The sequence below is a fragment of the Malania oleifera genome, chromosome 7 (assembly GCF_029873635.1).
Source record: "Malania oleifera isolate guangnan ecotype guangnan chromosome 7, ASM2987363v1, whole genome shotgun sequence".
NCBI lineage: Eukaryota > Viridiplantae > Streptophyta > Magnoliopsida > Santalales > Ximeniaceae > Malania > Malania oleifera.
This window is the reverse complement of record NC_080423.1, coordinates 64,709,590-64,781,678: the sequence shown is the minus strand read 5'-3', so window position 1 is coordinate 64,781,678 and position 72,089 is coordinate 64,709,590. Positions and strand designations below refer to the sequence as shown.

The 72,089-nt window shown below is 35.8% G+C and overlaps 1 protein-coding gene, 1 non-coding gene and 1 pseudogene across 2 annotated transcripts; all 3 read right to left on the bottom strand.

Moving 5' to 3' along the window:
• Window positions 1–35,678: 35,678 nt before the first annotated feature.
• Window positions 35,679–37,112, bottom strand: LOC131160866 (anthocyanidin 3-O-glucosyltransferase 2-like). Its single transcript, XM_058116744.1, has one exon. The coding sequence runs from the start codon at window positions 37,110–37,112 to the stop codon at window positions 35,679–35,681; it is 1,434 nt and encodes a 477-aa protein (XP_057972727.1).
• A 6,686-nt stretch (window positions 37,113–43,798) lies between these two features.
• Window positions 43,799–43,904, bottom strand: LOC131161148 (small nucleolar RNA R71). Its single transcript, XR_009138306.1, has one exon. It is a non-coding gene; the product is annotated as a small nucleolar RNA R71 (small nucleolar RNA).
• A 13,216-nt stretch (window positions 43,905–57,120) lies between these two features.
• On the bottom strand, window positions 57,121–58,173 carry LOC131160865 (putative UDP-glucose flavonoid 3-O-glucosyltransferase 3; annotated as a pseudogene).
• Window positions 58,174–72,089: the final 13,916 nt, after the last annotated feature.

Genomic DNA, 72,089 nt, shown 5'->3' with positions numbered 1-72,089 from the left:
CATGAAATACGAACAGGTCTCGATTTTGGTTTCTGAGATTTTTCCTGCAACAAAAAATTATCAAAACTTCATAAATAATGCAATAAAGTTCAAGAATGATGATTTTGGCACTTTATTAAAATATTTGATAATTTTATACATTTAATTAAAATATAAACCATAAAGCCCGGGTTAAGATGCCCAATTACGCAGTTTTGACGCGTAATCAGCCATCAAGAACAGATTAGTGACCTCCGTGTCACTATGATCTGAATCTGAGTCATTGCTACTGAATTGGTCTCATGAAGTCCCAGCCTTCATGGCTTTCTTCTTTTTCTTAGCCTTATTTTTCAGAAGTGGGCAATCAGGTTTGATGTGCCCCACCTTGTCGCAGTTGTAGCATGTAGGAGCATTTGATTTTTCCTTTCTTTTGCTGGACTCTCCCTTCTCATTAGTGGAGTCGCTATATTTTTTAAATGGCTTCCTGTTCTTCCTGAAAAATCTGCTAAACCTTTTGGTTAGCATGGCCATTTCATCATCAGTGTCAAACTCACTATACTCACTAGATGTGTTATTTGATGCTTTTAGTGCAGTCACTTTCTTAGCACTGTTATACTCATTAAGTCTTTCATTAATGGACAATTCATAAGTGACCAAGGAGCCCATCAGCTTATCTAAGCTCATGGCCTTAAGGTCTCTACCCTCAGCAATGGCCATAGCCTTGGCTTCCCAAACATGAGGTAAGCCTCTAAGGATCTTCCTGATCATCTCATATATAGGATAGGTTTTTCCTAATGCATGCAGTGAGTTTATAATGTGTGTGAATCTAGTATACATGCTTTGAATGGACTCACCTACATTCATCCTAAAGGTCTCATACTCACTGGTCAACATATCTATCCTACGGTCTTTCACATCTCTAGTACCCTCATATGTGACCTCTAACTTATCCCATGTTTCCTTTGCAGTAGAACTTGCCATAATCCTGTTAAATTCATTTACATCAAAAGTACAGTATAAAATATTCATGGTAGTGGCATTAATACTAACAGCTTTCATATCATCATCATCATATTCATCCTCAGTCTTAGGAACCCAAGCTGCACCCACAGTTTTCATAGGGACATTGTTTCCCTTAGAAACAATCCTCCACACCTTCCAATCAGTATTCTAAAGCTAAATGTGCATCCTCTATTTCCAGAAGGTGTAATTAACACCACTCAAAACAGGAGGTCATGTGGAATATGGTCCCTCAGGGAAAGGGGTCACGGAGCTATGAGCCATATGTGATAGTTTTGCAAAATAACATCTAGTCTATGCTACGTGGCTCTAATACTAATTGTTAGCTTTACCATGATCCCAAGAGAGAGGGTGAATTGGTACTTTTAAAACTTATCCCCTTGGTATTCCTCTTAATAACAGTATGTTCACAATCCTATGGTCAATCTAGTGCAAGTAATATAGATATAACAGAAATTAAGTAAAGCAGTTTAATCGATCATACAAGCACCAGAAAGCAGTAAAGAGAGGATGACACGCAGATATGTTATCGAGGTTCAGCCAACTGCCTACGTCCCCACCTTGGCTAACTAGCACAAGGATTATCACAATAACTTGCTCACTTAAACGGGTGGAGCGGCACCTCTACAAACCAAGTCAATTAGCACAGGGCTGACCTCAACCTTTACACCAATCCTTACCAGGCTGGATTACCGCCCCCTCAGACCGCGCCTGGAATCTCTCAGATATACAATCAAAAGGAACAATATAAGGATGCTTTCATGTAAAACATATTTGTACCCCAAATGCGCACAATCACAAACACCACAGATGATTTAAAATGTAAGCTCAATGTGGTCTAAATAGCTCAATTCTCAAATATACTTTCTATTAGTGTAATACGTACGCGAGAGTGTCAACAACAATCTGTGTATTTCAAAATATTCAATCAAACATGCTCACACAGAATATCAAGCAAGCTTCAAAAGTATCAATCAACAGAATATCTCAATCACATAAATATGTATATGCTTGGACTGCAAAATATATATAATCTTTGTTTTCAGCAAATAATATGTGAGTGAATAAATATTGCAACAACGATGTTTCTCCTCAAAAACAAATATCTCCTCAAATGGTTTTCAAGATAAAGAACAATAGATATTTGTAAATGATTTTGAAAATATTTTGCAACCAAAAGCAAATACGAGCTTCTCAAGATGTTGCAACGAATATGCAATCTCAGAAGATCTAATAAAGTCTTCTTAGGATGAACTTATTAGCAAAGTCCCCTAAGAATCCTCTTAGTTTGGCTCTCAATAAAAAATGAATCAGTCTCACAACAATGAGAGTGCAAACCTTCCTATCTAAACACTCAAGAACACTTACAGATGATTTAATAACTTTTGAATGTAAGCTAGAGTGTTTGGAGAAAGAGTATGAGCAGTAGAGGGTATTTTGTTTGAGAGAAAACTTTGAATTTCTTTTCTTAATCAACTGCATAATTTTTCCAAATGAAAGGGTATATATAGATATCCTATGATTTTTGACCATTGGGGACCTATCAGGAATTATTAGAAAAGTTTAATGATATTTTAAACATTTTAACCCTGTTTAAAAAATATTTAACCGCGGTAAAAATCAGGGCAACCCGAGAGATTCGGTCGACCAGAATAGTTTCAGTTGACCAGATCTCATATGGTTTGGTCGACTAGGAGGATTTTGAACTAAGGGTTTCGGTCGACTAGGAGGATTTTGAACTAAGGGCTCGGTCGACCGAAAGTGGGTGATTTCCCATTTCTCTGAGGTTCAGTCAACTAGGCCATTTTGAGCTGGCTGGTTCGGTCAACCAGATCACTGGGAATTTTCCCGAGGACCCTCGGTCGACCAAGTTGTTGGAGTACAAAATTGGCTCAGTTAACTAGATGGTCAAATTGTCGATTAGGGGGTTTTGAACTGCATTGGTTCGGTTGACCAAGGCCTTGGTCAACAGTTGACCCAGGCCTTTTTTGGTCAACTAGGGCAAAATGAACTACCTTGGCCGATCGACCAAAAGTGCACAATATGTGCATTTTGGTCCTGTTATGCATCGCACAAACCCTAATCTAGTGCCTATCAAACATAGGTGCAAATGTGTGTATCATAGGGTCATTTATGTCCAATAATGAAGACACCGAAAAAGTCCGGTGTCGGTCCACCAAAGGGTAAATCCTAAGGTCTTTTTCTACGGTCACCTTTAGTTCGTATTTGGTTTGAGTTTACATAATAAACCATGCAAGTGTTGTGTGTGCTTATTACAAACCAAATATCTTAATTACTATTACAGAAAAATTTCACTACTGAATATTACAATTGAGAACATAAATGTGTCTTCAAGCTTTAAACTTTCACGTGCCATCAATGTATCTGCTAATATAGACCTGCACATGAACTAGATATTTATTAAATGCAGGAGTATTTTTCATTATCAAAACCAGACGTGACCTATAAGGTCAACAGATACCTACTAGGGCATTTGCCTTTCTCAGTAAGCCCTCAGGCAAAAAGTTTTACCTCGCCCATATAAATACATATCATACTAGCGTGAATACTGAATACTACAATAATACATTACTCTGTCTGTCATTTGTCCTGCATTTCTTATTTGTTCATGTTCTCATCTTTGACATTTCGTAGCATTTCACTTTACGTGACTTTTTCCCATTTTACATTGTTCACATTTCACATTTCATTTCCCTTTCATTTCATTCTTTTCATTTCATTTCATGCATTCGTACTACAACTCCTTTTAGCTGTACATCAATTAGTCCATATTGATATGTGCTAAATCTGCTACTATAGCTCCTTTTAGCTGTTCATCAATTAGTCTATAGCTCCTTTTAGCCGTTCATCATTTACAATCACATGCAACATAGTTCATATAACATTTTCATTCTCATTGCATTACTTGTACAACCTATGTCTCATACATATAACATAATTCAACACAAAATTTTCCATTTTACTCTTGCCACACAATTTAGCAAAATATTTCAAACATTTCCTGTAAAATAAGCCAACCCTCATTTATTATTCATATTCTAAAAGTATACCTTTAATTTCCTACACAATTATCCTGAAAAATCTTTCAATTTCATAAGTCTATTTTCACATATACATATCTAATAAAATAGTCCTAGGCTCAGAAATTATAATTTAAACGGCTGGCATTTTAAACTCATACAAAAACATATACATATATATGTAACATAATCCATTTATCCTTTTAATTCATAAAATCTGGTTTAATATATATTCCCCCTTACCCGTGTTCTTAAACTACGCCAATAAGGACCCCGAAAAGATACTTGCAACATTCACCCGAATTTTGAATCAAAAATCATAGTTCCATTAAATTAACCCTAAATAAAATACTGTTTTAACATTTTCTAGGCCTATAAATTCCAAATAAAGATTAAACTCTCAAATATAACCAATTTACTTAATTCCCTAAATCCCACTTTCATTTTGGAGCGGTGCCTAGGAAACCCAAATTGAAAATTTACTCCGACCAAAATGATGACGATCGATACTAGGACCCTGTGATGGACCCGATCATCGATTTATCTGAAGATCTAAGAAGAAATTGAGTAAAAAAAAGTGAGGGTTTACCTTACCCCAGAAGTGGTGCCTACGTTGCTCCTATGACAAATCCACTCCAGTAGAAATGTCAATAATGAAGATAGGAATCCAATGGTACCTTCCGTTTCCCGATCAGCCAAAAATTCACCAAGAAATTTTATAGAGAGAGAGAGAGAGAGAGAGAGAGAGGTGGCCTTGGAGGAGAGTTGGAGAGAGAGAGGGCATGAGGCCTCCGGCAAAAGTGAAGATTCAATTTTGAAATTGAAGATTACATGCAATAGTAATACTAACCACTAACCATTATAATAATATTATATCTACTTTAACCTATATATATAATATCATAAAATTACACACACAAACACACACACATATATATATATTATAATAACCTTAATTTCAAATGTTTTGGAATGCATTTAATGCATTCCACTTATATTTAATTATATTATATTATTACTTTATTATCTTACTTTAACCATTATAACATTATATTAATATTTTATATATATATATATATATATATATATGTATATGTGTGTGTGTGTATACTTATATGTTCATCCTATTATTTATTTCATTAATTCAATTTAATAGTAATAACCAATTAGTTAATAATATTATTATATTTATTTTTGGATTTTTACATTCTCCCCTCCTTTGGAAAATTTCGTCCTCAAAATTTTTATTAACCATTCATTTCCTTATTTTAGGAATTCATAATTCAATACATCTCACATATCCTAATATCTATCAAATAATTTCCTACATTTTCTATAATTAAATAATATCATCATAAACATTAAGATCATCATATAAGCTGCTCAATCATCCCTAATTAAATTAAATCATCATTAACTTAAATATATAATACATCCAAGTTCTCCATATAAGGACCAGTCTCACAGTTCAGAAACAAAATCATCTAAGATTTACCGTGGCTTTTCTGAGGTCGTCGACTGCTTTAGAAAAATCACAGGAAATCGTCGACGTATTTTTGCCTCTAAACTACAAAACAAAATCCTATACTTCTCAACACCTAACCTATCCATCTAGTATCCTCATCCAAACTAATTCTTATACTCTGGTATAAATCATCCCTAAGTTTGCACAACCCAAAACCTATTGCTCAAATACCAAATTGTAGCACCCCAAACTCAAAAATGGTCCAATGCATTATACCTGAATAAATCGTGCTTCGTGGTGCCTCGAACCCGCTCGGTGGGACCCGGGTGCCACGTAATCCATTTTCCAGTACCTGATGCTTGACATTCTATTATCAATTATGCAACGAAAAACATAAATATAATCCTCCAACAATATAGTACCAGAGTTTCTACATCTATTTACATCTTAAAAACATAATCATTCATCCACTTGTATTCATATATATATACATATCTCCACAAACATAATCTACCGCTACATCTTATACCTACTATGGCACTCGCTTTTCTCAGCAAGCCCTCAGGCGAAGAGTTTTGCCCCACCCATATAAATACATATCATACTAGCATGAATACTGATACTATAATAATACATTACTCTGTCTGTCATTTATCCTGCATTTCTCATTTGTTCCTGTTCTTATCTTTGACATTTCGTAGCATTTCACTTTATGTGACTCTTTCCCATTTTACATTGTTCACATTTCACATTTCATTTCCATTTCATTTCCCTTTCCTTTCATCCTTTCATTTCATTTCATGCATTCATACTATAGCTCCTTTTAGTTGTAAATCAGTTAGTCCACATAGATATGCGTTAAATCTGCTACTATAGATCCTTTTAGTTGTTCATCAGTTAGTCTACAACTTCTTTCAGCTATTCATCATTTACAATCACATGCAACATAGTTCATATAACATTTTCATTCTCATTGCACTCCTTGTATAACTTGTATCTCATATATATAACATAATTCAACACAGAATTTCCATCTTACTCATGCCACACAATTTAGAAATATATTTCAAACATTTCCTGTAAAATAAACCAATCTTCATTTACTATTCATATTCTAAAAGTATACCTTTAATTTTCTACACAATTATCCTGAAAAATCTTTCACTTTCATGAGTCCATTTTCACATATACATATCTAATAAAACAGCCCTAGGCTTAGAAATTATAATTTAAACGCTTTGCATTTTAAACTCATACAAAAACATATACATATATACGTAACATAATCCATTTATCCGTTCAATTCATAAACTTTGGTTTAATATATATTCCCCCTTATCTGTGTTCTTGAACTACACCAATAGGGACCCCGAAAAATACCTGCGGCACTTACGCGAACCCTGAATCAAAAATCCTAGTTCCATTAAATCAACCCTAAATAAAATACTATTTTAACATTTCCTAGACCCTTAAATTCCAAATAAATAGTCAAACTCTCAAATATAACCAATTTACTTAATTCCCTAAATCCCACTATCTCTTTGGAGTGGTTCCTAGGAATCCTAAATTGAAAATTTACTCCAACAAAAATGACGACGATCGAGACTAGGATCTCGTGGTGGTGCCTGATCGTTGATTTAGCTGAAGATCTAAGGAGAATTTGAGTAAAAAAAGTGAGGATTTTCCTTACCCCAGGAGTGGTGCCTACGTTGCTCCCATAACAAATCCACCACATAGAAATGTTAGTGACGAAGATAGGAATCCAACAGTACCTTCCATTTTTCGATTAGCAGAATATTCGTCGAAAAGTTTTAGAGAGGCAGAGAGAGGTGGTTGTGGAGGAGAGTTGGAGAGAGAGAGGGCGTGAGGCTTCTAGCAAGAGTTAAGATTCAATTTTGAAATTGAAGACTGCATGCAATGGTGATATTAACCACTAACCACTATAATAATATTATATCTACTTTAGCCTATATCTATAATATCATAAACTTACATACATATATATATATATATATATTGTAAAGACCCGAAAATTTAAAAAGATTAAAATAATTTGGAAAAACAAATAATAATAAATAAAATAACAGATAAATAAATAAAAGAAATGGCGTGGGAAAAAGAAAAAAAATTAAAATTAAAGAAATTAAATTAAATTAAGATAAATTAAATAATTAAATAATTAGTTATTAAATTAAACATTTTTACATTGGATTTTAAAAAAAACTAATTGAAATAAGAGAAATATATATATATATATATATATATATACATATATAATAAGTATAAGTTAAAGTTATATATACATATATAAAGTAAAAGAAGGAAAAAGAAGAAGAAGAAGAAGAAGTACAGAGCACGCCCCCCCCCCTCCGTGCATATTTCTTTGCTGTGCACCCACCTCCATCTCCGTCTCTCTCCCTTCTCTCAATTTCTCAACGAGTTTGCGGCAGATCGGGAAATGGAAGGTGCCATTGAATTCCTGGTTCTGCTGCCGATATTTTTAGTAGAGTAGATTTTTCATGGGAACGACTGAGGTACTGCTCCTGGAGAAAGGTAATTTTTTCCTATTTTCTCAATTTCGCTGTTAATATGCAGTTAAATGGATGATCGGGTACCACCACGTGGTCCTAATCATGGTTGTCGTCATTTTGGTGTAGGTAAACTTCCAATTGGGGTTTTCTAGGCCCTACTCCAAAGCGAGAGTGGGATTTAGGAAATTTGGCAAGTTGGGTATATTTGCGGGTATTATTATTTATTTAAGTATTATGGCCCTAGGAAATATTTAAATAATATTTTATTGAGGAATAATTTATTGGAACTAGGAATTTAATTTCAGGATTCAGGTGAACGCCGCATGCATCTTTTTGGAGTCCTTGTTGGCAGAGTATAAGAAATCAAGTAAGGGGAAAAATATATATTAAACTAGAATTTTATGAATTTAATGAAAAAATAAATTATGTTATATGTACGTGTATATGTTTCGGTATGGATAAAATGTCAGCCATTTAAATTATATTTTTTTCGAGTTTAGGGTTGTTTATTAGATATGTATATGCGAAAATGAACTGATGAAAGTGGAAAATATTTTCAGGATAATTATGTAAGAAATGAAAGGTATTTTCAGTATATAAACATTAAATGTTGGTTAGCTTATTTTACAGGCATGTATGAATTTTACTGCTAAATTGTGTGTTATGAGTAAATAGGATTGCTGTGTGGAAATATGTTATATGTATGATGTCGCGACGTCCCGGAGCGCGTGTGCCCCAAGCAGCGAAATTAAAATCATTTTTAATTTTTAAGGAAAAACAGGGAATGTCGGAGTCGTCACTAACCTTTTAGTGTGGTTAGAACACATGATTACTACCCCGTTAGGGGTAGAATGAGTCTACGTTACCAGAGCTTGGGTTGGGAGTTCGGTTACGCGAGGGGAAGATACGAGCACCCCCTACGCGTCCGTTCTTACGAACGGTACCTAATTAATTTAGAATTATCCCTAAGTTAATCTAAAAATTCTTTAAAATTACTCCTCTAATGAATTTACTAATACACAAGCAAAATAAATAAATAAATAAATAAATAATACAAAAATATACGTAATATATAAATATTTACATATTCCCTCAGAGCTAAAGGTACGTGAAGCTCGAAGGCTCATACCCCTGCATTAAAATCATAGGAAAAAAAATCGAAAATAATTTACAAAATATACTCCCGAATTTTAGAAATCTTCTAGTATTTTTCTAAGTATTAAAATACTAGTTGGGAGGTTTTTTTTTTTAAAAAAAAAAAAACGATTTTCAAATTTCACAATATCTTTCTTGGCTTTTTTTTTTTTATCTGATTTTTATATTTTTTCATATTTTTGTTGAATTTTGAAATAATAAGTCAAAAATATTTTTTTTAGAATTTTCTCCTAATTTTCTACTTTTTATAATTTTTTGTATGTATATTTTTGTATTATTTATTTATTTATTTTCCTTGTGTATTAGTAAATTCACTAGAGGAGTAATTTTAATAACTTTTTAGATTAACTTAAGGATAATTCTAAATTAATTGGGTACTATTCGTAAGAACGGGCGCGTAGGGGGTGCTCGTACCTTCCCCTAGCGTAACCGAACTCCCGACCCCAGCTCTGGTAACATAGACCCATTCTACCCTTAACGGGGTAGTAATCATGTGTTCTAACCACACTAAAAGGTTAGTGGCGATTCCGACATTCCCTATTTTTCCTTGAAAATTAAAAATGATTTTAATTTCGCTGCCCGGGGCACACGCACGTCGGGATGTTGCGACAGCTTGGCAACTCCGCTGGGGACATTTGAAAGTCAAGCCAATAATTAATTAGGAATTATCCCAATTTAAATCTATTAAGTCTTTTAATTACTCCAGTTTTGTAAATAAAATACTCCTATATTTGAATAAAGTAATTTGTTAAAATTATAATACGTTTGATTTAGTAAATATATATATTTCCGTAGTTTTAGATATATTGTAATTATGTGAACATTTAGTTTCTATATAGGAATATATTCGTAATTATGTGAATATTTAATTTCCATATAGTAATATATCCGTAATTATGTGAATATTTAGTTTCCATATAAGAATATATCTGTAATTATGTGAATATTTAATTTCTATATCGTAATATAACTGTAATTATGTGAATATTTTGTTTCCATATAGTAATATATCTGTAATTATGTGAATATTTAATTTTCATATAGGAATATATCCGTAATTATGTAAATATTTAGTTTCCATATAGGTATATACTCTTAGTTAATGTGCATAGTTAGTTTTCATATAGGTAGATTGTGAACATTTATTCCTCATACATGTGAATATCCCTGGTGTAATGTGAATATTTGTTTCCATGATGGTTCAAGCATGTGATTGCCTATAAATACTCTATTGCTATGATTATTGAATAAGTAATGTGATTAATAGCAATGGCATGCATGTGGGGTAGAGTGATTAGGCTGAACTTATAATTCACACACTTTCACTAGCCCTCTACCTGGGCTTCACCCTTTAGGATTAGGAAGGAGCACACTACCGTTAGCCCTTATGGGACAAGGTCCTTGACGGTGCGCAACCCACTCCACTTAGTTTGAACTTTGTCCAAGCCCATTGGGTGAGGATAGGGTTCAGGCTGGGAACCTTTTGTCTATAAGGAATAGAGTCTACCCACATATACTTGCATATAGTTTTCCTTAACTAGGATAAAGCCATAAAGAACCCTGTATATATGTACCTACCCTTGGTTGGGATAGGAGCCACATCCTTCTCCACGTATAGCATGTTGTATATATGTTGTGAGATACTTTGTATTATATCATGCATTTGACATCCATTTTAGACATACATACTACTTAGCCAGTATTCTAAAAAAGCCCAATAATGAGACCATGGCCTATCCTTTCCAAAAATGAAGCACTTGGTCCAAGTATTTTAAGATATGGGTCAGCCCAACCCCTTTCAAATAACTCAAACCCAATTTTTTTTTTTAAAACAAACCTAGGCCCAACCTTTTCCTAAGAAAAAACTCGGCCCAGGCCTGATTTTCAAGAAGGGTCAAAGCTAGATTTCAAAAGTGGGCCTTGGCCCTATTACCTAAAAATTCAGGCCAACAATTTCTAAGCAATCCAAGCCCAAGTCCCTTTTAAACTAGGGCTTGATCCCATCATAAAAATCTTGAAGCCCATATTTTAAAATACTCGACGTCCAAGTGCACATTAAAGTCCACAAGCCTGCATTGAGCAAATCCAATGGGTTGACTAGCTTGGGTCAACCCCAACCTCAAATCATAATCTGACCCTTTATAGAATCTAAGGTACATGGACTGTCATCAAGGAAAGGAATGGTTAAGGGAAGAATTGAATTGAAATTGTGGCCCATCAATGGTCATCTTAATCTTGAAATCCTTCATTAGCCGGATGTTTTCAGAATTCTGGCAAAGTAGTTATTTAGGTTACATCGCATTCATGCACTTCATTTCATGCGTAGTCATGCACGATAGGTTGAATACATGTTCATATCCCTATTGGTATGTATTTGTGCACTAGGTACACTCATGCATAAACACCCATTGCATAACATAATCATTCCATGTTCAATTTCATAACCATGCATGCATAGTCATCTCCAATGGGTCGATAATCATATTCCAATTGTTTGCAAAATCATGGGTCAAGGTGGCAAAGTTAAAGATCCCGGATTCAAGTATTGAGTAGAGCAAGATGATCTCTCTATAGAGAAAGGTTAGGATCATGGGGACCCGTTGCGTGATCACAGTAGGAATGTAATAAATGCCATTGGGTTTAGAAGATTGATTGGTATTCAACTTCAAAAGTGAGCTCATATGATACAAAAATGATGTGTTTGATCACCTAAGGGTAATAACAAGAGGAATGCATCCATGTTTTTTATTTAAATCATTTTGAAATTGAATGAAATAAGAATATCTTTCAGTCTCATCTCATCCCACCCTCCTCAAATCATCACCCTGTATATGCCAAATTTTTTCTATTTTTGCTTACATATTGTGTAAGTGACATAGGAAATGGTTTTGCCAGTACAAAGGACTTGGAGCCATTAGTTGGTTTTAGGAATCTATTCAATGGGACAAAAAAAAAAAAAAAAAAAAAAGGAAAGGTAGAGATGAAGGAAAAGCCTCCAAGATGAAGTAAAGAATGCCACTTCAAGATGTTGTCAAGGAGCTTGGTGGGATGTGGGTTTCAAAATTATGAAGAGTCGTAGGAGAAATATACAGAAATGACTTCTCAAGCTTTGTCCTACATTTGTTTGATGAAATCGATGAAAAAGTATCTTGTCATTATTATCTGAGTTATGATTGGTGTCTTAAAGGTATGATGATTATATTCTAATCAAATGAGGGGTGGCCATCTTTGGTCTACCAATATCCCTAAAAAGAACCAAATATCGATTTATCATTTGTTAACCAAGTTGAGCTTGAATGTTAAACCAACTTTTTCTTAAAAGTCAGTTCACCAAAAATTCAACCTGGGTTTGGGTCTCCTAGTGTTTGACAAGTCATTTGAGGCAATGATCACTACCAAAATGATGGCAGGCCATTTTTCTGCTATCCAAAAGAAAGTCAAAAAAAGAAATCCCTTGAAAGTCTTTTTGAGCCTGAAAAATTCATTTCTTGATTAACCCATCAAAGGATCAAACCCCACATTGGCGCAGTTTTAAAAAGTTCAATCCCAAATAGAATTCAAATGAAAATGAACTTAAGATTCCTTTATAAAAGGAAAAGCAAAAGTTGCGGTAAAAGAAGAAGAAGAAGAAGATGAAAAAAATGAAAAAAAAAAAAAACAAAAAAGAGAAAAAAAAAAAAGAAAAGGAAGAAAAAAAATGAAAAATAAGGGACATGGTTCATATGTAATCTTTGACTGATGAATACCTGTGATAAGATTGATAAATTTTGAGCCTTATTTAAATCTTTATTTCTTTAACCCACACCCTTAGCCTATATTACAGTCCATATGAAAGTCCTGACCAGATTGGTATATGTTGTTGTCTCAAATGATTTGTCAGATTCAATGTTCAGTCTGAACTACATAATGACCTGATCCTAAAAAGGTACGCAGGCAGCTTGTTCAAAAGACAAGTTCGGTCGATGCCAAACGAAGTACCTCAACTCAAACTGGGGCAGAAAATGTCATTATGGGATGGGATTTTTGAGCCATAGTTTCCCTTTTCTTCAGAAAACCTATATTCCCAAGCCTACATTTCGTTCCGAGTCTTAAAGACCATTTTGAGATCAAAACATGGACTGAACCTGAGGCAATAGTTAAACTTGAGAATTACAAGGGTTCACAATAGAATAAAACAAGAGGAGTTAGAAATGTTTCCTTCAAATTGGGGTCATCAACGAAAAGGGAAAGATTAGTTAAATAAGGATCAAGCTTGACAACTTAACATTCATGTGCTTTGACTTTTGAATACTAGTATAAAGTTTTCCCTTTGAACTAACATTTAAGCTTTGTAAACTAGGCATCTTGCACATATGATCCTTTGATGTAGCAAAGGGATGTCACAAATGCATGGTTAAAAAAAAAAAACTTTTTCATGCTCTCGAGAATAGGGTAATCAAAAGGATTCGCTAGTATGCTTCCTTTGGAAAAGGTTCAGGCATGATCAGCGAATATGACTAAGGTAGATCCCATGCTCAGGAGCCTTCATGAAAGTTGGAAATGTGGATAAGATTTACAATCGATAAACGAGGCAGAATCCATATCAAGTTCTAGGGAGGTTGTGGCTTTCATATAAAAAATTGAGAGTTTTTACCGACACATTTTCAATGGGGCAAATTGTCATGTAAAGTCTAAGTAGATGTCTCCCTATCGAGTTGCAATGTGGAAATAAGGTCAATATCAATTATAGATCCATTCAACTGGGGTAGATTTTGAGATTGAGTTTCGTTTTAACAAGGTCAATCACCTCCACGATCGGATGAATCAAGAAAATTGAGCCAAGATCCATCACAGATCCATTCAAATATGGCAAGTTTTGTATGGAAATTCAAAAACATGGCCAAGATAAAAGATGAGGCACCATGGGAAAAGATTTAGGCGTTTCTTTCATTCATTACCATACATTTCATACATTGCATAGAAACATATAGTAACATATCCTCATGTTCTGGCACCACATCAGACAACATGCACTATTGCATTCTAGTTATACCCCTTTGATCATTATCCAAACAACCTTTGTCTCACTAACGTTTGAATTATTGATGCGTGCTTTGGCACTCGGGTTCCTACGCCCAGTGCGAGTCACCATCCGTGCACCATAGCTCGGGTCCCTACACTCGGTGCGAGTCACCCTCCGTGAACTATAGCACAGGTTCCTACACCCGGTGCAAGTCACCCTCCATGCACTATAGCTCGGGTTCCTACACCCAGTGCGAGTCACCCTCCGTGATCTATAGCTTGGGTTCCTACACGCGATGCGAGTCGCCATCCGTGAACTATAGCATGGGTTCCTACACCCTGTGCCAGTCACCTTATGTGAACTATAGCTCGGGTTCCTACACCTGGTGCGAGTCACCATCCGTGAACTATAGCACGGGTTCCTACGCCCAGTGCGAATCACCCTACGTGAACTATAGCAGTGTTTCCTACACCCAGTGCGAGTCATCCTTCGTGCACTATAGCTTGGGCTCCTATACCCGGTGCGAGTCATCCTTCGTGCACTATAGCTTGGGCTCCTATACCCGGTGCGAGTCACCCTCCGTGAACTATAGCACGGGTTCCCACACTTAGTGCGAGTCACCCTCTGTGACCTATAGCTCGGGTTCCTACACCCGGTGCGAGTCACCCTCTGTGAACTATAGCTCGGGTTCCTACACCAGATGCGAGTCACCCTCCGTGCACTATAGCTCGGGTTCCTACACCCGGTGCGAGTCACCATCTGTGAACTATAGCACGGGTTCCTACATCTGGTGTGAGTCACCCTTTGTGAACTATAGCTCGGGCTCCTACACCCGGTGCGAGTCACCATCCGTGAACTATAGTACGGGTTCCTACACCCGGTGTGAGTCACCCTCCTTGAACGATAGCTCGGGTTCCTACACCTGGTGCGAGTCACCATCCATGAACTATAGCACGGGTTCCTACACCCGGTGCGAGTCACCCTCTGTGAACTATAGCAGGGGTTCCTACACCCAGTGCGAGTCACTTTCCATGAACTATAGCTCGGGTTCCTACACCCGGTGCGAGTCATCCTTCGTGCACTATAGCTTGGGCTCCTATACCCGGTTCGAGTCACCCTCCGTGAACTATAGCACGGGTTCCTACACTTAGTGCGAGTCACCCTCCGTGACCTATAGCTCGAGTTCCTACACCCGGTGCGAGTCTCCCTCTGTGAGCTATAGCTCGAGTTCCTACACCCGATGCAAGTCACCCTCCATGCATTATAGCTTGGGTTCCTACACCCGGTGCGAGTCACCATCTGTGAACTATAGCACGGGTTCCTACATCCGGTGCGAGTCACCCTCTGTGAACTATAGCTCGGGCTCCTACACCCAGTGCGAGTCACCATCCGTGAACTATAGTACGGGTTCCTACACCCTATGCGAGTCACCCTCCGTGAACTATAGCTCGGGTTCCTACACCTGGTGCGAGTCACCATCCATGAACTATAGCACGGGTTCCTACACCTGGTACGAGTCACCCTCCGTGAACTATAGCAGGGGTTCCTACACCCAATGCGAGTCACTTTCCATGAACTATAACTCGGGTTCTTACACCAGGTGCGAGTCATCCTCCGTGCACTATCTTGGGTTCCTATACCCGGTGCGAGTCACCTTCCATGAATTATAGCATGCGTTCCTACACCTAGTGCGAGTCACCCTCTGTGAACTATAGTTCGGGTTCCTACACCCAGTGCGAGTCACCCTCCGTGAACTATAGCTCGGGTTCCTACACCCAGTGCAAGTCACCCTCGGTGCATTATAGCTCGGGTTCCTACACCTGGTGCGAGTCACCATTCGTGAACTATAGCACGGGTTCCTACACCCGATGCGAGTCACCCTCCATGCACTATAGCTCGAGTTCCTACACCCGGTGCAAGTCACCCTCCGTGAACTATAGCTCAGGTTCCTACACCCAGTGCGAGTCACCATCCGTGAACTATAGCACGGGTTCCTACACCCTGTGCGAGTCACCCTCTGTGAACTATAGCTCGGGTTCCTACACTCGGCGCAAGTCATCCTCATGTGCTCTCAAGCCCAATTCAAATCGGTTTTCACAAATCATTTTGGTCTCTTTTGTTACATTCGGACCGGTCCAAAATCAGCGTCTTTTATCTTTGCAGGTTTGTTGCTACAAATAACGTAGGAGAGTTCCTACTTTTACTTTGAAGCAACGAAGCCTACAAAGAGGGGCAGCTGTAGATACCCCATTTTTTCCCAAGCCCAATATAACAAAAGTTATTATTATTATTATTATTATTATTATTATTTCTATTATCTTTATTATTATTTTTCTAGTATTATAATTTTTATTTTCTTACTTTATTATTATTAGTATTATTATTATTATTATTATTATTATTATTATTATTATTATTGTTGTTGTTGTTGTTGTTGTTGTTGTTGTTGTTATTATTTATTTTTATTTATTTTTAAATATAATTATTATTATTACTATTTTGCTATTAATATTTTCATTGTTATTCTTATTACCATTATTATTATTATTATTTTACTATTATGTATTTTTTAGTATATATACAGCACAGAGACTTACCACAGGCCGCCAAAGTTATAGAGGGTGGAGACTAATATGGCTGTCGGAGTAGAGAGTTGGTAGCCTTGGGTGTTGCTGCGGGTGAGACTGGTTCGTGGATAGTCGGAGCAGCTGCTGGTCTACTGTAGATGGCTCCAGCAGCAGGAGTCGGGGCCGGTGGTTCGGGAATTATGCTGTTGTGGGCTGTGGACTGTACCGAGGGGGAGCAGAGCAAGGTTCTACAACAGAGGTTGCAGAGGGTGGATGGTGTGTAGCTGCCGGAGCTTCGCTGGTTGCAGAAGGCCATGGAGGACTCTCGGGTTCCAGCCGTGGGATGTTGCAGGGACGATGCTGGAAGCAGCTGCTCATGGTTGCTGGCTGGAGTGAAGATTAAGGGAGAGACAGAGAGGGCAGGGTGGCTGGGAGCAAAGAGAAGAGGAAGAGGGGAGAGGACAGGGGCACCAGAGAACAAAGAGAAGAGAAGGGAAATTGGGAAAGAGAGCAGAGAGGCAGAGGGATGGTGAGGAAGATTATGGGAGATAAGGGAGAGATGATTGCGGCTGGAGAAGTTGTGCGGAGTCGCAAGGGATCCGAAAGATAGAGGGAGAGAATGAGAGCAGGGGGCTGAGCAAGATAGGTTTTTTATTTTTTTTGTGCGCCCCCGGCCGTGTCTTTGTGTGTGTGAGTTCCCTGTGTTTATATAGGCAAAAATAAGGGATGGAAGGGCTAGGGTTTCCACCCCCATCCTCTCATCCTTTTCTTTTTATGTATTTTTTAGTTATACTAAATAATAATAATAGTAAAATAATAATAATAATAATAATAATAATAATAATAATAATAATAATGGTAATAAGAATAATAATGAAAATAATAATAGCAAAATAGTAATAATAATAATTATATTTAAAAATAAATAAAAATAAATAATAATAACAACAACAACAACAACAACAATAATAATAATAATAATAATAATAATAATAATAATAGTAATAACAATAATAATAATAATACTAATAATAATAAAGTAAGAAAATAAAAAATTATAATAATAGTAAAAATAATAATAAAGATAATAGAAATAATAATAATAATAATAACTTTTGTTATATTGGGCTTGAGAAAAAATGGGGTGTCTACATATGAGATACATGATATACCGGGAATGAACTGAGTATGAAAATGTTAAATGAAATATGTTGCTTATGTGTGTTAATGCAACCATGTAAACAGATGAAATATGATGGGTAAACAGCTTAAATATGCTGGGTAAAACAGCGGAAATATGCTGGGTAAAACAGCTAAAAGTGGTTGGGTAAATGTATGACAGCTGAAATATGTTGGGTAAAACAACTGAAAGTGGCTGAGTAAATGTGTAACAGCTGAAAAATTCTGGGTAAAACAGCTGAAGGTGGCTAAATAAATGTATGACAGCTGAAATATGCTGGGTAAAACAGCTGAAAGATGCTAGGTATGAAATGAAATGAAATGAAAAGGGAAATGAATAAAATGGAAATGAAATATGAAATGTGAACAATGTAAAATGGGAAAGAGTCACTTAAAGTGAAATGCAATGCAATGTTAAGCCATGAATATGAATAGATATGTATGATTGAATAATAATAGAAAAAATGATGTATTATGATATTAGAAGTATGTATGTATGTAGAACATGTTACGATTGGGCGAGGCGTACCTCTCTTCTGGGGGCTTACTGCGTAAGGCGAGTGCACTAGTAGCTACAGATGTGGCAGTAGCCGGTACTAGGGCAGAAGGAACCTACTTGTATGAGCAGGTAGATTTCCCTATCCTTAGGGCTTTCGCTGGTAAACTTTTATATGAACTGTGTGAGTACGAGATCAATTTATCACTTGAGAGCTTATTGAGCAAGGTGAGTGCCTTGGTATGTTTTAGTTACGACCTTTGGGTTGCATAAATATCAGAGCAGAGGGGTGTTACTTGTATGGGTGGGTAATCACCCCTATCCTTGAGTAATCTCGTGGGTTAAACATTTGCATGTGTTTGATTAGGTTCAGGGAATGATTTCAGAAACTATGTTAATAATTTTCAAATGTTAAATAATATGTCATATATAAACTCATGTTGGCCACACACTACTTTAATATATATTTTTTTCCCTTACTGAGATGTGTCTCACCCGAATATGAATTTATCTTTTTCAGGATTTCCTCGAGATCTAGCTTTGAAAGTTCGAGGTTTTTATAGCATTATTGGGAAATAGAAAAAGAAAAGGGTATATTTCTATGCTAATTTTGGGGAATGTAAATATTTATGTTTTATGTCTTTATGTTTTAAGGCTATTGAGTAAGGAATGATTGTGAAAATACTGAATTGTTTTAGGAGTTATGTATTTGTGTTAATGCAGGTGATGGATAATTTATTATGGATTATAAATAGATTTTAGAAAACTCTGGTATTATAATTAGGAGATTATGTTTATTTTTTCCGCTGCGTATATGTTGATTATGGATTATCATAGATTTTATCAAGTATAACGCGCTGGACCCAGATCTAAGGGTTCGGGGCGTTACATATATACATATATATATATATATATATATATATATGTATATATATTATAATAATCTTAATTTTAAATGTCATGGAATGCTTTTAATGTATTCCACTTATATTTAATTATATTATATTATTACTTTATTATCTTACTTTAACCATTATAAATTACATTAATATTATACATATATATATATATATATGTATATGTATGTATGTATGTATGTATACTTATATACTCATCCTATTATTTATTTCATTAATTCAATTTAATAATACTAATTAATTAGTTAATAATAATATTATTTTTTTCTGGGTCTTTATAGGGTTTGTCTAGAACATACGCCAATTCAATATATAAACTACTAAGCAAATATTTAAACAAATAAATCAATTTCACTATTACTAATCATTTAATGCACATAAACTGTAGAATCAGAGTAATGAAAAATATCGTAAAGCTGATAGTATAATCAGGTGTGGAAAATAAATTGCAAATGAATAAAGCTGACACCAGATATGATATCGGGGTTACTGCCTACATCCCCACCATAAGCTAACAAGCAAGATAATTCCACTAATGCTTGCTTAATTGGTGGAGCGACACCGATTACAACACCTTATAGGATGATGCATCTAGTTCTCCTAATCGGTTCTGAACCAGTCCGATGCTCTCCTAACCGAGTCAGAGCAATTTGGGACTATTCACAGGGCTAGTCTACCTCTTCCGACCACATGTTGGGAATACAACGATACTCAAATAAAATATTTTTAGCACAATGCCCTCACATATGATATAAAATGAAGCTCAATGTGAGTATGGGTATTTCTTAGAATGATTTTGTTATCTTTGAAAATATTGTATATGATAAGCACGTCAAAGATTTAATGCTAATATAAATTTTCTCCCAAAAAAATATCTCAAATAATAATAGAAGAAATTAGGATATTAGCTTCAAAATAAATTTTGCCCAACAATAAACTAATATGATCTTTGATAAAAATAAAGTACGAAATATATGCTTTTCAAAGATCTCAAAAACCCCCAAATAATATCTTCCAAATATATTGTTGAAAAAATAAAGTGCTGGAGATTTAGGGTTTTAAGCTCAAAAATATTTTTGCAATAATAACAAGTCAGCTTTTGGAATCTTGCAATAGATGTGCAAAAATCTCAAGTTTAGACAAGTTTTCTCCAAGAAAATTTATCAATTAAACTAATGGAGAGAAAACTTAAAATCGACTCTCAAAGAATTTTGAAATGAAATATATGAGAGAGTAGATGTTTTTGATATGAAAAAATCAATGCCCAAAGTGAATGCTCTCTTAATAAAAATTGAATGGAATGCATATAAGAGGGTATAAAAAATTTAGGGCTAAAAATATTTGGGAGGATTTTCTAATCTAAGCTCATGCTTAAAAATGATTTATGAGGGGCTATTTATTGACCTCTTGTAAAACATGACTGCTTGGGACAAACAGGGAATTTTAGAAAAAGTTTGATTAAGTTTAATTAAAATTAGCCCTTGTTTAACGCTGTAAAACTTGCCCAACCCAAGAGGTTCGGTCGATAGAGGCTGTGCCTGGTCGCCTCAACACTAATAAAGAATTTGAAGCTTAAAACTAGTTCGGTTGGTTGAAGGAAGGGTTCGGTTGCCTGAGCAAGGCAATTTCTTGAGCCTTCGTGCTTTCGGTCACTTGAAGAAAGGTTCGGTTTGCCGAACTTTGAATTTCGGTCGGCTGAGGGCGATAGAAAAAGTCACTTTCATGGTTCGGTCGACTGTGGATAATTAGTTCAAAAATGGGTCGGTTAACCAAGACAAGTCAAATATTTGACTTTCACTCGTTCAGTTGATCGAAGCGTTTATAACGCAAATCGGTCGGTTGACCGAAGCTTAGTTAAACTTTTGACTTTTTGGCCTACGGTTTATTCGGTCGACTGCGCTAATTTATGATGGAAGGGTTCAGTTGACCGGCATTTTAAATTAAACCCAAAAATCCAACGTCGGTCGACTATTTGCGAACCCTATTTTTGACCTTAAGTTATTTAAAAAACCTTTGTATGAGTTTTAGCTTTTAAGAAAATGGTTTTGAGTTTAGGTTGGGTCCCCTAAGGTCAGGTCTGGATCCCTATGGTCAGACTATGGTCATTCTGAGCTTGTCAATCCACATCATGCATGACATGCAATTATTACAGACCAAAACAAAAAATGCTGTCTATTTAAGTGTAATCCCAAGAGAGGGGGTGAATTCGGTATTTTCAAAAACCATTACCACGTAATCCCTATTTCTAAATTTAATAAATTGATTGCTGAAGTATAAGACTAATTTAAATTATTACACCAATGAATTCTTTCCACCCAATTAATTTTCAAGTACGTGTGGGGTTATTCAACATACACATGCAAGATAAATATTTAAATGTGATGCGGAAAATAAAAGAGTAAAGAAAGAGAGAAGGCAAACACAGATTTTACGAGGTTTAGCCAACCAGGCCTACGTCCTCGCCTTGAGCATCCCACTCAAAGATTCCACTAATTCCCTACTCCTTCAACCGAGATGGAGCTTCCTTTACATCCACTATTTACAAAAGGCACAACTTCCTCCTCACCTGGTTCACAACCTGACCCGTGATTACAATATAATTCTGAATATGCAAAACAATTCAAGATTTGCTTCTAACAAAGCTAGTGAGTACAATTGAAACCTAACACATATACATATGATGAAACTTGAAGCTCAGTATGTATGAAACGATACAACCGTTATACGAATAAAATGCTTCAGCCAATATCCCTTTTTTTTTTTTTTTCAAATCTCCCAAGTAATGATATAAGTAAAAGCTTTGGAGAAAATTAGGGTTCTAGTTCACTTTGTGAAAATGCAAGAATATCAAATGTGAACTTATCAAAAGCTTTGTCTTGAATATTATATCAATCAAAATCAAAAAGCTTTCTATCAAACATTCAACCCCAATACGATCTTTGTAATATGCAAATATATATATATATATATATATATATATATGATTTTGAAAAATCAAGAAACTGAATATAATATTTTCTAGAAAATATCCCTCAATAAAATATATAGTTATGAAAACTAAGGATATTTAATCAAGTGGTTTTAGGATATCAAAAATATAAAGCCGTTAACTGAATACACACTTGAATCAAAACCGTTTAACCAATGGCGAAAACCTTTCTCAAGTATTAATCTTATCAAAATAATCTATAAGTACACTCAAGATCAATCACTTCGCTTATATTCAATAATAGATTTTGAGATGATTAGTTCTTTGAAAACTAAATATCAACAAGTAAATCAGTTTATATGAAGAACTCTATGAGACTAAATATTAACTAGTAGTTTGATTTACCAAACCTTAATATCAAAATCCTTACATAATAATCACAAGAAAACGTTTTGAGGATCAAAGAAGCTTTAGCTCAGATTTGTAGTATAAGATTTGAAATCAAAGTCACAACCTCAGTAGTGTGATCTCCCAAGCTGTGCTAATATGCTCAATCGTATGCCAAAGGTTTGATTTTCTTCTTCTTATGGTTGTTTCTTTTTGTTCTTCTTTGTTCTTGTTGATCTTCATTTTGGCACTAGGGTTTAGATGTTCATTATATAGGTACCTTGCCCTTAGAATGAATCTTAACTATTGGATCAAAAAATAATTCGCGAGTTCTGTCATTAAAAATTAAAATTTTAAAGTCTCCTGGAGGTTCAGACGGCTGAGGGTTAAGGCTCAGACGACTGAAGTCCCTTAGTGCTTCAAAAAACATTAACCTGGACACATGGTTAGACGATCGAGATTTGGGTTCGGTGTTTTGAAGTGTCGAGTTCAGACCACTAAAGTCCGAGTTTAATCTTTTGATGTGCTTCTGTCAAGTTCTATGTTTCACCAATAATTCTTCAGATGACTAAACTTAATCTTCGGTCTTCCAAAGAAATTCTTCAGATGGCTGAGCTTAACTTCGGTCTTCTGAAGTTGAATCTTCAAACAACTGAATGTTGAGTTTGGTCTTCTAAATTGACCAATTTCTGAATTTTCCCTTTTAATTTGAAAAATTTGCTTTTGCACTCTTTCTTTGCTCTTTTCTAAAATATTTTTCAGGGTTTTTGACAATATCTCTAAGTCCATAAATATCCCCTAAAGATCTTCATGAGATGCATGAGTCCTAAAGTCAGTCTAAGGTATATGTTGGGCCTAAAATTAAATCATATGAAATATGCAAATACATTCAGTTCTAAATACCCATTCCCATGATGCTCTTGAACTTGTCGCTTGAATCTTCATTCTTTAACTCTTTTAGTTCCATAGAGTTTGCCAAGATGTATATACTTTAGTCTTCATGGCTTCCATGACTTTCTATCCTTCTGTGCATGCTAAATATTGATCTTGTTCACAATTTCAATATACAGATCAAATACCAAGTGATTTGTCATTATCAAAATCAGATTGGACTCATAGAGTCAACTATCTCCCTCTTTTTTATGATGACAAATATTGGAGCAAAAATATAGATTGGGTTACGCCTAACAAGGCTCCCCCTCAAACAATGCGTCAAATATTCAGCAAGTGAAATATTCTCATGCCAAAAGAAATATGTTTATGCTCATACATAATTAGTTTTTCCAAACCATTTTTGCCCATTTTTCATGCTCATACACAATTAGTTTTGCTAAACCATTTTTGCCCATTTTTGCTATAGCCTGATTCTTCTCCCCTTTTTGACATCAACAAAAAGGTGTATAACAATAATAATACATGAGTGGACATAACCTTATGTTCTTATCCCCTTTTAAATCTTAAAGTTTTAAAAACTTATTCAGCCATCAGATTTTAAAGAATGTACTGTGAAATGTGTCTCTCTCTGTTAATTCAATTTACTTCTTCCCCTTTCTAATGCATAAAGTTGTATTATTGAATGTAAATTGCAATGTTACCATACACAGTGTGTCAAATTTCATATGTGAACAAATGTGATACCGAGTAAGAACAAATGAACTAAATATGAAATTTTTGTCTATTATGAATATTAAGTGTCAGTGCTCCCCCCTAGATTATATCATCTAATATAATTCTAGGCAACCTCTTGACTATGCATTAGGCCTAATTCATGCCTAATTTGGATAAACCTATCATCCGCAAGTGTTTTCATGAATATCTCTACCCATTGTTCATCAGTACATACAAACTCAAGTGTTACATCTCCTTTTTGCACATGATCATGAAGAAAATGATGTCTTATTTTTATATATTTAGTTTGTGAATGTAATATAGGATTCTTTGAGATGTTTATTACACTCGTATTGTCACATCTTATAGGGATTGTGTCATAGCTTAATCCAAAGTCTGTCAGTTTGTGCTTCGTGTATAGTGTTTAAGCACAACAACTTCCTGTCGCTACATATTTTGCCTCAATTGTGGAAAGAGCTACTGGATTTTGCTTCTTGGAAAACCAAGAGACTAATGAATTTCCTAAGAAATGACATGTACCACTCGTACTCTTCCTATCCACTTTACTACCAACAAAATCGACATCTGAATAACTAATAATCTCAAAATATGTATACTTTGGATACCATAATCCATGTTCCACGGTTCTTATTAGGTATCTAAGTATTCATTTGATAGCTAACAAGTGTGACTCTTTTGGTGTAGCCTGAAATCTTGTGCACAAAGATAGATATTGACATATAGTGGTATACCTTGTTCATCTTTGTCTAACTTCAAAGAAGAGCTCATAGGTATTTCGAGTATTTTTCCATCTTCCATATTAAATTTTTTGAGCAGACCTCTAATATAATTTGATTAGTTTATAAAAATTCCATGTTTAGCTTGTTTTATCTAAAGTCCTAGGAAGAAATTTAGTTCACCCATCATGCTCATCTCAAATTCATTTTGCATAGAATTAGCAAACTCATTGCACAAGTCTTTATTTGTAGCTCCAAATATGATGTCATCTATGTATGCTTGAACTAGGAGCATGTCATCTTTCTTAGACTTGATGAAAAGTGTTGTTTCTATCCTTCCTCTGATAAATTCATTGTCTAGTAGAAAGCCGCTTAATCTCTCATACCAAGCTCTAGGAGCTTGCTTTAAACCATACAAGGCTTTTGTTCGTCTATAAACGTGATCTGGATTCTTATGGTTTTCAAAGCCTGGGGGTTGTTCTACATATACCTCTTCACTTATATAACCTTTTAAAAATACACTTTTGACATCCATTTGGTATAACTTGAAATCCTTAAAAGCAGCATATGTTAAAAGCATTCGAATGGCTTCCATTCTAGCTATAGGTGCAAAGGTTTCTTCAAAATCTATTCCTTCTTCCTGGTTATATCCCTGAGCTACTAGTCTTGCCTTATTTCTAACAACTATTCCATGTTCATCTTTGATGTTCTTATATATCCATTTTGTTCCAATAATTGTCTTATCCTCAGGTCTAGGAACTAATGTCCATACTTTATTTCTCCCAAACTGATTTAACTCTTCTTGCATGAACATCACCCATGATTCATCCTCAATTGCTTCGCTCACATTCCTAGGTTCTTCTTGAGATAGAAAGGCAAAATGACTAATCATATTCCTAAGTGACGATCGAGTGGCTACTCCACGAAATGGTTCACCTATTATTTGATCAATGGGATGATTCTTTATGTACTTCCACTCTCTAGGTAGTTCATTAACCTCATTTTCAATTTGATTAGTGTCAGCCAATGGTTCCTTAATTTCATTTTTCTTATCTGAATAATTTTTAATGTACAAATTTTCAAATTCCTTATTTATCTCTAATTCATTTTCATCAGTCTTTTTTTGAGAAGAGATTTGATTCATCGAACACTACATGAATGGATTCTATAACGGTTAATGTTCGTTTATTGTATACTCTGTAGGCTTTACTATCTAAGGCATACCCTAGGAAGATACCTTCATCTGATTTCTCATCAAACTTTCCTAAATGTTCATTGTCTCTAAGCACAAAACATTTATAGCCAAAGACATGAAAATATGATATGTTTGGTCTATGGCCATTCCATAATTCGTAAGGGGTCTTATTAAAAAGTGGTCTAATAAAAACTCTATTTAGAACATAGCAGGCGGTATTTACTTCCTCAGCCCAGAAATACTTAGGTAATTTATGTATGTTAAGCATAGTTCTAGCAATTTCTTGTATAGTCCTATTTTTCCTTTCAACTACACCATTTTGCTGTGGTGTTCTAGGAGCTGAAAAATTATGATCTATTCCTAACAAATTGTAGTAGTCTACCATGCTTTGCTTTTTAAATTCTCTACCCCTATCACTTCGAATTTTGGTGATAGTATAACCCTTTTCATTTTGAATTTTCATACACAGATTTTTGAATTGTTCACACGCTTCATCTTTGTGACCTAAAAATAGAACTCATGTATATCTTGAATAATCGTCAACTATAACGAATGCGTATGATTTTCCTCTTAAACTCTGAATAGGGTTTGGACCAAATAAATCTAAGTGTAGCATTTGTAGTGGTCTAGTAGTAGAGATTACTTTCTTCTTCCTAAAACTCATTCTTGCTTGTTTTCCTAGTTGACATACATCACAGATTTTATCTTTTACGAATTTAGTCTTAGGCAATCCCTTAACTAATTCATCCTTAACAATTTTAGATATTAAATCCATGTTTGCGTGTCCTAGTCTCCTATGCCAAATCCAACTAATCTCATTAATGGTGGAGAAACAAGTAACATGCTAAGATACAAGGTTATCAAGGCTAGTGATGTATACATTTTCATGACGATCAGCAGTTAACAATATTTTATTTTCAGATTTGTTCTCTACAGTGCATTTGTCATGTTCAAATGAGACTTTATAACCTTTATCACATAGTTGACTTATACTCAATAAATTATGTTTCAATCCCTCTACTAACAGCACATTATCAATGACAAGTGAAGGTTCCTTACCAACTTTACCAACTCTAATGATTTTACCTTTAGAGTTATCCCCAAATACAACGAATCCTTCATCTTTGGATATGATCGACATTAATTTTGCTTTATCTCCTGTCATATGTCACGAGCATCCGCTATCCATATACCACTTGTCCTTCGAGGAGGACAATCTCAAACACATCTGCAGGGCATAATCTGATAACTACGTTTGGTATCCAAATTTTCTTGGGTCCATAGGGGTTAGTGCTAGATTCTCCTTTGACTTTCCAAACTTTCTTAATTTTGAATTTTTTATTTTTGAAAGGATAGTTAAATTTTATGTGACGCAACCTTTTGCATTTAAACCATGTAATATTTCTATGATAGTCTTTAGTTGGAACATACGATTTTGACTCTCTTACAAAATATCCCATATAAAGATGTTTCTGTTTTAGGTTCTCCTTCCCATTAAAACCAAGACCTTCCTTCTCTAGGGAATTTCTTTGAGCTCCTAGGAGTTTTTCAAAATTATTTTGGCTCTCAGTAAATTTATAGATAATCTGAGTTTTATCTTTCAAATTCTTTTCTAACTCCAGGATTTTCAAATCCTTCTCTTTCGTGAAAGATGCATGAGATTCATTTTGATGTTCAACTAACTTTGAAAATTCTTTCAATTTTAATTTCAAACCAAAATTTTTCTTATTCATTTTCTCAAAAAATTTAAGGGTGTACAAATATTCCTAATGCAATTCATCATATGAAAGCATGCTATTTTCATTTTCTAAATCACACGAATAGTAAGATGAAGCAGAACAAAAGGATTTTACCTCGTGGTCATCGTGTGCCATCAGACATAGATTCGCCATCTCATCATTACTGGATTCATATTTTGAACTACTAGTATTGTGCATGTCCTAGCCCACTTTTAGAGCCTTCTTCTTCTTTTTAGACCTTTTCTTCAGCTGGGGACAATCCGGCTTGATGTGTCCGAATTCTCTACAATTATAACACATGGGAGGATCATCTTTTTGCTTCCTTATGCTTGAATCCCTTTTCTGCTTTTGAGCCTTTGAATTTCCTAGTGTATTTCTCATTCTTTCTTATGAACTCTCCAAATCTCTTGGTGATTAGTGTCATGTCCTCATCTGATTCCGAGTCACTTCCTTCACTGGAGCAATGAGATGACGCCTTAAGTGTTGTGGTTTTCTTTGCTTTGCTTTTCTCATTCTTCCTTTTATTTATTACAAGCACATAAGTGATGAGTGATCCAGTTAGTTCGTCAACTGACATCTCCTTGAGATTTCTTCCTTCTGCTATTGCAGTAGCTTTAGCTTCCCAAACTAGAGTAAGTCCCCTAATTATTTTCCTAATCAACTCATAAGTAGGGTAAGATTTTCCAAGCACATTTAAAGAATTTGTGATGTGTGTGAATCTAGTGTACATGGATTGAATAGATTCATCAACAGTCATTCTAAATGCTTCATACTCACTAGTGAGCATGTCTATCCTACTATCTTTTACTTCCTTAGTGCCTTTGTATGTAACTTCTAATTTTTCCCATATTTCTTTAGTAGAGTTACATGCCATTACCCTATTAAACTTATTTACATCTAGTGTATAGAATAATAGATTCATTGCATTAGCGTTTATTTGTACAGATTTCCAGTCCTCTTCGGTATACTCATCTTCAGTTTTGGGTACATTAACCTTATCAACTACTTTCATAGGGACATGGTTTCCCTTGGAAATAATTTTCCACACTTTCCAATTCACATTTAAAAGATATATGCTCATCCTATGTTTCCAATAGGTGTAATTTACACCGCAGAAAATAAGTGGTCTAGTGGACGACTATCCCTCACCGAATGGAGTTACATCGATGTGTGTCATGTGATCTTTTTACAAAAGAACTATAAAGTCTATGTAAACCTATCTCGGATACCAAATGTCAATTTAGGTGTAATCCCAAGAGCGGGGTGAATTGGGTATTTTCAAAAACCTTTACCACTTAATCCCTATTTCTAAATTTAAAAAATTGATTGCTAAAGTATAAGACTGATTTAAATTATTACAACAATGAATTCTTTCCACCCAACTAATTTTCAATTACATGTGGGGTTATTCAACATACACATGCAAGATAGATATTTAAATGCGATGCGAAAAATAAAAAGAGTAAAGAAAGAGAGAAGACAAACACAGATTTTACGAGGTTCAGCCAACCCGGCCTATGTCCTCACCTTGAGCAACCCACTCAAGAATTCCACTAATTCCCTGCTCCTTTAACCAGGATGGAGCTTCCCTTACATCTGTGGCTTACAAGAGGCACAGCTTCCTCCTCACCCAGTTCACAACTTGAACCATGATTACATTATAATTCTGAATCTCCAAAACAACTCAAGATTTGCTTCTAACAAAGCTAGTGAGTACAATTGAAACCTAAAACATATACATATGATGAAACTTGAAGCTCAGTATGTATGAAATGATACAATCATTATATGAATGAAATGCTTCAACCAATATCCTTTTTTTTTTTTTTTTTCAAATCTCCCAAGTAATGATATAAGTAAAAGCTTTGGACAAAATTAGGGCTCTAGTTCACTTTGTAAAAATACACGAATATCAAATGTGAACTTATCAAAAGCTTTTTCTTGAATATATATCGATCAAAATCAAAAAGCTTTCTATCAAATATTTAACCAAAATACAATCTTTGTAATATGCAAATATATATATATATATATATATATAATATGATTTTGAAAGATCAAGAAACTGAATATAATGTTTTCTAGAAAATATCCCTCAATAAAATATATAGTTATGAACACTAAGGATATTTAATCAAGTGGTTTTAGGATATCAAAAATATAGAGTCGTTAACTGAATACACACTTGAATCAAAACCGTTTAACCAACAGCAAAAACCTTTCTCAAGTATTGATCTTATCAAAATAATCTACAAGTAAGTACACTCAAGATCAATCACTCAACTTATATTCAATAATAGATTTTGAGATGAAAAGTTCTTTGAAAACTAAATATCAACAAGTAAATCAGTTTATATGAAGAACTCTATGAGACTAAATATTAACTAGTAGTTTGATTTATCTAACCTCAATATCAAAATGCTTGCACAATAATCACAAGAAAATATTTTGAGGATCAAAGAAGCTTTAGCTCGGATTTGTAGTATAAGATTTGAAATCCCAGTCACAATCTCAGTCGTATGATCTCCCAAGTTGTGCTAATATGCTCAATCGTATGCCAAAGGTTCGATTTTCTTCTTCTTGTGGTTGTTTCTTTTTGTTCTTCTTTGTTCTCGTTGATCTTCATTTTGGCACAAGGGTTTAGATGTTCATTATATAGGTACCTTGCCCTTAGAATGAATCTTAACCGTTGAATCAAAAAATAATTCGCGAGTTCTCTTATTAAAAATTAAATTTATAAACTTTCGTGCAGGTTCAAACGACTAAGGGTTAAGGCTCAGACGACTGAAGTCCCTTAGTGCTTCGAAAAAAATTAACCTGGACATAGGGTTAGACGACCAAGATTTGAGTTCGATCTTTCGAAGTGTCGGGTTCAGACGACAAGTCCGTGTTTAGTCTTCTAATGTGCTTCTACTAGGTTCTGTGTTTCACCAATAATTCTTCAGAAGACTGAACTTAATCTTCAGTCTTCTGAAAAAATTATTCAGACGACTGAGCTTAACTTCAGTCTTTTGAAGCTAAATCTTTGGACGACTGAACATTGAGTTTGGTCTTCTAAATTGACCAATTTCTGAATTTTCCCTTTTAATTTGAAAAATTTGCTTTTGCACTCATTCTTTGCTCTTTTGTAAAATATTTTTCGGGGTTTTTAAAATATCTCTAAGTCTATAAATGTCCCCTAAAGATGTTCATGAGATGCATGAGTTCTAAAGTCAGTCTAGGGTATATGTTGAACCTAAAATTAAATCATATGAAATATGCAAATACATTCAATTCTAAATATCCATTCCCATGACGCTCTTGAACTTGCCGCTTGAATCTTCATTCTTTAACTCTTTTAGTTCCATGGAGTTTGCCAAGATGTATATACTTTAGTTTGCATGGCTTCCATGACTTTCAATCCTTCCGTGTATGCTAAATATTGATCATGTTCACGATCTCAATGCACATATCAAATGCCAAATGATTTGTCATTATCAAAATCAGATTGGACTCATAGAGTCAAAAAATGCATTTACAATAGAAATATGTGTCTTCTTCTTCTTCTTCTTCTTCTTCTTCTTCTTCTTCTTCTTCTTCTTCTTCTTCTTTTGCTCTTAAACGTTTTATGGAATCTGTCATATGATGTGAGCTTTAAGTCATGAATGGCCTCTATTTCCTTTCCTTATGTGTGTGTTTGAAACAAAGATCTGTTCACATACTGAGTACACACATAAGATACTGGTATTTTGTTAGTATCAAAACAGAGATCGGACTCAAAAATCCAACATTATCTCCTCTCTTAGTCTAAATATGCAGCTGATGTCATTCACAAAGCTCGTCTTACTGATACTCGAACTATAGAAACTCCTCTTCAACTTAATGTTCATTATACCTCATCTGATGGGGTTCCATTGGCGAATCCAACTTTATACCGTACTATTGTTGGCAGTTTGGTTTATCTTTCCATCACTCGACCTGATATTACATATGTAGTTCATATTATGAGTCAATTTTTCTCCTCTCCCACTACGATCCATTAGGCTTCTATTCTCCGTATCTTGCGTTATATCAAAGGGACATTGTATTAGAGTATATTACTTCCTTCTACATCTACTTTGGAACTTTGTGCTTATTCTGATGCTGATTGGGCTGGAGATCCTACAGACCACAAGCCCACAACTGGTTTCTATATTTTTCTTGGGGACTCTCTCATATCTTGGAAAAGCAAGAGGCAATCTGTAGTTTCTCGTTCTTCTACTGAGACCGAAATAGTTTGGTTGCATTGGCTACTTGCTGACATGGGTGTCTTACTTGCTAAACCCACTTCTATGTATTGTGATAACACTAGTCCTATTCATATTTCTCTTAACTCTGTCTTTCATGAACGCACTAAGCATATTGAAATTGATTGTCACCTTACATGTCATCATCTTCGCCTTGGTACCATCTCTCTCCCATTCTTTTCCTCTACCATGCAGTTGGCTGACTTCTTCACAAAGTCCCACACTATTAGTCATTTCCAGTTTCTGCTCGGCAAACTCTCGATGCTACTTGGTGCACCATCGTGAGTTTCAAGGGGGATGTTAGATAACATATATATTTAGTAGGGGCATTTTAGTCTATGTAAATATATTAGGTTTAGGTTTATTTTTATTATGTATTTAATCTCTTTGTTGTTGTTGCTTCAGACTATTGAATTATGGCTTGTTGTGCGTTGCCCTCTCTCCCTCTTTGCAATCTTTATGTCTCTTTCTCTTCTCTCTCTTTTGCATTGGATTATGAACTCTAATAGTATGAACTATAAAAAACCTTAGAGGTTTACCCTTGTGTTTTTAATTTTTCTTTGGGTGTAATCATGTGATAGGATGTGTGTCATGAAGTGCTTCGGCATTGGTTGTTGGGTGTTATCTGGGTTGGGCTTGTGTTCTCAAAGTCCAAGGCATTTTTTTTTTTTGGCCAAAGGCTATGTTTGGGCTATTTTAACCCAGTAGGGCACTGCCTTAGTGTTGCGGCATGGTTTTTGGCAAGTTTCCAACAACATTTGATTGTTGTCCTGATTTTGTATATGGCAAGCACTAATGGAAAAGCTCAAATGTGTTGTTTGGGAAGTGGACATAGGTCACGTACCAAACCACTATAAAGTCAGTGTGTCTCTCTTAACTTAATGCTTGAATCAATCAACTTAGTATTACTTGTAGATACGACCCTATTTTTGTATAGCCATTACATAGTAAAACAATTCAAAAATTTGAATTTTTGTAAAGTAAGCATGATTAAAATTGTATCGATCCCTTTGAATTAAGTTTTCATTTAGTTCTTTTTGAAATTATTAATCGTTTTCAGAAGAAAAAATGTTTTAAAATTGAAGTGGGGGTGCCTTCTAAGGTCTTCACCTAAAAGGGAGCTCTCATTTTCTGTTTCAGCTCACACACTCTCATTGCCCGGAATTAAGAGTCCATCCACTAGGTTTATGCTACAAAATTTCATTTACATTTATTTATTTTATTTTTTTTGTATTGATTTACAAGTAAGACATAATAAAAAATAGCAAAAACAAAATAAAACAAAAAAAAGTCTTGAACTTCATTCTTAGGATGCTTTGATGGAACCCTCTTTAGCCGCATTAATTCACCTGCAAACATAACATATTTTGAAGTTAGTTTCACAACCAAGGTATTTTAATTTGAGATTGTAACTCAACTTGGGCTAATATGTGACTAGCACCTACTGTGGGCCCGTTGCTTTGATTGCGGCCCAATTTGGGCCAATATGGTGATTTAAGGCTCACTGTCGGTCTTTGCTAGCCCACTATGGGCTAGTCTTTTATTTGAAGGCCCACAGTGGGCCCTTGCTTGAAGTGGTAGCCCAATTTTGGCTAGTGGCAATTTAAGGCCCATTGTGGGCCTTTGATTATGTGCTATAGCTCGTAATCCCAAAGCCTTTAGTCCATTACCTTTCCTTTCCTTCCTCATCACCTAGTTCACCCTAGGACCCTTATAGGTAGCCTCCAATAGACCTTGCTTCCACTACCTTGTCCCCCTTGCTATCCATGCTACTCACTACATTGTCTCCACTACCTTATCTCCACCACCACGCCCCAAATAGACTCTGCTCCACTACTTTACCTCGAAGATCTCAAACGACCCAAAAAATTAAGGAAAAGGGGGGAATTATGAGGAAATCGGGGTGCCACCCGTTGGCTTGAAAATAAATAATTTGAAAGAGAAGGGGGGGGGGGGGGGGGAACTAAAAAGTGACTACTCATGAGTGTAGAAATTAGGAAAAGGCCATTTCGAAAGAGCAATTAACTGAGAAATAGCAAGTGCCTACATGGAAATGACAGATTATCCGCCATTCGCCACGGATATCAGATTCAAACCACCATATATCAGCAACTAAATTAAATATATCAATTAACTTACTAATTTTTATTTTCTTTATCAAGTGCCAAAAGTACTTACATCTTTGAAGGGTTTCTTTTACATTGTTATATGCTTAATACTATTTTTTTTTTTTTTTACATCAATGAGTGTTATTTCTAGCTATTTCAATTTATAAAACCTAACTAATAACTTTAAAATCAAGTAAGAAATGCCTTATGTTATCATGCTCCTAGTTGACATTTGGCGCCCTAGACATTGCGTGAGGTACAAACAAATATAAAGTATTATATAAATTATATAGTACAACTCCATTTACCCACTACGTTAAATCCTAACTAGTTGAATTAAAATAGAGCATAGTGTAAAAATAATTCTTAGAAAGCACAATGATTTTAGTTATTCGTCTTTTAGAAAGTAGCATAAGAGTTTCATCAAACAATTGTGTTAGTAAGGTCGGGCGTAGAGTTCCTTGATTGTCTTTCAATGGTTTTCACTTGCTTGCCTCTTACCTATGTTTACAAGTTAGAAATTTGAAGATTTGATTTTAATTTGTATGGATTTGACTAGAATGCACTAATGATATATGAAATCATACTAAATTTCATCCAAATTTACAAAAATTTAAATTTAGTGTTCGAATATGCACTTAAAACAACCTTATTTCTTTTCAATAACTAAAGTTAATTTCTTCTTTTGACTTCTAAAGTAATTCTAATTGCCAATTCTAGTTTTAATAAAGAATTGACATTCCTATTAATTAGCTAATAATTCTACTTAGTTGAAAGGGCTACGATTAGCATTAGGACTACTTATAGATGGTCAAACTTTGCTCCAACATCATATACATAAGAAATCTCTCACTAATTAACATTTTAAAATTTATTCCAAGAACTTGGCTTTTATATTAATTTTGTGAAAAGATTAAGGATTGATGATATGTTGATGTTTTGACAAATGGAGGCTGAGAGGCATACCATTTATGTAGAGATTGGATGATATGGTGAAGCTTAGTAATAAAAATGAAAAAAAATGTTAGTGGTTTAAATTGGGATCACTTAGTTATGCAACATAATTAACCTAATAATTTCTCAAAAATATAATGATTGTTGTAATCATCAGGTAACTTCCTTGAATTAGAGAATTTGAATTTAATTGAGAGCTACATTGATCCATTTTGATCAACATCTTGAAATAACATGGAAGATTGCCCACATAATGAATAACATTATTAATTGACACATAGGAATTATTAAGTTAATTAAACACCTTAGAATTTCAAGAAATCAATCAGAGGTTATTAATCCTTGCAACAAACTAACATTTCCCCATCTTCTTTCCTCTTACCCAAAAGCTATCAGTCCCCACATTAATCGCACATCACTTCTTCGACGAATTGTCCAAAAGAAACATATGAACACTCATCTCTTGTAAGAGCCTTCCTAATCTTCTCCCTCATCTCCTTAACATTTTTCCTAATCACTTCACCATCTCCCTCCATTACACCTCTTATCCCTCTCTCTATCTCATTTGCACTCACCAAATCACCACTATCCTTGTAATCTATTCTGATCTCCACCCCTAGCCCTAGCTCCCTCGCAATCACGAACGCATTTAGTTGTTGCTCTGCATACATTGGCCATGTTGCAATCGGCACCCCAAACCACATGCTCTCCAATATTGAGTTCCATCCGCAGTGCGACACAAATCCTCCTACTGCTCTATGGGCCAAAATCGCCACTTGTGGAGCCCATCCAATAACCTTCCCAATCTCAACTGTTCGCTCTAAGAACCCTTCAGGTAGTACCTCTTCGAAGTTGTCATAATCAGCTGGAAACCCAATCTTGTTTTTAACTGTTGATGGCGGGGGCCTTCGTAATGACCAGAGGAACCGACGCCCACTAAACTCTAACCCAAGTGCAATCTCTCTTACTTGGTTTGTGCTAAAGCTCCCCATGCTTCCAAAGCATAGGAACACAACTGATGATGGGGGTTGATCATCGAGCCAAGACATGATGCTAGACTCCTTTTGTGCATCATATGTTAGATTGAGTATGGGTCCCACTGGGTAAATGGGTGGGGTTCCATCTGGGCCAATATTAGTGTTGAGAGTGTTGATAGTATAGGATTCGAACTCCACACACGTGTTTACCAAAATACCCTTTGATTCCCTGAATCTTTTGGCGCTGTTAAGCATAGCCGTAGACCCACCGTCCTTGTCCACCACCAAGGAGGGCAGCACCCTAGCCGGAACCGGATTGGCGAAACAAGGGATGACCAACTCAGCGTCTGAATTAGCGAACTCCGTGACGTCCCGATGATGGTCGTCGCGAAGGGTTTGGAAATGGAGCACGAGACCGAGAAAGGCAGCGCCGGACGGGACGAACACGTAGGAAGGCAGGCCCAGCTCCTTCGCCAGGTCCATCATCAGGGTGCAGATCATGTCGACAACGAACCCAGCCACGGGGGCGGAGTCTGGCGACGCACTGAGTTCGGCGACGGCGGCTCGGACTTTGGGTATGCTGGGGCTGACAATGTCGTCGAAGGATTTATAAGCAGGTGGATCGTCAGGGGTTTGTTGTGGGGGAGGGAGGTTTAGAAATTTGATTCCGCCGGTGCCGGTGGAAGCGGCGGAGACTGATTTGATATATGAGTCGGCCATAGACGGGATGGGAGTGTGGATGATGAGCACAGTGACGGAGAGGTGGGGGTAGCGATGGGTGAGGAGCTTCGCGATCTCCACCATGGACACGATGTGGCCGACGGCCGGAAATGGGATAAACATCAGCTCTGCTTTCTTCATTCTTTCTTAATTTCTTTGTTAAGGGTGTACGTGTTTATTCTCAGTACTTTGGCTTGCTCTTGGACTTGCCGGTGTATGTATATATAGATATATATATATATATATATATATATATATATATATATATATGTATTAAAATAAAATAAAATAGGACTATAATGAGATGTTAGGAAGTTTCTGTCAAATTCAAATCTAAAATGATCAACGAAGCTTTGTGGATTTGGCCAGTCTTTTCCCTTCACTTTCGGCACAGCGCACGTACGACTTCTCTCTCTCTCTCTCTCTCTCTCTCTCTCTCTCTCTCTCTCTCTCTCTATATATATATATATATATATATATATATATATATAGAGAGAGAGAGAGAGAGAGAGAGAGAGAGAGAGAGAGAGAGAGAGAGAGAGAAGTCTTAAGTGCGCTGTGACGAAAGTGAAGGGAAAAGACTGGCCAAATCCACAAAGCTTCTTTGATCATTTTAGATTTGAATTTGAAAGAAACTTCCTAACATCTCATTATAGTCCTATTTTATTTTATTTTGCATGAAAATTTTAGGTTTTTCAAGTTTATTTTGTTTTTAAAGAGTGAGGGTGGAGTATTATTTTGTTAGAGATAAATATTTAATTATCAAAAAGTACCTTTGATTTTTAAAATTTCAATATCCCACTGAACTACATGTGGATCTGACACAAATATGAGTTTAATTAGGAAAAATTATATGGAAAATATGTTCCTTCACATGTTCATACACTTATTTTTAGGATGGAAAACATGATTAGGTGAATATTATATTTACAAAAATATATGACGGGCGCGACCTATTTACCACACACTTCACCAAAAAAAATAATAATATTGCATATCTAGAAGTAAAACTGCTATAATAATTTATTATGACAAGTGGTTCATAGCCTAGGTAGGCTTTCAACTCATCAACCGAGTGGGCGGGCCAACATGTTTTCCTTGATTTCCTCTTCATTAACGTGCATAGCATGTTCGCTACTCATCAATAGCCCACTACTATATGTAAAGTTTCTTTTAGTCCAAATATTTTCTCAAGGAATGAATGAAATAACATCTGTGTATAGCAAAATGTTTTACTTGAAGGCAAACTTTTTTTTTAAATATAATCTACGGACTCTAGCCACTATCACATCACTTCGAATATTATAGTGCGACACCCAATTCAGGAAGGTGAAAATTGTCCGCCTATTTACGCACCCCTGGTAATTCATTGACTTTGAAGGCAAATTATTATGTAAAAGTAGGTATTTTTTATGATATATAGATGTGGAATACACAATAAATAAATGACCAACTTAATTAAATTTTAAAATTAATGGGGATATAAGCAGTAGAAAAAGTCATGTTAATATGTAATCCAGTAGTTTTCATATTAAACTTAAGGAAAAAAGAAAGGAGAGAGATCTATTAATTATTTACAGGATCATTTCCCAAAAGAAAAAAAAAACAATAAAAGATTGTTCAAAGGCACTGGGTCAAGCATGAAGTATTATTGAAATGCCTAAAATTAGAAAATTCTATAGTTATAATATATAATGTTTTCATTTAGTTCTACAAAATCTTATCACATCAAAATGTTTAGTGAATGATTGAAGGAAATGAAAGAAAATCTCTTGTTTTGGTACTGAGGAGACATTGAAATGATCAAAATTTGAGAGCTTTATGTTATAGGGTATAGGGTTCAAATCTTGAGAAGAGTGAAGAGTATATGGATAAATAAGGGAGCTTAAGCCCAATTTGAACTTCCAATCCATCTAAAGAAAAGATATGTAACTTTCATAACACAAGATAATATTTGTCAATTTCATAGGAAACATTCTAGTGGTCACAGTTTGGGACTTATATATTGATGTCTTGAGTTTGAATTCAAAAAAATAAGAAAGGGTATGAAATAGGAGATGGGTAACACCCTATTGTATACTATTTATCAAATGAAAATTATTTATTTTGTAGGTGTGCATATGATAGTTTAAATATGTATTCCATATGATATGTTATATATTTAAGAATAATTTCATCAAATATGTCATTTAATAATTTGGCTAATTTTTTTTACATTTTTTTCTATCAAGGGCTAAAAGTACTTTACATTTCTTGAATAGTTTATTTTATATCATCATATGCTTATTACTCTTCTTATTTTTATGCGTTGATTAGTATGCTTTCTAGATACCTATTTTTCTATTCATAAAACTAGATTAATTAACTTTTTTTTTTTGTTGGGGATGTGGCTCATATTTTGAGTGGAAACGTATGTACCGGGAAAGTTACATGAAGCGGGAAACAAGAGTAAGAGAGAAGGCTATAAGAAGAGGGCAAACTGTCGACGATTTGGGTTGTAATTGTCAACGGTTTCAAGCAAAATACAGAGTGTTACTTCTCGGCTCCAAACCGTCGATGGTTTCTAACAGCGAACGTCACATAATTCAAAACTAAGAAACCAGTAGATTGGGTTTATCGAAACTTTTCCTTTGGGGAATTGCCACAGAGATTTTTTAAATATGATCTAAGGTTCCTGTATGTTTAGAGTTCGTATATAATCACTGGTTTGTAACTCTAGTGTAAGCTTGACATTGTTCACAGTGAAGAACATAGTTACTGCTCCCGTGGATGTAGGCAAATTGCCAAACCACAAAAATCTTGTGTCTTTTGGTTGTGTTTTCATCCTTCTCATTACTAAGTGTTTGCTTCTTTAGTATATTTCATCCTCGAGTGATTGCATTGGTTCTTTGTTGATTAATTTGCGTGTGATTGTGTGCTTTTTCTACACATCTACGAACAAAAAGTGGTATCAGAGCAATTGGTTCTCAATGGTTGGGGTACAAGTTTGATGGAAGTGGTAATTTCAAGCTTTAGCAATAGAGAGTGAAGGACTTGCTAGAAGTGTAGTATGGGATGGTGAAGGCTTTATAAGGAAAGAAGCCAGATGACGTGAATGATGCAAATTGGAAGGATCTTGAAGCAAAGATTGTGTCCACTATCCAGCATTGTATGGCTGATGATGTGATGTAGAACATCATGGATGAGGAATCATTGGTTGCGATTTGGTTGAAACTCGAAAGTCGGTATATGAACAAGTCGCTTTTGAACAAGTTGTATCTTAAGAAAAATCTTTATTGGCTTAAAATGGCAGAGAGTTCGAACCTGACTCAGTACATCAACACTTTCAATTAGATCATTAATGATATGAAGCGAGTTGATGTGAATTTCGAGGAAGAGGATAAAACATTGATGCTGCCGAATTCCCTACCAACCTCTCCTACATGCGAAAACCTGGTTACAATGCTAACTTAGGAGAAAGAAACCTTGGAGTTGGAGGACATCACGAGTGCATTGCTGGGGTTCCACAAAAGGAAAAGGGCCAGCAATAAGGGTTTACATGTTGAAGGGCTTGTGGCAAAATTGAATCAGGATCGTGGGAGGAATAGTTTTAAGGGTGGATCGAGTAGCCATAGGGCTCAATCCAAGTCTAGGAAGAAGAAGGATGTGCAGTGTTTTTAAGTGTGAGAAAAGAGGGCACATAAAACCCGAGTATTTGGAGAAGAGGAAGGGAGTTGCTAAAAGCAAAGAAGGTTCATCAACAATGGCGAGTGTAGTAGAAGAAGGAGATGTTGGGAGTCGTGATGGTGATATGCTTTTAGTTTCATCGGGATCGGATAAGTTCACAGATTCTTGGATTTTGGACTCGATATGTTCGTATCATATGACATCCAATAAGGACTGGTTCACTACGTACAAATTGGTTAGTTCTAGTTCTGTTCTGATAGAGAACAATGCTGCGTGCAAAGTATAGGATGTACGATCGTGTGGTGAGGACTTTGTGTGATCTAAGGCACATACCAGAGTTGAGGAAGAATCTAGTTTCAATAGGCACCTTGGATTGTAATGGGTTCAATTACAAATCTGAAGGTGGGGGTAATGAAGGTGAGCAAGGGAGTTCTAGTTGTGTGATTACGCGTCAAAACTGCCTAATTGGGCATCTTAACCCAGGCTTTGTGGTTTATATTTTTAATTAAATGTCCAAAATTGTCCAATATTTTAATAAAGTGCCAAAATCACCATTCTTGAATTTTATTGCATTATTTATGAAGTTTTGGTAATTTTTTGTTGCAGGAAAAATGTCGAAAACCAAAACCGATACCTGTTCGTATTTCATACATAACTTTTCTGTTTGAGCTCCGATCGAGACGATTTGAATTTCTGGAAAAAGAGAAAAGGATTATCTACAACTTTCGTGTTTTTAGTTTTGCGAGAAACGGGCTCTAGAAGAGTCAGATTTGTGATGAACAGAGAATGAAAAAAATGAAAAAAAAAATATAACAATTCGGGTTGGACAAGTCGGGTCTCCTATCTGGGTCTTGGGTCTTAGGGCACCGCCCCCCTACCCTTTAAATCTCCTCTTTTTTTGCGCACCATCTTCTTCCTTCTTTTTTCTTTTCTTTTATTTTCTTTTCCCTTCTCCTTTCCCTAAACTTTATCTCTCTATTTTTCAATCTCTCTGCATCTCAGCCTTTATTCTTTCTTTCCCTTCTTCCTTCTCTATCTCTTCTCTCCCCTTGTCTCTCTTCCTTTCCTTTGTCTTTCCTCCCTCACTCTCCCCCTTTCCTCTATTTCTCTCGGCCTCCTCTGCCCTCTTGCAGCAACCTGCTACCATAGACACCATCAACCCGAAGCAGCAGCAATACCAGCAGCCTCCCTTCGCCCAGTTTGCTGCAACAGCCCGTAAGCCACCAAGCCACGCAACCACAGTGGACTACTCCACGGCCACTCCAGCAGAGGAGCACCCAAAGCAGCCACTATACCAGCCCCGGACCTCCTACTGCAGCACAAACTCGGGCCAAAGAACAGCAGCCTCTGCTCCATGCTCCAGCAGCTACACAGCAGACTTCCTTGCTGCCACTGCCAGTTCACAGCTGAAACATCAGAACACCCGAGAAGAGCTCCAGCTGCTGCAGTATCTTCTCCATACCAAGAGTAGCCAGCAACTTCGTTTCTGGCTCTCTGCCAACTACCCGAGAGGCTCTCTGCTTCCCTAAGAATACCAGCACAGGCCCCTGCTTTCTCTCTCTCTTATTTCGTTTCTATTATTTGTTTAGTTTTCTTTTCTTTCCAGTTTTTTTTTAGTATTGAATAATTGTTAAACTTTGTTTTGTGAATTTTAATTTAAGCATCAATTTTTAATTCACTCTCTTGGTTGTTATTATTTAAATTAAATTGCATTTATCCTTGTCTTATTTTAAGAGCATTAAAGTTGTTGTTAGTTTGGTTTTTTTTTTAGAGTTTGGTTCGGTTTCTTGAAAAGAAAAAAATAATAATAAATACAAAAAAAATATTAAAAAAAAAATGTTTTTGTTTAAGGAAATTAAATTAGTTGCTTTTTCAAAATTTAGTCTTTTTATCGAAGCATGGTTTAGTTAGGGTCGGTTTGAGCAAAAACTCATGTTTTTATCATATTTCGTCATTGTTTGCATGTTTTAAATTCTCGTTGAGTTTGTGTTTGCGTTTAAAATATGATGCTTGATTTAATTTTTGTAGTTTTGTTAAAGGTTTGATTTTAGTATGTGCGTTTGTGTCTAATTGAGTTTCCATTCTTGCATGTTTTAGTTCCATGTTCTAGGTTTCCAGTTTTTATTAACGCGTGTCCCAATATTTCCTTAAGTAGACGTAGGGTTTCTATTCTTGTTTTCTTTAATTTAGTGAATGTTAGTTTTAAGGTTTTTAAATTACGTGCCATTTAATTCATTAGAAGTAAAATTGAACAATCTTGAAAATTCCGAATTTGAACTGAGTTTAGTAACTTTTATTTTTCGATTGGGCAAACATAAAATTAGAGATTTAAATGCATTCCCTCAGGAGACAATCTAGCCCTTGGGTTTAATATTACATGACAGAACTCCTATACTTGGGATAGCTTTCGAGCTGCTCATTTTTCGAGTGAGTCAAGTTTTTGGCGCCGTTGCCGGGGAATGCCAGTTTTAATTTCGAATTTGTGTTTTCCCATTTATTTTTTGATTTTTTTTTCAAATAAATAGAAAAAAGGAAAAAAAAACTGAAAATTGAAAAATTGAAAAATTGAAAAAAAAAAAATTTGTCTGTTACCATGTTAGTGGATTTCTGCTGGCCATTGTGATGTTTGATGTCCTGGGTTTGAGACAATTCGAATCGATTGTGTAGACTTTCACCTAGCACCAGTAGGGATACACATAGCACCGAGTCTGACTGTTCACCTGTTAGTCCTACGAGAGATTCTGAATTTGAGTTGAATAATCTGTTTGACCATTATTTTGAAGAAGCTATGGCTGCACATGCACCACGTACACTTGAAGATTTTCTACAGCCTGCATGCACATCTACACCTTCATGTATTGTGTTGCCACAAGATGCACCGAATTTCACTCTTAAGCATGGCATGTTATCTGTGATTCCCCAGTTTCACAGGATGGACTCTGAGAGTCCATACCAACACTTGACAGACTTTGAGATGGTTTGCACCACTTTCATTAAGAGGGCTGGGACTGATGAATACATTAAACTGCGTTTGTTTCCCTTTTCTCTGAAAGATAGGGCAAAAATCTGGTTTAATTCTTTGCGCCATAACTCTATTACTAGCTGGGCTGAAATGTAGCGTGAGTTCTTACATAAGTTCTTTCCTCTTCAGAGAACTCAGTACCTGCAGGAGTAGATTAGTCAGTTCATGCAAAAAGATGGCGAGACATTCTAGGCATGTTGGGAGAGATTCAAGGACCTGATGAACATATGCCCGCACCATGGTTTCGAATCATGAAGGTTAGTGAACTATTTTTTTACTGCTTTAACCCCTGTGTGCAAACAATTTGTCCAGTCTATGTGCAATGGGATGTTCTTCCGTAAGGAACCAGACGAGGGCTTATCATTTTTAGACTATCTCGCTGAGAGTGCCCAGCAGTGGAACACACGACCTGAACGGGTGCCGATAATAGCCCAACCTATCCGAGCAATCAGTGGCGGGGGCAGATATGAGGTCAAAGAGGACACCAGCTTACAGGCCCTTGTAGCTGCGTTATCTAAGAAATTGGAAGTCATGGAATCCGAAAAGTCGAAAGCTGAGATTTGCACGATTTGTGAGACTTCAGACCACAAACCTCAGGATTGTCAATTCTTACCTGTGTTGCAGGAGATCAGATCTGATCAGATGTTATAGGCAAATTGGGTCAACAAGACGCAGAATTAGCCGCTCTCAAACACTTACAACTCGAGGTGGCGAAATCATCCAAACCTTCAATGGAGAATGATCAGTCTGGTCCATTATCTTTACGGTATCAGCAGGCACCTCAATCATATGCACCGCCTCTGCAACCGACATATAATCCAGTCGTAGCTCCTCAACCGCAGTATCAACCGCAACAGTTTTCTCGGAGCTACGCACCACCAGGATTCCAACCAGCGTTAGTCCCCATTCCAGTAAAGAAAACTTCTAATGATAGTGTAGCGCAGGTGCCAACCATGCTCCATAAATTCATGCAATTGCATGTTACGACCAATGGAGAACTAAAAGATGTCGTAAGCAAGATGAGTACATGGCTTAATACCTTGGAAAAAGGAAAATTCCCTGCACAGCCTTAGCCTAATCCCCAGGTATACAGACAGCAACAACAGTTAGTGCACCATGTTTTAGGGGACACGTTTGAGTCAGTAAAGGCAATTATTACCTTGCGAAGCGGAAAAGAAGTTGCCCGTCCTGAAATGCCCACTGACCAACAAACAGGCGCGCCGGCACCTGAGGTGCCAAATGAGACAGATAAAGGAAAATAAAAATCAGATGAGGCCAGCTCAAGTTTAATAAAGTCAGATAATAAGAAGGATGAGCCAGTTAAGGAATACCAACCTGTGATACCGTACCCTCAGCGGTTGACATCTGGTGAAAAGAATAAGTATCATATAGAGATCTAGGAGATATTCAAACAGGTGAAGATCAATATTCCACTTCTAGAGGCCATACAACAAATCCCAGCATATGCAAAATTTCTGAAAGACCTATGCACAGTAAAAAGGAAATTAAACGTGAAGAAAAAGGCTTTCTTGACTGAGCAAGTCAGCGCGTTCATACTAAATCAGACTCCACAGAAACTTAGAGACCCTGGGTCTCCCACGATTTCGATCTTAATTGGTGAATCTCGCATCGGGAGAGCTTTACTTGACCTGGGGAGTAGTGTGAATCTGCTCCCGTTCTCGATATATAAACAGCTGAGTTTAGGTGAACTGAAGAAGACCAATATGATGCTACAGTTAGCAGATAGATCCGTAAAAGCTCCATAAGGCATCATTGAGGATGTATTGATTCAGGTCGACAAATTCTACTACCTAGTGGATTTTGTTGTTCAGAAAATGCAGCAACCTATGTCCACCATCTATCAGGCCCCTGTTATCCTTGGACGACCATTCCTTGCAACTTCTAACGCTTTAATCAATTGTCGAAGCGGAGTACTCAAGCTTACGTTAGGGAACATGACACAGGAAATGAATGTGTTTAATAAAACACTAACTGGGCGTGAGGAATCAGAGGTACACATAGTAGACATGGTGGATGACTTGGATGCATTGGAGCTGTTTTCAGCAATTGGTCTGGATGGTACATGTGAAAGTGAAGCTCCTAGACAACTTGAGGTAATTGATGAGCTGTCCACAGGGATAGATGAAATACCGATCCGTGATGAGCAATGGAGACCGCCGGAATTGACTATGTTAAATATCACCTATCCAATCACCGACATGTCATACGGCCCTTGAGTTGATGATATTGTGAACTACTTTGCTACCAATCGAACATTACTACAGGACAAGCGACAATTCTTTTCATAAGTCAAGATTATATTTGAGAAGATGGGTTGTCCTAACCGCAAAGCATGGGTCGAGGAATTGGATGATGCACGCTGGGCTTACCAAGCTGCAATCAAGAGAATTTCAAGAATGACTCCATACAGGTTGATTTATGGTAAGGCATGTGATGTACTTGTTAAAATTCAACATTATATATTTTGGATCATAAAACAGATTAACTTTTTACTTGATAATGCCATAGGGTTGAGAAAATTGTAGGTGCATGCGCCCACAAAATCTAAAAGGAAAGCCAATGACAAGGACTGCTTAGAGAAGAGGAAGATGAAGGTGTTGCATAAACTCAAGGAAAAACAACCCTTCCCAAGTCAGCAAGACTCTATCTGCAACTCTAAATACCGTCTGTTTTCATGGAAGCTGAGACCCCGCTGTGGCTCGTATATCGTTGAACATGCTCATTCCAATAGCACAGTAGAACTAGTGGATCCAATGAATGATAATAATGTCAAAGTCAAGGAGCAGCAGCTCAAGCCTCCCATGATTCCATTCGATCCTAATAAGGCGGTCTTGCTTCTGCAAGACCCTAGGGGAGTCATCTGACCTTTCTATGCTACTGTTTTCTTTTTATTTTTATTTTTATTTTTTTTCGTTTATTTGTTTTAGTTATGTTTTTCCCTTTTCTTTCTTGTTACATTAGTCAGTAGTACTTTTCCATTAGTTGTTTACCGTGCACAATTTTATTTCCCCTGCGCTTTCACATTGAGGACAATGTTCCACTTTAGTTGGGGGGGGGGGGGGGTGAGCATTCGCATGTGACACTGTGCACGTACACATACTGAGTTTCATATTATTAAAAAAAATAAAAAAAAAAAGAGAGAGAAATAAAGGAGGAGCACTGAAGGATTACATTGTATTATGCCATGCTTAACACTGACTCATACCTTTCGCATACTTGTATATAACTTAAGAATGACACACTTGAGTCAATCATGCGTAGTTTCTCTTTATATGACTTTATGACTCTATGAAGAATTGATTGGTAGTACATTAGTGTTAATTTGGTTATATAATTTCCTGTATCTACATGCATCTCACGAGGTTAAATAAACACATTCACATGATTCATTGCACTTAGGGTTTCCTATGAGCACTGAGAGAGCACCCGTGGCGACTATGACACCTTGTGAGATATCCTTGAACTATTTATCATCCTTTTGAGCGTTAATATCAAATCAGAGTTCATGGAACTCAATTCTCTTTTTTTGGATGATTCCTTTGTACACTAGTCTATGTTTTGATTTGCTAGCCTAGAGGTGACACCTAGTGGGGAGATAGAAACCTAGGTCTTGTAGCCTACTCAAAATATGAAGGCTGAGCCACCCCTAGAGATAGACTTAGTTCATAGACCAGTATTCGAGCTCAATTCTCATTGATTGTATGAAGATTACAAAAGAAGTGCTAAGATTGTCCTAATTGATCAAGAAAAGACAGAAAATGAAGAATGAGTTGAAGAAAGAACAAGAAATAAACATGCGCATGAGATGAAACGCTAATGCTTGACCCACATACATATCACAAAGAATCAAGGACACGACACATATTTTCCACGTATGAATATTCTTCAACGGATTAATGCCTCAGATGTATTCACGACAAGTTTGTGAATGAGTTGATCTAGGGTGGTCTCAGTTGGATATGGCGAGTAGGTGAGAAGATGCTAGGGTGAAGGACCCGAAACCTCATAGATAGGCTAGATCCTTTCCAGACTAGTCCACTCCATATACTTAGCGTTGTTCCTTTTAATATGTGGGATGTTTGATCGCGACACTCCTCCTTACATATGATGAGTGAACCCATTTTCTTTGAGTGTTCTTGAGGGTATACCAGTTAGGCCGAGTCAAAGCGACCGTTCTGTAGGTGTCCACTGGCACCCTAGGTATACTAAGTTACACACATCACACACACCTCTAGAGTTTACCTGTTTATACTCGAACTTATATGATTGCATTAACTCTGAATGTGCCACTGATTAACTTCATGTGAGTATACTGCTCTCAAATCACATATAAACGATGAAACTTGCATGAGTGACGTGCTTTGGAGTCGTGTGCATTGAATATGAACGAGCTTGGGTGAAATTCAGTTATGTTCTTGTATGTGAAGTGATATAGTTATGTCGCATGTGCATTGAATTCATGATCACCTAAGTATGTAGTTGTAGACACCACCCTGAGATTCATTTACGTCATTTTCTAGAGACTAGCAAAACGTTAGTTGGGGGGTGTGATTACGCGTCAAAACTGCGTAATTGGGCATCTTAACCAGGGCTTTACGATTTATATTTTCAATTAAATGTCCAAAATTGTCCAAGACTATAGATACCGGCACTCCATGGGGTCAAACAATCTCCTATATGTAAATCTTTACTAACCTATTCATAGGGTAGCTAACTCTAATGGGCTGGAAATGAGCTGTCTTTGTCAGCTTATCAACAATTACCCAGATGGCATTCTAACCATGCGGCGCCGGTGGTAACCTAATAACAAAATCCATGGATACGTGGTCATACTTCCACTCGAGAATGAAAAGTGGCTACAACCAACCAGCCGGCCTTTGGTGCTCAGCCTTAACCTGCTGACATGTCAAACACTGCTGTACAAACTCTACTATTTCCCTCTTCATGCAACACTCCCATAGATCCCTATACATTTTCATACTGTCAGGATGAATAGTGTTCAAGGATCTATGTGCTTCTTCTAGAATCATCCTTCTGATGCTATCATCCGCATACACACACAATCTGGTGTGAAATCTCAAAGTCCCATTGTTAGAAATGCTGAATTCCTCTCCCTAACCATCTTGTATTCTGGCTATCACTCCTGCCAATTCTGGATCATTCCCCTGAGCAGCTTTAGTCCTTTCATAAAGTGTAGGCTGTACAACCAGATTGACAATAAACGCTTGAGGATCATCTTCCACTAATTCCATGCCGAGCCTTTATAAGTCCATCTGTATCGGGTGCTGAATTGTCGCTGCTAATTATGCTTTATATTTTGACTTACGGCTTAAGGCATCAACCACCATATTTGCTTTACCTAGGTGGTAACTGATGGTACAGTTGTAATCCTTGATGAGTTCTAACTACCTCCTTTGCCGCATATTCAATTCTTTCTGCGTAAGGAAATACTTTAAGCTCTTATGATCGGAAAATATTTCACATCTCTCATCATATAAGTAATGTCTCCAGATCTTCAGTACGTGTACAACCGTAGCCAAGTCCAGATCGTGAGCAGGGTAGTTCTTTTCATATTCTTTCAATTACCTAGAAGCATACGCTACCACCTTACCATGTTGCATCAGTACATAATCGAGCCCTTTCAAAGACGCGTCATTATAAATTACATAACCATCACCTCCTTATGGAATCATCAATATTGATGCAGTGACGAGCCGCTGCTTTAATTCTTGAAAACTCTGCTCGCATTCTTCATCCCACACAAATTTAGCATTTTTCCTATTCAAACGTGTGAGAGGCCCTGACAAAGTTGAAAACCCCTCAACAAATCGACGGTAATAACCTGCCAATCCCAAGAAACTTCTGATTTCTTGCACATTTTTCGGCCTAGCACAATTCACCACTGTATCAATCTTGTTGGGATCCACTGAAATACTGTATCCTAAAATCACATGACCCAAAAACGCAACTTGCTCAAGCCAAAACTCACACTTGCTAAACTTGGCGTAAAGCTTTTCCTCCCTGAGTGTCTACAGAACCTGCCTCAAATGCACCTTATGATCCTCAAAACTCCTCGAGTACACCGGTATATCATTAATAAAAACTAGTACGAACTGATCTAAGTGCTGGTGAAAAATTCTTTTCAACAAGTCAATGAACACAGCTGGGCATTCGTCAGACCGAAAGGCAAAAAGAGAAATTCATAGTGCCCGTACTTGGTCTTGAAAGTTGTCTTTGTGACGTCCTCTGCTTTTACTCTCACTCGATGATACCCTGATCTGAGGTCGATCTTTGAATACACTCGTGTACCTTGGAACTGATCAAACAAATCGTCTATACGGGGTAGAGGATATTTATTCTTAATAGTAACCTTGTTGATTTCTCTGTAATCAATACACATCCTCAAAGACCCATATTTCTTCTTTACAAACAACACTGGAGCTCCCCATGGTGATACACTGGGTCGTATAGATCCCCTATTCAGCAAGTCTTGCAACTGATCCTTCAACTCTCCTAATTCATCTAGAGTCATACGGTAGGGAACCTTAGAAATCGGTGCTAGACCTAGAGGTAAATCTATAGAAAAATATATTTCATGTTCAGGAGGCAACCTTAGTAGCTCCGCTAGAAAAAAATTTGGAAATTTTTGTACAACCGGGGTACTGTCGAGCTTCGATTCATTGTTTGACGCTTATTTTACAAAAGCCACAAATCCTTGACTTCTTCCTCGGAGTAGTTTACTCTCCTGTATAGTTGATACTATCTGCAATGGAGCACGTACACGAGAGCCAACAAACCTGAATTCTTGCTCACTAGGGGGTTTGAAAATTACTTCCTTCTGATAAAAATCAATACTGCCGTGATTAACTGCCATCCAATCCATACCTAGTATTACATCAAACCCACACATCTCTAACACAATTAGGTTTATTGGTAGCACTCTCCCCTAAATTTCTATTGGATAACCTCTGAGCACCCTCTGACACTGTATCACTGACCTTGATAGTGTAGCTACTGACAATTCCATATCTAATAATTAGGTCTCACTTCTAGATAATTTAACGTAGGATGTAGAGATAAATGAATGTGTAGCTCCTAAGTAAAATAAAACAATAATTGAATATGATAAAATTGTAAAAGTACCTGTCACCACATCCGCAGTAGCCTCAGCATCGCTCGACGTCAATGCGTAAACTCTCGCCGGAGCAACATTCTTCTCCTGACCTCCCTAATCCGCTTGATAACCTCCTCGATAGGGTCTGGGAGCTGGGACCTGGTTTGGTGGACCTGGGCATGCACATGCCATGTGACCGGGTCTCTCAAAGTGATAACACACATCTCTCCCTGCCCGGCACTCCCCCAAATGACATCTTTCGCGTGTCTGACATACTGGAAAGGTCTGTGTACCTCGATTCTCTCAAGGTCCTATCATCTGCCTCTAATCTCCTTTATCATGACCACCTCTCCATGGACCCCTACTAGGGCCAGCCTGGTAACCTTGAGGCATCGACCTCTTCCTCTGACTCTGAGCTGCTAAACCCCTCTGTATGCCACTCTCAATGATCGCAACTCTGTATACAACCTCCGTAAAAATCTGAGCTCTGAAGCCAATCACCTACTCAAACAAGTTTTGCCTCAATCCCTCTTCAAACTTTCTTGCCTTTTTTCTCTTCATCGGGTGCTAGATATGGGGCAAAATGCGACAACTCGATAAACCAAGACGTTTATTGAGATACAGTCATCTGCCCCTGTACTAGGTGCATAAACTCTACTACCTTCGCGCTTCGAACGATCGAGGGAAAATATCACTCGAAGAATAACTCCTTGAATCGGTCCCAAGTCACTGGAACTAGAACCGACCTCTGCTCCTCTATCAGTCGCACTGATCTCCACCAGCGCTTTGCCTCCCCTGTCAGTTTAAAAGCTGTAAATACTACCTTCTGCTCATCATAAAAGGGAAGTACTACCAACGTCTCTTCGATGTCCTGGACCCCAATTCTCAGCTATAATTGGGTCATCTTGTCCAACAAAGGATGGGGTATTCATCCGCGTAAACTGCTCGATCGTGTAGCTACACTCCCCTGAATTCCTGGCCATCTTAGTCATCACCTATTGGGTGACGCTGCGCAGTACTGCATCGGTATCGGCACCTATGCTGGAAGGTCCTGGCCTGTCTCCTCTTGCATTCGTGCCACTACTTCTTGGGTCTATCATGAAAAAATAAGAACACACTTAAGAAACTTATCTCCTATACAAACCTGATCTATTTTATTCCACTCTAATCCCACATTCATAACTAACTACCTTCCCCGATTTTAATTCAGAATCCATTCTGCAACCTAGACACACAACCTGACAATAGTTTACTATAGTTTTCCTAAAATCGTCACCCTAGGAAAAACACAAAAACCACCACAGAAAGTCCTGTACCTAGACTATAGAACAAACCTTAAATCATTTCCTATACTCTAGTATTGCTTCCGCTGCACTCTAAAGTCTACAAAACCTAGCAACCTAGGCTCTAATACCAAATTGTAACAACTTGCTAATTTAATTTAATTTAATATATATATATATATATATATTAAGTTAAGCTACGTTGATAACTCTTGATGGAATAAAACATCAACATAAGCAGCGGAAAGATGAATCTATACAACTGAAACCATATATATACAATACAATACTAGAGTGCTAACATACTCCCACAATATAAATGCACAACTATTTCTCTCAAAATATACCCCATTTGAGACTAGAACTATACAAGGAAAATCTTCCCCAAAATACTCACTCTAACAACAAGCAACACTGAAACCCCTCTATTTGGGAGCCTGATCTGCTCGCCTTGCTGGATCACTTGAAAAATATAAGTTAAATGGGATGAGGCGACGCTCAATAAGAAGAAATATGCTATTACTAGGGTGTAGCAAGTGAGTCATATACTTGAAAAATCTATAATATACCATATATAACAACTGAGAAAACTTGTATCCCTGTTATCATATAAAACATGCTTCTATAGCTTAACATAAACTAATTATTCAGAATGTTCTATTCATAATACTGATAATACATATAGGTATAACCATCGTCTGTAAATCTGATCATAATATGTATAAATAATAACTGTGAAAATTCCCTAGATTGATAACTGAAGTCATGAATTAACCTCTCATGACAGGGTTGTATGGCCCGAAGGCGGGACCTAACCTGGCTAACCGACCAGTGTAAGTCAACTGAACTCTGTCAGTCAGATCGGCCCCCTCAACCCATATCTGATGGGGAACCTTTCCACAACATAGGCACGATCGACTTCTGATACCACCTATTATTTGAATAGGGGCTGCACTCTGAATTGAATATAGCTACGGTACCGTGCTCTGCTGTTGAATATGATCCATCAGGGTCTGATACTATATACATAATTGATATTTCTAAAATATTATTTTTACCATGATTTTGTAACCGTTGAAATAACCATAACATAATAAATACTGAGCTGAATAAACTATAATAACTGGATATCTAATATGTCTGCATAAATAAGTAACTGAATTTTCTGATTGACTGTATAAATTGAACGTTATGGTTTTGAAATGGCCATATCATAATATTCTTGAGAAATACTGTAAAATATGAGTTTCTATGCGTGAACTGAAAATCATAGTATTCTAAAAATTATGGAAACCTTGTACTAATTAATAATAAACTCATACCACACAATTAAACAATAATATTATGAGGCTATGAAACTGCATAAATAATCTGAATAATAATTTGTTGAAAAACATATAATTTATACTGAATCAAAGTAGGTTTGCCTAGCATAGCATGTTTCCTTTACCTGATTCTGGCTAAAATCCCCTACTGTATCAGGTCTTACACTCGCAGGGCTTCCCACTCAACACCCTAAAAATCATATATCCCAGAACAAAATATTACTATTTCTACGTCTATTACATTTCTTATAATTGCTGGAAAGCCAAATTTCAACAAAAATGCCTTACCCTAAATATGGGATGAAATCCAACTCCGTCCTCCCACCCACGATCCGCTTCGGTAGACTTCGAGAGAATTTCCCCAGGAGCGTCGTGGTGGCCTCAGATTGTCGATCCAACGACTAATGGGACCAAAATCAAAGAGAGAGGAGGGAGAGACCATAGAGAGAGAAGAGAGAGAGTTTCTGTGAATTTTTCTGCATAAAAATCCAAGGTTAACACTATTTATACTGTGGCCTTTGTCGATGAGCTCTCCCATTCGTCGAAGAAATTTAGAGTGCCCAAAACATCCTCTCAGTATCTTCTCGTCGACGAAACATGTCCTCGTCGACGAGACCCTCTTGTACCCTCGTTGACGAATCCCCTATGTCCGTCAACGAGGCCATGGGTAAATTCCTTGGGTTATGACATCCTTCGCGATCGTCAACGAAGTCTACTGCCTCCTTCTATTTCTATTTCCATTTCCCTCCCTCGTTATTATTTAAATACCATTATTCTTTGGGTCGTTGCAATATCTCTATCACTACATTCAGAGTCTTCCTCCACTACACTTGTAGATTTTGACAAACCCTTAAACATATATCGACATTCCTGCTTTTGTCAACCTAATGCTAGAGAATTCTCATCATGACATGATACAACACGTACTTAGCGAAACAAAAACAAATGATTGCTCCCAATTAATTCCAAGTTGTTGCATCTATGCTAGCTATCCGGTTGAAATTCAGTATAAACCTTTCACCAAACCTTGTTGCACTAAGAGATCCTTCAATTCAGAGGTCATACAATATGCTATGATACCAATTGTTGTGAAAATAGGGCCTCTACCAACAATACACAATAGAATAACGATATTGTTGTAAAAGAATCAATCATACACTTGCATGCGATGCAAATGATGAATACAAAATCATTACACAACTATAGCAACATAAAGAAAATAATAATTAAGGCAACGACACCAAGAATTATGTGGTTCGGCAAAGCCTACATCCACGGGAGCAATCAGCAAGAGATTTCACTATGAAGATCAAAGATTACACACTACAATGATTTTCTCTCCTTCTCTCACCCTCTCTTATTCTCTTACTTGTCAAAATATGCCCAAAAGAACATATATAACAAGCCCTCGAAGGCTTCCCTCCGAATCCCCAACTGTCACACTATTTACATTCAAAATTCAAATATTTTATCGCAACCCAAAAGCACTCATCGACGAGAACAGGGCACTCATCGATGATATAGAGAAGACTACTCGTCCACGAGCACCCTGTGCTCGTTGACGAGTCTTTGCTGCTACCCTACACCAAGAACACATCCATATGTTTTTCTCCCTTTGTTTATAAACCCCTGAAGTATAAGAGCCACACTATAAACAACAGTGAGCCTATTCATGCATATTTGTGTGAGTCTATTCATGAGTTTGTGTATAAGTATGTTTGTGAGTCTAAAAGTTTAGCACCACTTTTTTTCAATAATCAAAACTATCATCAACAAATAGCATAGTTTGAAGTGATTGTACTAGAAAAATTGCCCCTAGAGTAATGTAAATAAGCTCTAAATACTTATCCTTGGTTCTTCATCAGAAAGGCGTCAACACACTCATGCAAAGGTGACATACAATGCTTATAAAAGCCAGTTATAGGAGCTCAGTGTGTGCTAAAATGCATGAACCAAGGTTCTAATGCCTCAATAGGGATGGAAAGTCTAAGATAATTTTCGTAGTTTTGATTTGATTTAAAAGATTCTACCAATTCGCCTAACCTTTTTTTCCCAATGTAATTAGGTCATCTAATTGCTACCAACTGATTAGTGTATTAGGTAAACTTAAATAAAAAGAATTAATTGTCATTATTTATGAAGTTGCAATCAAGTTTGAAAATGCGGTTATACAAGAAGAAGGTTTGATATGATAGTTTATGTTCATATTTGATGTAATCTATTGCCTTACGAATATTTTCATTAAATATATCATTAAACTTACTAATTATTATTTTCTTTATCAAGTGCCAAAAGTACTTTACGATTTTGAATGGTTTCTTTTTCATTGTTACATGCTTAATACTCTTCTTATTTTTTATACATTGATAAGTGTTATTTCTAGCTATTTCAATTTATAAAACTAAATTAATAACTTTATATTTTAAAATAATAAATGTCTTATGTTATCATGCTCCTAGTTGACATTTGGTGTCCTAGACATTGTGTGAGGTAAAAATTACAAATATAAAGTATTATATAAATTATAGAGACTACTCTATTTATCCACTACTTTCAACCCTAACTAGTTGAATTAAAATAAAGCATAGTGTGAAAGGAATTTTTCTCCATTTACCCAGTACTTTCAACCCTAACTAGTTGAATTAAAATAGAGCATAGTGTGAAAGGAATTCTTTGAAAGCACAACGATTTTAGTTATTCATCTTTTAGAAAGTAGCACTAGAGCTTCATCAAAAAATTGTGTTTGTAAGGGCGTAGAGTTCCTTGATCATCTTTCAATGGTTTTTACCTATTTACCTCTTACCTATGTTTACAAGTTTGAAATTTGAAACATCGATTTAATTTATATGGATTTGACTAAAATGCACTAATGAAATATGAAATTATACTAAATTTCATTCAAATCTACCCAAATTCAAATTTAGTGTTCAAATCTGCACTCAAAACAACCTTATTTCTTTTCATTAACTAAAGTTAATTTCTTCTTTTGAGTTCTAAAGTGATTCTAATTGCCCTTCTAGTTTTAATAAGAATTGGCACTCCTATTAAAAGTAGCTATTAGATTAGTGTGATAACTATACTTAGCTGCAAGGGCTACGATTAGCATTAGGACTACATATAGATTGTCAAACTTGTCTCCAACACCATATACATAAGAAATCTCTCACCAATTAACATTTTAAAATTTATTCCAAGAACTTGGCTTTCATATTAATTTAAATTCTATTTTTTAAAGAAACTAAAAAATCATAGGCAAAAAATAAGAAATTTTGTAAAAAGATTAAGGATCGATGATATGTTGATCATTTGACAAATGGAGGCTAAGAGGCATTCCATTGATGTAGATATTGGATGATATGGTGAAGCTTAGTAATAAAAAAAAAATGTTAGTGGTTTAAAATGGGATCACTTGGTTATGCAACATAATTAACCTAATAATTTCTCGAAAATATAGTGGTTGTTGTAATCATGAGGCAACTTCCTTGAATTAGATAATTTGAATTTAATTGAGAGCTACATTGATTCATTTTGATCAGCATCCCAAAATAACATGGAAGATTGCTAACTGAATGAATAACATTATTGATTGACAAAAAGAGTAATTACTAAGTTCAACACTTTAGTATTCCAAGAAATCAATCAAAGGACATTTATCCTTGCAACAAATTGACATTTCCCCATCTTCTTTCCTCTTACCCAAATTCTATCAGTCCCCACATTAATCGCACATCACTTGTTCGACGAATTGTCCTAAAGATATGTACGAAGACCTATCCCTTGTTGGAGCCTTCGTAATTTTCTCCCTCATCTCCTTAACATTTTTCCTAATCACTTCACCATCTCCCTCCACTACACCCCTTATCCCTCTCTCTATCTCATTCACACACACCAAATCGCCACTATCCTTCTTGTAGTCTATTTTAATCTCCACCCCTAGCCCTTGCTCCCTCGCCATTGTGCGAACGCATTTAGTTGTTGCTCTGCATACATTGGCCATGTTGCAATCGACACCCCATACCACATGCGCTCCAATATTAAGTTCCATCCGCAGTGCGACACAAATCCTCCGACTGCTCTATGGGCAAAAACCGCCATTTGTGGAGCCCATCCAATAACCTTCCCAATCTCAGTTGTTCGCTCTAAGAACCCTTCAGGTAGTACCTCTTCGGGGTTGTCATAATCAGTTGGAAACCCAATCTTGTTTTTTATTGTTGATGGTGGCGGCATTCGTAATGACCAGAGGAACCGATGCCTACTGAGCTCTAACCCAAGTGCAATCTCTCTTACTTGGTCTGCATTAAAGTTCCCCAAGCTTCCAGAGCATAGAAACACAATTGATGATGGGGTTGATCATCGAGCCACGACATGATGCTAGACCCCTTTTGTTCATCATCCGTTAGATTGAGTATGGTCCCACTGGGTAAATGGGTGGAGTTCCATCTGTGCCGATATTAGTATTGAGTGTGTTGATAGGATACGATTCTAACACCATGCACGTGTTTACTAAAATACCCTTTGATTCCCTAAATCTTTTGGCGCTGTTAAGGAGAGCCGTTGACCCACCGTCCTTGTCCACCCCCGCAAAGGGCAGCACCCTAGCCGGAACTGGATTGGCGAAACCAGGGATGATCAACTCAGCGTCTGAATTGATGAGCTCAGTGATGTCCCGGTGATGGTCATCGCGAAGGGTTTGGAAATGGAGCGCGAGATTGAGAATATATGATGGGTGTGACCTATTTACCACTACTTCACTGAAAAAATAATATTGCATATCTAGAAATAAAATTTCTATAATAATTTATTATGGCTAGTGATTCAAAGCCTAGGTAGGCTTTCAACTCATCAACCGAGCGGACACAACATGTTTTTCTTGATTCCCTCTTCACTAGCATGCATAGCAAATATGTTCGCTGCTCATCAATAGCCCACTACTATATGCTAAAGTTTCTTTTAGCCTTGATATTTTCCCAAGAAATACATGATAAATAAATGGCTAGCTTAATTAAGTTTTAAAATGAATGGGGATATAGGCAGTAGAAAAAGTCTTGTTAAAATGTACTCCAGTAGTTTTCATATTAAACTTCGGTAAAAAAAAAAAAAAGGAGAAAAGAGAGATCTATTAATTATCTATAGGATCATTTCTCAAAAGAAAAAAAATAATAATAATAAAAGAATGTGTTATGCACAATGTCAAGCATGAAGTATTAAAATTATCACATCTCTTTAGTTTTATTGAGATGCCTAAAATTAGAAAATTTCAGTAGTTATAATATATAATGTTCTCATCTAGTTTTGGAAAATATTATCAAATCAAAATATTTAGTAATAGATTGATGAAAATTAAAGAAAATCTCTCATTTTGGTCGCTTAGGAGACATTGAAATGGTCAAAATTTGAGAGTTTTATGTTATAGGGTATAGGGTTCAAATCTTGAGAAGGGTGAGAAGAAGTATATATAAGGGAGTTTAAGCCCAATTTAAACTTCCAATCCATCTAAATAAAAGATATATAACTTTCATAACACAAAATTATATTTGTCAATCTGATAGGAAACATTCTAATGGTTACAGTTTGGGACTTATATATTTAAGTTTTGAGTTTGAATTCAAAAATACGGGAAAGGGTATGAAATAGGAGATGGGTCACACCCTATCGTGTACTATTTATCAAATGAAAATTATTTATTTTGTAGGTGTGCATATGATAGTTTAAATATATATTCCATGTAATATGCTATATTTTTAAGAATAATTTAATCAAATATATCATTTAATAAGTTTACTAATTTCTTTTAGCTTTGTTTATGATCGAGGGTCAAAAGTGCCTTACATTTTTTAAATAGTTTATTTTATATCATGCTTATTACTCTCCTTTTTTTTATGCATTGATTAGTGTGCTTTCTAGATATATAGCTATTTTTCTATTCAGGAAACTAAATTAATCAACTTTATATAAAAGTAACAATGACCTATGTTATGCATCTATGCGCCTTATACATTGCGTGAGGTACAAACTAACAATAATTATTATATAGCAGTAGCCCATTACTTTTGTAGAGACTTGGAAAAGTAATAATAATGGAAATAATAAAAAAAAAAAGAAGAAGAAAAAAAATGAAAGAGAGAGAAAAGAAGAAGGAATAAAATTCGAAGGGGGCGAAACGGCAGGGACTCTTCAACGAGTGTCTTGTGCTTGTCGACAAGGAGATCCTGAGACTCAGGAAATCTCAGATTTAAAGACTTGTCGATGAACCTATTGTTCTCGTCGATGAGTGTCCTTCTTTGACTCGTTGACGAATCTTTTGTTCTCGTCGAAGAGTACACGTGGACCAGCAGCCTATAAATAGATTTTAAGTCACTTTTCCATGAAAAAAATCACTCTCTCTCCTCACTCTCTCTCTAGGGCTTCATCCTCAGCTCTCTCTCCCTCTTCAATTTTGGCTTGGTTTCGGCCCGATTTGACAATCAGACATCACCACAAGGTTCTAGGGACGATTCTTTGCAAGTTAACCGAGTGGTTTTGCAGTTTAGGCTACCCAAGCACCACTCCAAAGTTGAGGTAAGGGTGTTAAATGTTGGTATTCAATTGATTAAATGGAGTATATGGGCCTAGAGATATATATATGAATATGATTCTGGGGTTGATGTTGATTGAACTAGGAAAGATATGATTTTATAGTTTTAAATTCCAAACGCCACAAGCGTGGATTTAGAGATTTTAGCAAGCCTCTCAATAAGCATGTAAAGGGAGTAAATTATAACAGCTATTTTTGGGAAAATTAATTATTAAGTAAGAATATGAAAATAAGAATATGGTAATTAGTTTTGAAAAACGATAATATAGATATTTTCCCTGTGATCTTTATATTATGATTATAAGTTAAACTTTGTGGCATGAGAAATATTAAATAATAAATTTATACTGGGAATGTGAGTTACACTGAAAATTCTGATTTGTACTGAGTAATGATAACTAAGAGATACTGATATGTTTTATACAAAAATATTGATAAGAGAAACACAGATATGTTTTATTGAGAAATGATAATATATATGATATATACATATATGTTTTCCAAAGAAATGATAAAATATGATATACAAATATGTTTTTACAGAGATATGATAAAATGTGAGATATAGATATGTTATTACTGAAATGATGACATATATGATATGCACATAGATGTTTTATACAGAAATGTTGAATTGAGATATATACATATATGAGATGAATGAATACAGATATGATGGAAATGAAGAGAATAATATTGATATGATGAGATATGCATATGTAATGAAATGTGATTACATAAATGATGAAATGTGAACACATAAATGTAGAAATGAAAACCTTGATGGACCATAGTTGTTCAGAGAGTACGGTACCATTGCTAGCATGGTGATTAGTGCAACCACACGCTTAGTTCAGAGTGTGGCGAGATAGATGATTGGGCCTGTAAAAGGTAGTGTTACCCCCTAGGGTCTGCACTAGGACTGGGTAGGTCAATCGTACTACAGACACATTCCCCGTCTTGATCTAATAGGGTAGGCCAACTGTGGTTAGGTCTAGCCTTTGAGCTGCACAATCCGGTCATGTGGAGCGAATATATGATGATGAGATTGGAATATCCTCAAGATGGTTACTCATTACAGACACGATATGTAGGAACCCCGAAAAAAAAATTTATTTTTAATTAATTCATTAATTAAACATTATTAAATTAAATTAATAAAATAAATAATATGATGGATATATATATAAGGATAAAGTAATGTGTATGAAATATATACATGTGTGTGTGTGTGTGTGTGTATGTAATATAATATTACTTTATATATATATATATATATATGTATAAATAAACTGAATCTTTAGGTGGAAGATTGAATTCAATCTTCAATTTCACAATAACCCCTCCAAATGCCGCTTCTCTCTCCTCTGCCAACTCTCTCTCTCTTTCTCTCTCTCTCTCTCTCTCTCCTCATTTTTTCGTCGAATATTCAGTCAGTTGAAGAATGGAAAATACCCTTGGATTCCATTCTCGGCCACCAACATTTTAACCAGAGTGGATTTGTAATTAGGGCGTCATAGGCACCACTCCTGGGATAAGATAAACTCTCTCTCTCTCTCTCTCTCCTCAATTTTTATCAAATCTTCAACCAAATTGACGATCGGACACAACCACGGGGTCCCAGCTTCAATTCTGAGCAAGTTAATCGAAGCAAAATTTTAATTTGGAGATCCTATGTACCACTCCAAGGCTAAGGTGAGGAGCGCAAATTATGTTTGTTGTTTTAAAAATTTAACCAATTAAATTGTAGTATTTAATTATATTAGATTTTTGAGTATTTCTGAGATTAAATTAAACTGTAGGATTTGATTATATTAGATTTTTGGAGATATTCTTGGGATTAAATTAAACTGCAGGATTTGATTATATTGGATTTTTGGAAATATTCTTGGGATTAAGTTAAACTGTAGGGATTTGATTAAATAGAATTTTGGGGAATATTTTGGAATTAGATTAGACTGCGGGGATTTGATCATATTAGTGTTTTTAAATATGATAGAAATTAAATTTAAATATGGGAGCGTGTGAGCTTAGGAATATTAAGATAATTGTAATTCTGAGGTTTAGCTGATTGAATTGAAAAAAAAATATGATTTTAGGATTTTGTTTTCTGAACACCGTGGGTGTAGGTTTAGAGATTTTAGTAGGCACCCTCTCACTAAGCAGGTAATGAGAATAAATTATAATAGGTATTTTGGGAAAATTAATTGTTGAGTAAGAATATGAAAATGAGAATATGGTATTTAGTTTTGAAAAATGATGATATAGATATTTTCCCTGTGATCATTATATTATGATTATTAGTTAAACTTTGTGTGGCACTAGGAATATGAAATAACGATTTTATACTAAAAATATGATTGAAATTGAAATATGTGATTTGTACTAAGAAATGAGACTATGTTATATATTGAAATGTTTTATACAGATATGAAGATATGGGAAACCGAATATTGTTTTTATATATAAAAGTGTGATGATATGAGATTTATATACATAAATGATGAAATGTGAAACATAGATATGCTTTTACTGGGAAATAATGAAATGTGATATATGGATATGTTTTTGGTGAGAAATGATGAAATATGGTATACATAGATGTTTATACAGAAAAGTGGAATTGATATATACAACTGTGAAATGAGATAAATACAGAAATGATGAGATATACACAGAAATGTTGTGAATTATATTGAAATGAAATAAATAGAAATGATGAGAACTGTATAGATATGATAAGATATACAAACAGAGAAATATGAATACAGAAAAATGGAAATGAGAACCTTGATGGACCATAGTTATTCAGAGAGCACAGTACCATTGCTAGCATGGTGATTAGTGCAACCACACGTCTGGTTCAGAGTGTAGTGAGATAGATGATTGGATCTGTGAAAGGTTGTGTTACCCCCTGGAGTTTGCACCAGGATTAGGTAGGCCAATTGTACTATAAACACATTCCCCATTTTTATCTAACCGAGTAGGCCAACCGTGGTTAGGTCCAACCCTTGGGCCGTAAAACCCAATCATGTGGGGTGAATGCATGACGATGAGATTGGAATATCCTCATAATGGTTACTCATTACAGACACGATAATTGTGATACGGATATGATAAAAAACCATGAGCTATGGACATGTCCGTGTTGTGTACTGGTGGATGCTCAAGAGCTAGGGCTTGTTTATGAAAAGTGAAATGAAAGATAATAGTATATCTCAGAGGTGATGAACATCCATGAAATACAGACATGTTGCGCTATATGTAGGTGGATACTCATGAGTTAGGATATGACTAGGGAAAATGAAAATTTATAAAAAGATATTGATATATGATTACGCAGAAATGAAAGCTTGTGAAAGCTATTGATATATGATTATGAGAAATGAAAGCCTATGAGAGCTATTGAAATATGAATATGAGAAATTAAAGCTTATGAAAACATGTTGTTTTTTTAATATGAGAATTGATATGAAAGCTTATGAAAATATGTTTTTTCATATATACATGATTATGAGTACATAGTTGTATATATTTTCCTAGTTGATATAATTATTTGAATGAATGTGTTAGTATATAACAGAACTCATATTGCCACACACTGTGAATAATTTATTCCATCTTACTGAGAAGTGTCTCACCTAGAATTTAAACATTTCATGAAACCAAGAAAGACAAGCAGAGAAAGCTACGAGGGAGAGAAGACCATAGAACCCTACTAGTTAGGGTAAGCGTTTTGAGCTAGGGATGTATGATCCCCTAGAGTATGTCATGGATTTTTCTTAAGGATGTATATGGATCTATAGCACTCTGGTATTGTATAGTATTTTGGATGGTACTGCATATTGGGTTTAGACACTGTATGTATTCTTCTACATGGATAGTAGGTTTGATGGACTGATTACCCGGTACCCACTTTGGGTCGGGTTATGTATGATATATGATATCAGAGTTGGTTGATAGATGATGATTGATTATTGTTATCTATTGTTGTTTACTGAAAAAAAAAAAAAAATGGAAAGGAAAAAATATCAAGTCATCACAGTTTGGTATCAGAGCCTAGGTTGTTAGGTTCTATAGACTTCAATGGAATACAATACCAGAGTATATGAATGGATCTTGATGATAGTAGATGATGGGTAGATTGGGATTTGAGTTAGTCATTGTTGGAGGATAAGATTGGAATTTATGGTTCTATCTTGCAGCTTGGAGGTAGGATATTCTGTGGTGGTTTATATGATTTTCCTAAGGTGACGATTTTAGGAAAGCCATAGTAAACTATCATCAGTTCTTGTTTTTGAGTTGTAAGACCGAATCTTAAATTGGGATAAATGAGAATTTTAAGATGAATGGTTATAGGAGAATGTCTTATAGGTCTTAGTCTGATGAGTGTACTGGTTATGTTATGATGATAGAGTTCTAAGATCCTTTTGTGCAATTTTCAGGATGGACCCTTGGAATAGTGATGGAGCAAGGCCTTCTAACTTGGGTGGTGGAGATTTGGATGTAGTACTACGTAGCATCACCTAGCAAGTGATGGTGGAGATGGCTAGGAGTTCAGGGTAACAAGAATGCACCATTGATCAATTTACACGTATGAATCTGCTAATGTTCTCCGGAGGGGCTGACCCATTCGTGGCTTATAATTGGGTCCAGGATATAGAGGAGACATTGGCAATTCTCCGTTGGAGGAGTAGAGATCTAAGCCTGTAGCGATGACATGGAGCTGCTTGAAGGAGGTATTTTTCGAGCGGTATTTCCTAACTACCACCAGAAATTCTAAGGCAGTAGAGTTCTTGAACTTGACATAAGGACATATGAAGATACAAAAGTATGCTGCCATATTTGTCAAGCTGTCCCATTTTACTTCATACTGGGTGCCAGATGAGGAAAAGAAAGCGATAAAATTTGAGAGCGTCTTGAGACAAGGTTAATATGAGCAGGTAGTGGGCTTTCAAATCCAAACCTTCTTAGAGATGGTAGATAAAGCCAAAGTTATTGAAACCAGCCTGCAGAGAGGCGTTGCAACACAGAGTCAGAGAAAGAGGCCCATGCCTCCTGATTTTCAGGCAGGTTCCACTCAGAGGTGTTGACCTCATAGGTCATACCCAGTTTTGATAAGGACAAATACTCAAGTATTTGATGGCTATCTAGTTTGTGTGTAGATTTATATTTGCAGATACATTGGTGGCACATGAAGTAAAGTTTGATGACCCTGAAGATTATTTTATGTTGTATTTTATATCATTATTCAATTTGGGTATGCAATAGTAATTATAAGAAAAAGGTCTATAATAATCTCTGCATATCATGCATATAGGTTTGTTGTAAGCTCATAGACCTTATAAAAAACCTTAGGTCACTGTACAAATGCACAAAATAGTCCCCATAATCACTTATAATATTAGAGGAATAAATTCAAGTGTGAATGGACTTAATAAGAAAAAATGTGAGAGGTCAAACCCTTTGTGTTTAAAACACATCGGGTGCCCGAACTGTAGACCGATCAACAAGTTGCCCTGAGTTTAGCAAATCAAACTGAAATGAACACACCATCTACGGGCGACCAAATTGTTGAGGTGACCTGTTCTTACCAACTCAGCCAACCAAACTTCACATCCAAAATGGCCCCGGGTGACCAAAAATTTGAGTTTGGTTAACCGAATGAGAGACCAGGTGACCGAAATGCGGGCATAATGAAATTGCCTTGGTTTAGCCAATCGAGCCTTGATTCGGGCACCCAAACATTCAAAAGTTACTTTTTTAAATGAGTCTACTCGGGCGACTGAACTGTGGTTCAGCCACCCGAAAACTCTCGGGTTGTTTATTTCTATTGGGGTTAAAATTAGGAAAATAGGGTTATGTTGAATTAGGTGTAATTCCAAGAGGGCAAGGTGAATTGGGTATTTTAAAATTCTTTGAATCTATTTACCACTTAATCTCTACTGGTATATTTAGTAAACCAATCTCCGGGATTTATAACAAAAACAAATTCAATTTACCAATGCGTTCTTATTACCCAATTAATTGTGTGCAATGTTATTCAAACTACACATGCAATGCAAACAATTTAACTGCAGTGCTAAAAGTAAAGAGTAAAGGGAAGAGAGAAAACAAACGCAGTTTTTACGAGGTTTAGCCAACTTGGCCTACATCCTCGCTTTGAGTTACCACTCAAGGATTCCACTAAAATCCTTACTCCTTGAATTGGGACAAAGCTTCCCTTACAATCTACTGCTTACAAGAGGTACAACTCCTTCTTACCCCGCTGCTTACAAGCGATGCAACTCTCTCCTAAAACCCTGGTTCACACACTGAATCGTGAATACAATATAATCTGTAAAAAAACTCCAAAATGCTTCCGAACAAAAGCTCGTGAGTACAATTCAAATTCCTAATATATTAGCATATGATATAACTTGAAGCTCAGAATGTAGGAAACAATACAATCATTTATGTATGATATGCTTCAACACACAAATTCCTTTTTATCAAATCTCACAAAAATAATTATATAAATTAATACTTTGGAGAACTTAGGTTAAATTTTTGAATACAAAAAAAACTTTGAATATTGCAAATATTTGACGCACCCTTTGTTAAAAACAATATTTTTCTCAAGATTTCAATCTCAATGTGATTTTGGTAGTATTTGCCCTAAGGCATATATATATATATATATATATATATATATATATATATATATATGTATGTATGTATGTATTTATATGATGAGAAGACCAAGGATCAAAAACTTAATATATGATTTTCAAAAAATATCCTTCAAAATATATAGATATAGTTATGCACTTCTTAGGATATCTAATCAACTAGTTTAGAAGTAACCAAAATATCATGTCTTTAATTTTGAACACACTTGAATGATTACTCTTTAAACAATGGCCAAATAAAAACTTTCTCAAGTAACACAATATCAAACTTCTCTAAAGATATTCAATAATAGATGTTGATATGAGAATCACTTGAAAAAGCTAAATGAATCAACCACACCTCAATACCAAGAAGAAATAAAGTTGTGTGAATGAATCCCCTTCGATTTTCGAAGTAGATTTTCTTAAGCTTGATGAATATAAGCTAGAGTGCAGGCAATCGTGAATCAATATGCTCAACTTTCTCAATTCTCTTTCAAACCGAAGTTCTCTTCTCTTCTCTTTTTCGTTTTGGCTAACGTACTAGGGTTTAGTTATTCAATATATACAGTGTCTTACCCTTAGAATTGATCTCAACCATTGGATCAATGAAATATATCACGATTTCTTTTAAAAAAAATTAAATTTTTAATTTTTCCCGCAAGTTTAGGTGAAAGAGGTCGAAGCCCAGGCAGCCAAAGTCCCTTAAAGCTTTGAAAAATTAACTTAGAATACAGGGTTAGATGCCTAAAGTGAGGTTCATGCTCCTGAAGTGGCAAGTTCAGGCTCCTGAAGTTCCAGGTTCAGGCGACCGAACTTAACCAGATTCTGTGTTTACCATTAATTATTCAGGCTACTAAACTTAATTTTCAGGCTCCTAAAGAAATTCTTCCGGCGAGTGAGTTTGAGTTCAGGCTACCGAAGTGCCCTTTTTCTAAATTTTTCTTTCCTAATTTAAAAGTTTGCTTTGCTCTCTTTCTTGGCTCTTTTATAAAAAACATTTTCCAAGGTTTTAACAATATTTCTATGTCCATGAATGTCCCCTAATGATGTTCCTGAAACGCATGAGACCTAAAGTCATTCTAGGTTATGATTTGAGCCTCAAATTAAATCATATGAAAATGTAAGTACATGAGTTCTAAATACCCATTCCTAAGAAGTTCTTGAACTTTTTTGCTTGTATCTTGATTCTTGTACTCTTTGAGTTTCATGGATTGTATGAAAATATGTAAGCTTTAATCTTCATGACTTCCATTACTTGTTATCCTTTTGTGCATGCTTATTACATTTCCTATTCACAAACTCAATGCACAGATCAAATACCAAGTGATTTGTCATTATCAAAACTGGATTGGACTCGTAGAGTCAACAATCTCCCCTTTTTTTATGATGACAAATGCACGAGCAAAAATATATAATGGGTAATGCCTAACTAGGCCCGCCCTCAATTAATACATCAAATATTCAGTAAATAACAATTTGCTCATGTTTATACACAAAGTGTTTAGCCTAAATTCAAATGAAGTATGAAATATGCTCATGATGTTTCAAATATTTTTGTTTGTGTTGCATGGCTCTTTCTCCCTCTTTGTATAACATCAAGAACAATTTTTGCTCACTTTTCCTCCCCTTTTGACATCAACAACAAGGTGTATATTAATAAGACATGAGTGGACATAGCCTTATGTTCTTCTCCCCTTTGAAAACATAAAGTTTTAATCTTGTTCAACCATTAGATTTAAAAAAAAATACTTCTCCCCTTTTTGACATCAACTATCCCCCTTGCTAATGCATTAATTTCAAAGATTACATGAGGATACCAAATGTTGATTAATGTTGATTAATGTGATACCAAATATTGACTAAAATTATATCAAATGATGATTGATTTGATACCAAATGATTACATCTTAAGTAATGTTGCTCCTCTTGAATTATGTCATCTAATATATCTAAGCAACCTCTCGATTATGCATCAGGCCTAATTCATGCCTAATTTGGATAAACCTATCCTCCGCAAGTGGTTTTGTGAATATATCTTCCCATTGTTCATCTGTACATACAAACTCAAGTGTCACATCCCCTTTTTGTATATGGTCACGAAGAAAGTGATGACATATCTCTATATGCTTAGTTCGTGAATGTAATATGGGATTCTTTCAAATATTTATTGCACTCGTATTGTCGCATCTTATAGGAACTGTTTCATAACTTAATTTAAAATCCTTCAATTGTTGCTTCATATACAGCATTTGAGTACAACAACTCCCTACTGCTATATACTCAGTCTCAGCTGTGGAAAGAGCAACTGAATTTTGCTTCTTGGAAAACCAAGAGACTAAAAAATGTCCTAAGAAATGACAAGTACCACTCGTGCTCTTTCTATCCACTTTGCTACCAGCAAAATCAGCATCTGAATGGCTGAGAATCTCAAAAGATGTGTACTTAGGATACCATAATCCAATTTCCACGGTTCCTATTAGGTATCTAAGTATTCATTTAACAACTAGAAAATGTGACTCTTTTGGTGCAGATAGAAATCTTACGCATAAACATACGCTAAATATTATATCAGGTCTACTGGCAGTCAGATATAATAAGCTACCAATCATTCCACGATAAAATTGACATCTACTAGTATACCTTGTTCATCTTTGTCTAATTTCAATGAAGTGCTCATAGGTGTACCTAGTATTTTTCCATCTTCCATATTAAAACTTTTTGACTAGATCTCTAATGTATTTCGATTGATTTATAAATTTTCCATGTTTTGCTTGTTTGATCTGAAGTCCTAGGAAGAAATTTAGTTCACCCATCATGCTCATCTCAAATTCATTTTGCATGGTATTGGAAAATTCATTACACAAATCTTTATTTGTAGCTCCAAATATGATGTCATCTACATATACTTGTACTAGGAGAATATCTTCTTTCTTAGTCTTTATGAACAAAGTTGTATCTATCTTTCCTCTTATAAATCCATTTTCTAATAGAAAAACGCTTAGCCTTTCATACCAAGCTCTAGGAGCTTGCTTTAAACCATACAAGGGTTTTTTCAGTTTATAAACATGATCTGGATTCTTATGATTTTCAAAACCTGGGGGTTGTTCTGCATACACTTTCTCATTTATGTAGCCATTTAAAATTGTGCTTTTGACGTCTATTTGATATAACTTGAAATCCTTAAAAGATGCATACGCTAAGACCATTCGAATGGCTTCCATTCTAGCTACAGGTGCAAATATTTCTTCAAAATCTATACCTTCTTCTTGATTATATCCCTGTGCTACTAATCTAGCATTATTTCTCACAACTACTCCATGTTCATCTTTCTTATTCTTATATATCTATTTGGTTCCAATGATTGACTTATCCTCAGGTTTGGGAACTAATGTCCATACTTTATTTCTCTCTAACTGATTTAACTCTTGTTGCATGGATAACACCCATGATTCATCCTCTATAGCTTTACTCACATTCTTAGGTTCTTCATGAGATAGAAATGCAGTGTGACAAATCATATTCCTAAGTGAGGATCGAGTTGCTACTCCACGTAATGGTTCACCTATTATTTGATCTATGGGATGATTCTTTATGTATTTCCATTCTCTAGGTGGTTCATTAATCTCATTTTCAATTTTATTAGTTTCAATGGATGGTTCTTTAAGTTCATTTTTCTTTTCCGCATTATTCTCAATGGATAGTTTTTCAAATTCTTTGTTGATTTCAATTTCAACTTTGGAGAATGGATTTGACTCATCGAACACAACATGAATAGATTCTATAACCGTCAATGTTCGTTTGTTATATACTCTATAGGCTTTACTCTCTAAGGCATATCTTAGGAAGATGCCTTCATCTGATTTCACATCAAACTTTCCTAGATGCTCATTGTCTCTAAGCACAAAACATTTATAGCCAAAGACATGAAAATAAGATATGTTTGGTCTATGGCTATTCCATAACTCGTACGGAGTCTTATTAAGTGAAGGTCTAATCAGAACTCTGTTTAGCACATAGTAGGTGGTATTCACTGCCTCAGCCCAGAAGTACTTAAGTAATTTATGTTCGTTAAGTATAGTTCTGGCCATTTCTTGTATAAACCAATTTTTCCTTTCAACTACACCATTCTGTTGTGGTGTTTTAGGTGCTGAAAATTTATGGACAATTCCTAATGAGTTACAATAGTCTTCCATGCCTTGATTTTCAAATTATCTACTCCTATCACTTCTAATTTGAGTGATTGTATATCCCTTTTCATTTTGGATTTTCTTGCACAGGTTTATAAATTGTTCACATGCTTCATCTTTGTGACCTAAGAATAGTACCCATATATATCTTGAAAAATCATCAACTATGACAAATGCATATGATTTTCCTTCTAAACTTTGAATTGGGTTTGGTCCAAATAAGTCTAAGTGCAGCATTTGGAGTGGCCTAGTAGTGGAGATCTCTTTCTTCTTCTTAAATCTTGTTCTTGCTTGTTTTCCTAGTTGGCATGCATCACAAATTTTATCTTTCATGAATTTAGTCTTAGGCATCCCTTTAACTAATTCTTTCTTAACAAGTTTTGAAATTAATGAAGAATTATTACCAACTTTACCTACACCTGTGATCTTGCCCTTAGCATTATCTCCAAAAGTGACAAACCCTTCATCCTTGGGTGTGATGGATGCGAACTTCGCTTTATCCCTAGTCATGTGATGCGAGCATCCGCTATCCATATACCATCTATCTTTTGAGGATGCTGATCTTTAGCATATCTACAAGACACAAACAAACAACTAGCTTTGGTACCTAGATTTTCTTGGGTTTAGGGGGGGTTAGTGCTATGTTCTCTTTTGACTCTCCATACTTTCTTGATGTTGACATCTTTATTTTTGAAAGGACAATCGAATTGTATGTGACCCAACCTTCTACATCTAAAGTATGTAGTATTTCTATAATCATTCTTAGTTGGAAGATATGATTTAGACTCTCTTCTAAAATAACCCATGTAAAGATGTCTATTCTTTAGATTTTCCTTTTCTAAGGAATTTCTTTGAAATCCTAAGAGCTTTTCAAAATTATTTTGTCCCTCAGTAAATTTACAAATAATTTCAGATTTATCTTTCAAATCCTTTTCTAACTCCTAAATTTTCAAATCTTTATCTTTTATGAAGGATGCATGAGATTCATTTTGGCGTTCAACCAAATTTGAAAGTTCTTTGACTTTTCTTTTCAACTCAGATATTTTCTTTGTTTTCTTTTCAAGCATTTTAATAGAGTATAGGTATTCTTGTTTTAGTTCATCGTATGAAATCAAGTCATTTTCATTTTCAGACTCACTAGAATAATATGAAAATGATGAAAATGATGATTGTACCTCAAGGTCATCATGTGCCATTAGACACTGATTAGCAATTTCGTCGTCACTGGATTTAAATTCTGAATAGCTAGTGCTGTAAGTATCCCAACCGACTT

What these genes read in the sequence shown, in the direction of transcription:
- LOC131160866 (XM_058116744.1), bottom strand. Translation starts at nt 37,112, where the DNA reads ATGAAGAAAGCAGAGCTGATGTTTATCCCATTTCCGGCCGTCGGCCAC.